This window comes from Oreochromis niloticus, linkage group LG10 (genome assembly GCF_001858045.2).
Source record: "Oreochromis niloticus isolate F11D_XX linkage group LG10, O_niloticus_UMD_NMBU, whole genome shotgun sequence".
In the NCBI taxonomy this organism is placed as follows: Eukaryota; Metazoa; Chordata; class Actinopteri; order Cichliformes; family Cichlidae; genus Oreochromis; species Oreochromis niloticus.
The window spans coordinates 33,318,687-33,390,775 of record NC_031975.2 but is presented as its reverse complement, the minus strand read 5'-3'; the positions used below and the strand labels follow the sequence as shown (position 1 = coordinate 33,390,775).

The following is a 72,089-nucleotide window of genomic DNA, read 5'->3' as shown; positions in this document are numbered from 1 at the left end:
TTTAGCAAAACTGTGATTAATAGTTAAATATTATTGTTGAGGGGCACAGACAGGACTCTGCACGCACACACACATTTAAAAAAAAAAATAATTAAAAATTAAAAAAAAATTGCCTCAACAAAAGGGCACTTTGGGCACCCATCAGGAAAGGGGCGGGTGCTCAAGCCCCTTCCGCCCCCCCCCTCTGCACGTGCCTGCCGAGCTGTCATCGAGCAGAAACGGGAGCTGGAAGCATGTAAATATAATAATAACCACTGCAGCCAAGAAGAGTGCCTGACGAGCCCATTTGTAAGTAAGCTATTAAGACTCAACTGTACACTGTGTTCGTGTTTTCCTCCTGAAAAAATAAGTTCCGTTGGAGCAGCCTTTCAACGCCTCTCTCTGTCTCTGGCAAGCAAAGTTGACCCAGACAACAAAGTAAAGCTAGTTTTCGGCTACCAGCCCGACACGGAACCCACCGTATTAGCCAGAGGTCCCTTTACTACGGTTCGGAGCCGCGGACCTTCAGTAACAGTAATAAATCACAGCAATAGTACATTCACGTAGTTGTAAACAGCACGATAATATATTAAGTAATCCAAAGTATTCAGAATACGTTACTCTCATTGAGTAACGTAATGGAATACGTTACAGAATACATTTTGGGGCATGTATTCAGTATTCTGTAATGGAATACATTTTAAAAGTAACCTTCCCAACACTGATCACGCAGAGACGGAGGTGGCTCTTTTAAAGTGTAGCGTTCCAGTAACATATCCTACACGGGGCGCAATACTGTGTCTTTAAATATTTTACAAAGGTAAAATATTTCCTTTTTTTAATTTGTGCATTACATTTGAAAGTTCACTCATTGATAACAGAGAGTCTAATTCAGTCCCAGCTTCTCGACAAAGTGAAGCGACGTTGATAGAGTCTAACGATTCTTACGTTGTGTATGGTTGTGAGTCTTTACGTTGTGCGGCGCATCGGGCAGCTAATGCTGTCCATCATTGGCGATTAGAGGCTGTTGCTTCGGCTTCCTCCCAGTTAACTCCAGCACGCTCCAGCTCATTATTATGATCTGGCAGCAGGTGGTCTTCGGTCGTCCTCTTAGTTGTGAGTAACAAAGAGATCATTTGTTCTTTGAGGATCTGTGATGTTTCATCTGCGGTTCCAGTTTCATTCATTGTTTATCTCTCGTTCACTTTGATGCACCAAAGTTTTCCTGCCCTCGCTCCCTGATCACCGCAGGTCTGTCGACGCTCTGCTGACGCTGTCTGAACTTAATTTATCATGTTTTTAGTTTTAATAGGTTTTGTTGTTTTTCTTTAGTGTCATTCAAATTCATCTTTAGTTCCACTTCTTTTATTTGATCATCAAACTCCAGCATCTCAGTATTATATTTATTTGATCTGTTTTCTGTGTAAACCATCATCTGTCCACGTATAAATACCTTAAAGGCTTCCCGTCTGACTGAGGCTGTAGTTTCAGATTTATTGAAGTACAAACAGTCATCAGTGTTTTTCCTACATACTCCAAGAATTTGGGGTTATGCACCCAGTGTGGGATTATGTCTAAAAGCAGTGATGGCTGAATAGTAAAGCTTGATTGATGAGTGCTGGAGACAAGAGAGTTTGAAGTAAGGAAATAATCTATGTGACTGTGGCTGAGCGACAGGACTGTTCTCTCTGTGGTGGGTTTTCTCGTCTCACATCTTTTAGGTTCAGTTCAGACATGAAATGTTGTATCACCGTTATTGATCATGCTGAATGTCAAATTCTCCACTGATCAATGATGTGCTGAAAGGTTTTTATGAACGGAATTAATTGATTGATCCACTGTCAATCACTTTGAGTCTCTTAGTTACTAATCTTCATCTACGTAAACAAAAACAGCACGGTAATTAATCTATATTAATCAATCAATCAATCAAACACACACACACACACACACACACACACACACACTTGTGTGTACTTGTATAACTCGCATTTCAGATGAGAAGAGTCTGAACCTGTTGATCTGTCAAGCCTAGGATCTGAGGTACAACAGATTATTATTATTGTTATAAAAGCTGAGGTCATCTACGTTGGGCCGTATAAATGAACCATAATGAAGTCTTTGTTCATCAGTGAGCGCTGTGTGATGATGAAGCTCCCTGTGGGTCTAAGCTGGGTCATGATTTATGAACGAGTGTCCCCACCTCCATCAGCATGTGATGAGAGGTGGGTAGAAAAAACCTGAACCTCGTCCTTCTCCGAGTGATTTCACTCCCACACGGGTGTGTCTTGAATGAAGACTACCTTTGTGACATTGTTTGAGTTGTGGAATTACAGGGATTATTTTACATAACCATCATCTTTATCATTGCATTAATTATCATTTCATCCAAGCATTTATTGAAGTTGCTGGCATTATGTTATAATTTGTATTACAGGGGTTATCATAATCAAATATTAACATGTTTATTACAGGTGCAGTTATAACCACTTTAAAATGATTGAGTTAAATATATATATCAAAACTCATATGCTGAGTATATTGTTACAGTAAAATAGTAGCTGAGCAAAGGCCTGAATGTATTCAGCAACCTGCTGCACTAGAGCTTGCTTGCCAACAGGTGACAGAAGAAGTTGTCCAGTCCATGGGGACCTCAAAGGCCTGAGATCATCACCATATTTGAAAGAGGATGCCAGAAAGGGGAACTTCTGTGTCTGCATTTATTTCTTAGAATAGATCATTGTCTGTACAAGGGGCAAACAATGTTCTTAAGATGCAAATTATGTGCTTGTAAACGCATGAGGGGGCGTTACAATACCCTGATGTTATAAAAGCAATCTGAAGTGTATTTTTGGGTGGGGATTTACAACTGATGTTTTGCAGTTTACATCTCCCCACGCTGCGTGCATTCATTAAAATCAATTGTTTGATCGGCCTCTTCTGGACCATCATTGTTTTACTCTCGTCCTCAATTTCGGACCCTTAACAGAGTCTATTCATTACTCTATAGTTTAATACATTTCCTAAGGCCTCTTACACTCCAGGAGATTAGTTCAAGATTTGAGTCAGTGCTCATTCAGTTTGCGTCTTTATATCTTACACCTGACTGCACTTTGTCTCAGCTGTAGGAACGAAAATGACTAAAAAACACTGAAATTTATAAAACACAACCCCAGGACCCGACCTGTGGAAATGTCAAAGTTTCCCTCCTGTTCTCACTGAAACTTGGTTTGGCTACTGATCCTATAGGAGCAGAAAAAACGTCTCTGATTGGATCTCTGTTTCCAACGTCGTCTTCAGCTTTACTAATACAGGCTTCTGCTGAGGCGAGCCTCTCTGAAATGCTCCAGTTGCGTCCTTTATTTCTTGGTTTGATGTGGTAACGTGTCACAGTTGAGTTGAAGTGTTCAGCCAGAACATTTGTCTCGGTCTGTGGGGCGCTAGCATCGTCCATCTTTTCTGTTGTTTGCGGTTCAGATCTGTGTTCTGTAATCTGCATCCTGATTGGCTGGGTCGGAGCAGTAGCTTGTTTCGGGGCGAGTACGAACAGAAAGTGTCTTTAGCTGTTGTGTGTCGAGCTCAAGGTTTTACTGCCGTTCAGATAGACGCCATAGCCTGAAGCCTTTTTTTTTATTTGTTCATTTTCCTGTGAAACAGTTTTTAAAATAAATTTGTACATTTATTATTTTGTTTTTTGGATAAGTTTATTTATTTTACTGCACTTTTATTTCTTTGTTTTTTCCCTCTTTGTTCTCCATTTTCTATCATTTGTGTGATTTTTTTCTGATTATTGTTAATAAATCCAAACCTAAGCTCTGGTTGTTTATTCATACCTGAGGTCAGATTTATTGATCGGTGTGTTTCTGATAATCATTTCCTGTTTCTAATGAGTCACTGATAATAAACTGCTGTTGTTTTAATCACCAGCCTGACAGAGCGCCATCTGTCTCCCGAGTTTCACATTAAAAGCCCCGCGCCAAATTAAAAGCCTCAGATTAACCTTTCAGAGCAGATTAAATGTCAGCAGGGAACACCTGATGCATCGCACGTGTCTGATCTTTGCATCGGCTGCACACTGATCCCAGTCAGTGTTTTTACCTCTGTGAGAGCTGGCGTGATGTTAGCAGGCTGCTTCCTGCAGCTCTGTCTGAAGCTGTCAGCTCGTCGGTGATCGTCTGAAGACAATTTTAAACCTTCTACCATCTACCTGACAGCTGCCTTTACTTTTCAAAATAAGAGTTTGACCTACAAGCAGCATGAAGAGCTTTGTTTTCAGATTAAATTAAAATCTTCCAGCTTTAAAACTCCTTTCAGTGGTGACCAACACTCAGTCATTGATGTGCGGGTCAGGAGGAGGCTGTTCATGGTATTTGTTGCAGAGGTTTGTGGATCTGTGCAGAGTTAAAGTGAAGAGCTAACATTTAATAGAAATGTTTCCTGTTTTTGTTCTACTCTACCGCAGGGTCACATGACCTCCCCCTAAAACATGGCTGCACTTTGAGAAGCTTGGATTCAGAGGTGTTGGCATGGCAACCGTCAGTCAGTAGCTGTCAGATCCATCATTCGGTTCAGATGTCGTGATAAAATCAGTCGTGTGACAGACTAACAGAGTAAAACCACAGTTATAAAAGTCCTCCACACTTGAACAACCCGTCAGCTGACTGATCACAGTGTTACCTGACACCACCTGTTCCCACCTCTGTCAGCTGCCTCCTCCCTGAACCATCCTCGTGTCCTTGTGTCCTTCTGTTTTCTGTTTCCTGTTTCCTCTCAGAACAGTCTGGACCAAACTCCGCTCACCATTTCTAATGTTTCCCTGTCAAGGTCTCTTTCAGCGTTTTAAACACTTTGGCAGCTGATCACAGCCGTCCAATCAGCACACAGCCCTCGTTAACACTTCTCACTAACGAGCTACAAAACAGCATTTAATGTGAGGAACAGAAGAGACACCAGGAAAGATCCAACAGGAACACTTTGTTCTTCTTTCAAGACGCTTCAAAACAAACACTGCAGACACACACACACACACACACACACAGACTCTGTCACACTCTGTCACTGACAGAGGTAATCAGATTACTGGGGATTTGTATTCAGGCCTGAATGAATCAACACAAACTGATAAACATGAGGAGGGATATTATACCCCTTATGTCAAACTGAGTGATTTGTGGCCCCAATAAATTATTCATGAGCTCAGTAAATAAAGGAAGTAATAAAAATATGATATTCATAAAAAATATGATATTAATAAAATTATGATTTTCATAAAATTATGATTTTCATCCAAAATATGCTAGTTCATAGCTCATTGCTTTTAACCCCCCCAAAATAGAACTAATTGATTATTTAAAATGTTTTTATATCAAATAGCATTCTTTTATTTTTAAGCCATTAAAAAGTTTTTGCTTTTTATGCTTAAAAAAACCATCTGGTGGTGGGTTAGCGCGTGTGTCTGTGCGCGCAGGGCGCGCGCCCGAGCCTTTTATTGGCTTAAAAATAAAAGAATGCTATTTGATATAAAAACATTTTAAATAATCAATTAGTTCTATTTTGGGGGGGTTAAAAGCAATCAGCTATGAACTAGCATATTTTGGATGAATATCATAATTTTATGAAAATCATAATTTTATGAATATCATATTTTTATTACTTCCTTTATTTCCTGAGCTCATGAATAATGTGTTGGGGCCACAAATCACTCAGTTTGACATAAGGGGTATAATATCCCTCCTAACATGTGAATTACAGACAGTAAACTACATAAACTACACCTCAGTGTCAGCTCAAGTCTATAGCCAGGGGTGCACATAAGTGGTCCGCAGGTGCGCATGCGCTGTCAAAATAAAAGACGCGCACCAGGTAAGAAGTTGCAGCCTGCGTTTGCGTACATTAGGTGACTCAGTGATATTCAGCCACACACCTGAAAGTCAACATCAGGATTTTCCAGGATTTTCCACAGATGCATGACGTTGGTATGAATTTGGTTGTGAAAAAAAAACCCCACACAAATAAGTGATGAAATCAACATCATGTCACACCATCCCAGCTACACACAACATGTTGACCTTCCAGGCAGGCTGGGAGGTAACTAGATTACATTTTTTAATTTATTTGTTTTTTAGTGTGAACTAAGGTTTCATAGTAATATTTTTAATGTAATGTTGCTTTTTCTGAGGTTTGAATTCTTACACAATCCAGAAAGTCCATCCATCCATTCGCTTCGACTTATCCTTTCCAGGGCCGCGGGGGGCGCTGGAGCCTATCCCAGCTGTCATAGGGCGAGAGGCGGGGTACGCCCTGGACAGGTCGCCAGTCTGTCGCAGGGCCAACACACAGGGACAGACAACCATTCACACTCACACATTCACACCTAGTGGCAATTTGGATTATCCAATTAACCTATCCCCACAAATTCCAGAAAGTCAAATATTATAAAAAGCAACCCAAACAGATGAAAAGTTAAAGATTAAAATAAACATCTTGGAAACAGTAAACAATCACATCAGTCCATGTTTGGCTTCAGCGAATCAAAATCAATAACAAATAATATGTTTTATCTCTCAGGCGGGCTTTGATAACATGTTGACCAGTGTAGTTAATGAAACTCTTTTTTTCCCAATTTAATGTTTTTGACAGTAAGAAATGAACAAAGTATGAGACACCGTGTGTTCATGAAGGTTTGTGTCCTTCACCAAAACCAGACCATAAAAATGTAAACATGATGGTCTGTGAAGGTTTTCGGTGATCCAGGTCGAGGTCGTCCAAGGAGCTTGGAAAGAATAGGGTCTGGACTTGTTAAAGTTCAAGGTTCTTATAAAGGGTGAGTATGCCATCATCTCCAAACCCACAGTGGATAACCTCGTAGTAAAGTCCATCCAGCACAAAGGATGAAAAAAAGGATCAAATTCAAGTAGTTTTGCGTTTCACTGAGTAACACACTCTTTCTCTTTCACGGCTACAGCTGTAGCTCCCACTGCTGCTCCCACAGCTGCTCCCAGTGGACCAAGCAAACTTCCCACTCCCGCCCCGATCCCCACCCCCTTCAGGAACTTGTTCTTTTTCTCTGCACGCCTTCTTGCTTCCTGCTCTTCCATCGCTATATTTTCTCTCAGAAGTCGCTCCTGCTCTTCTCTGACAGCTCTCTCAGCCTCCTGCAGCATCTCATTGGTGTAACATTTTCCTCCATTTCTCTGAACAATTGTCTTGATCTTCTCCAGCAGCTCTCTGACCTGAGAGGGATCTTTGATTTTGTTGTTAAAAACATGATATCTTCCTCCACACTGTTGGATGAAGCCACTCAGAGACGGACTTCTATTTATCAATTTGTCTATGTTAGCTTCATTGTCCACATCATCTCCATGTGTGAACAGCACCATAGTATAATCTGCTGCTTCTTCTCCAAAGATCTTCTGCAGGATTTTCACTGTTTGTTGTTCTTCTTTGGTGAATCTGCCGATCTGGACGACGATCAGGAACACGTGAGGACCAGGAGCAGCAAAGGAGATGCATCTGGCAACCTCTTTCTTCACCTCCTCTTCAGGTATATCAGTGTCAAACAGTCCTGGAGTATCAACAACATCCAGGATCTGACAGTCTACCTGATCTGTTATTTTCTGACACCCTACTGTCACTGAAGAAAAAGCAGCTATAGATTCAAAAGCTTTTCTTCCTAAGATGGTGTTTCCTGATGCGCTCTTCCCGACTCCTGTTCTCCCAACAAGCACAATCCTCAGGTGTGGAACATCTTCAACTGCTGAAGAAGATAAACAGATTACTGATTAAGAAGTCCTGCCATTAATTAATGCTTCGATCTTAAATATGATCAACCTATCTCTAATAATCAGCTATGTAACACAGGCCTTCAAGCTGGCTGTAGTTAAACCTTTACTTAAAAAGCATCTCTAGACCCAGCTGTCTTAGCTAATTATAGGCCAATCTCCAACCTTCCTTTCATATCAAACATCCTTGAAAGAGTAGTTGTCAAACAGCTAACAGATCATCTGCAGAGGAATGGCTTATTTGAATAGTTTCAGTCAGGTTTCAGAGCTCATCACAGCACAGAAACAGCTTTAGTGAAGGTTACAAATGATCTTCTTATGGCCTCTGACAGTGGACTCATCTCTGTGCTTGTCCTGCTAGACCTCAGTGCAGCGTTCGATACTGTCGACCATAATATCCTATTAGAGCGATTAGAACATGCTGTAGGTATTACAGGTACTGCACTGCAGTGGTTTGTATCATATCTATCTAATAGACTCCAATTTGTACATGTAAATGGAGAGTCCTCTTCACACACTAAGGTCAATTATGGAGTTCCACAGGGTTCAGTGCTAGGACCAATTCTGTTTACATTATACATGCTTCCCTTAGGCAGCATCATTAGAAGACATAGCATAAATTTTCACTGCTATGCAGATGACACGCAGCTCTATCTATCCATGAAGCCAGGTAACACACACCAATTAGTTAAACTGCAGGAATGTCTTAAAGACATAAAGACCTGGATGGCCGCTAACTTTCTGCTTCTTAATTCAGATCAAACTGAGGTTATTGTACTCGGCCCTGAAAATCTTAGAAATATGGTATCTAAGCAGATTCTTACTCTGGATGGCATTACCTTGGCCTCCAGTATACTGTAAAATCTAATTAGTTCCCAGAACTCAAAAAAATTATGGAAACTCGTTGCCTCAAAAAAATTGAGTAAAGCTTAGCTAAAAATGACTAAGTTAGGACAACTTATTTACTTTGAGTACTCTGTACAAGCTCATTTGTTCCCAGAACTCAAAAAAATTGGATCAAGTTTACGTAAGATGACCAAGTTAGGGCAACTTACTCATTTTGAGTACACTGTACAGCCGTGTTAGTTCCCAGAACTCAAAAAAATTATGGAAACTCGTTGCCTCAAAAAAACTAAGTAAAGCTTACTTAAGATGACTGTTAGGACAACTTATACATTGCAAGTCTGCAGTATTAACAATAACTTGATATTTCTGACTGTACAATACTAATTGTTTACCTACTGACAAACATGTTAAGTTCAACTAAATCCATCCATCCAAAGCAATTTGTGGTACCATGAATGTGATTAAAAATAATTAACAACAATTTTTGTAATGATGTTAAAATGAGCCCAACTTTTATTTTCAAACACAACAAAGTATAACAGCCAACATACTGGACATGTTCTACTGAACAAGAAACAATTATATTGCCATCACTGTTATAATCTTACAATGAAACAAAGTCTCAGATGTAATTATTCTGAAAATAAGTTTAGGCCTACCACAAGTTTGTTTTGTACTTACATTACTTATATAATCAAAATAAAATATTTATTGTTCTGTCACAAGTGCAGTCTCTAATTTAAACAACACATTTGTTTTTCATTCCAACACAGGAGCTGGAATGTTGTATTATTTTAAGGATGCTTGTTTCCAGTCCAGGCATTACTGCCTGAATGACTGTCATGGATCGAGGTGATCCAAATGTAGGTGCAGAAGAAAGTCTTTAACTTCCCTTAAGTACAGTGGCAATGGATGTGGGTTGGAGATGCAATGAGCTTGAACCTGCAGGCGACCATCTTCACTGACCACACCATCTGTGACGGAGGACTCATCTCTCCTGGTGTCCTGCAAGCAAACAATCATATTTTTTGGAACATGAACTTAATTGCTTTCTTAAAACATTTTTTTCTGCTTTTGGTATAAAACAGACTCCAATTTAGACAATCTCAGGCTCCCTCCCCACCGGAGAGATGACATTCAATGACCCACTTGTCAGTCTGGATAGCCCTGACCACCACCCAACACACAATAATGTCATGAAAGCATCATTTTAAAAAAGGGCTATGCAAACATGGCCAATAACTTTCATTCTAATGATGTGCAAAATGATTTTGGGCACAAAACAGATTTTGCTGTTAGAAAACTTGCAGACTTCACTATATACAGTGTAGACCCTCTAAACTAAGTTTGGGGGATGTGATCTTTCAAGAAATGCAGACCAAACTGTTGTTGTTTGTTTACTTACACAGCATGTCTTGTAGAATTAACTGTGGTCACCAGCAACAGCATAGTGCAGTCATATCTCAAGTCTAATAACAGAAGACAGGAAAAGATCAGTAAAGAAACAACTTCCCCAAACCAAAGCACAAACAAAACAATAAGTAAAACAGGCTGATCTAAAGTATGATTAAAGTTCAGCCTGATTAATATAAATGTCACTGACAGTTGCTAATATATTGGAAAACCAAAACACTTACCACTGAGTTGATGTCTTTCTGTCCAACAACAGGAGTGCTGGTCCCGAGCCTCAAAGACAGTAAGAAGCAAGCAGAGGGAGAAAAAACAGAACATGTTTCAGAAACTGATTTGATCCTTAATGGCTGTGCAATCACTGTAACATAGAGTTTGCTTACGTTGTTAAATAAAGGCTAGATTTGACATTAATAGATGCCACAGATGTTCTAAAGCTGCCACAAAGCATGAAAAAAAAAATAGACGTCTCCGAAAATGTCGGAGCATTTTTGCAAATATGTGATGTCTTGATAAATCGAGCAGATATTTGAAATTTACACAGCTACATTCTCGCCTGAAAATATCTTAAAAGTTTATTTTGTGACCCAGAAAAAGTAATAAGTTTTTCAGCGGCGCTCCTCCGCCATTGCCGAAGCTCCGACAACCGTGGCCGACAAATGCGATCCTCCTTTTCCCCAGACTACCCTTTCTGGGTCACAAAATAACCTTTTAAGATATTGTAACGATGGTTAAATGTTATTTTACAGTGACATGTTGGTTATCTCTGCACACTGTTGTTATTTCTTTAAGATACATGTTTGGTTGTGCTGCAGGAAGGGGAGGGGGGTCTGTGTGGTTGCGTGTGACTGTGCGGGGCTGAAGTGAGGTGTTGTATGAGAGCACTCTCCCGGAGTTAACGGCCTGTTTGCCTGTCACCGAATAAACGGACAAACTGAGACCAAAACGTCTGGTTCTTGAGAACGTTACACTGGTGTCAGAAGTGACGAACGACCACCTAAAACACCCGACACCCTGTTGCTGGCAACGCTGACCGTCACGAGACACGAGGATGTTGCCGGACAAGATTAAGAGGGAGACAGAGGAGAGGGAGGTTCGTCCGCGCTCGCCTGCCCATAGAGTGAGGGAGACGGCGCTGCGGCTGTCTGCTGAGGCTGGATTTTCCCCAGGTTTGACTAGGCTCGGGACATTTTCGCACCGTGGCCGCGATTCCGGTGGGGGGAGTCGACCTTGCTTGGCGCGCCGTCACGTGATGTAAACAAACATGGCGGCGCCCAGCAAGCTGCCGCGAACATAAAAACGCCTAAGTTCAGCGGCAAGACGCCATGGGAAGTGTTTATTGCACAGTTTGAGCTGTTAGCTGTTGCAGCTGGCTGGTCTGAGGAACATAAAGCTCTCCAATTGGCTTTGTGCCTGTGTGAGGATGCAGCTGCATGCCTGCTGCTGCTGACCGAGGAGCAAAGGGGGGATTATAATGCTCTGGTTGGGGCACTTCAGAGACGTTTCGGGCAGTATAACCAACCGGTGCTGCTGAGGTCGGAGTTCCACAACAGACGCAGATTGCCAGGAGAGCCCCTTCGCATTTTGGCCCATGAAGTCGAGTGTCTTTGCCGGAGGGCGTATGACAGCATGCCACCATCAGTGCAGGCGGAGTTAGCTCGGGACCAGTTCCTGCAGGCCCTGAGCCCTAAAGAGCTCCGTATGCAGACTCAGCTTGCTCGACCGGCCACGCTCAGTGTGGCCCTGGAGCTAGCGTTGGAGAGGGAGATGCTTGCAGGATCCTCTGGGGGCGCTGATGACACGCATGTGGTGAGGGCTATGTCAGCACCTGCGGAGCAGCTGGAGATGCCGGCGGGCCCGTGCAGTTTGGTTCAGACAGCTTCTCTGCAGTCGCCTTCCCCTCGGGCTGGCCCACGCCACCGACCACGGAGGTGCTGGGGATGTGGACAAGTCGGGCACCTCATCGGGCAGTGCCCCAAGCTTGCAGCGGTTCAGGGAAACGCCTACGGGCCCGTGTAGGTGGGAGTACACGGGCCAGGGAGAACGACATCCCCACACCACCGCCATTTCCACCCAGTGCGGTCATCGCTGTGGGCTGGACCCAGGTTGGCGACTTTTGCCATGTTCCAGTGATGATTGCGGGGGTTTCCTGTACGGCCCTTCTGGACACGGGGTCCAATGCAACGCTGGTCCGACCCGATGTCGTCCCAACCGGAGCTGCTGTGCAACCGACTAATGTGCGACTTAAGACTGTGACCGGGGATCTGGCCCCAATTAGAGGGAGGGGAGTGTTCCAGTTTAAGGTGGGGGACCTCGATGTGCCTTATGCTGCCTGGGTGGCTGACGTGCAGGACGCCTGCATCCTTGGGCTGGATTTTTTGCGAGCCATTGGTGGTGTACTGGACTTGGGCAAAGGCTTCCTCATACTCCCTGATGGGAAGAAGGTGCAGCTTATTCCTCCCCCGGTCTGCCCAGCATCTGCCGCAGCATCCACCTCCACCTCAGAGACCCCTGCAGACCCGCCAGCAGAACAGCAAGCGGGGGAGGAGGAGAGGCTCTCAGCAGTGAGGAGCATCTGGTCAAAGAACTGTGAGGGGCTGACTCCACAGCAGCAAGAGAGTCTATGGCAGGTACTAAGAGAGTTTAGTGACATTTTTGCCCTGAAAGAAAGTGATGTTGGCTTGACACACTTGGTGGAGCACGTCATTGAGACCGGGGATGCCCAGCCTATTAAAGTGCGCCCCGCCGCCTGCCCCTGGCTCATCAGGAGGCTGCTGACAGAGAGTTGTGTGAAATGATGAAGGCGGGCATCATAGAGCCATCTGATAGCCCGTGGGCCTCCGCTGTGGTGATGGTGCCTAAGAAAAACAGCCCAAGGATGCGTTTCTGTGTGGACTACGGACCACTCAACAAAGTGACAAAAAAGGACTCTTACCCCCTTCCCAGGATTGACGAGTCTCTCGATTTAGTAGCCGGATCCTCCTGGTTCTCCACCCTTGACCTGCGGAGTGGCTACTGGCAGGTGCCACTGTCCCCTGAGTCCAGACCGAAGACAGCCTTCTGCACCAACAGGGGACTATGGCAGTTCAAAGTCCTGAGCTTTGGTCTTTGTAACGCTCCTGCTACCTTTGAGAGGCTGATGGACAGTGTGCTGGCTGGTGTCCCACGCCAACGGTGTCTGGTCTACCTGGATGACCTTCTAGTACACGGGAGCTCCTTTGATGCTGCCCTGGATGCCCTGAGACAAGTGTTGGGGAGGGTGGCAGCTGCAGGCCTGAAGCTGCACCCCGACAAGTGCCACTTCATGAGGAGGGAGGTGGAGTTTCTGGGCCACAAGCTGGGTCAGGAGGGCATCGGCACTTTGGAGGAGAAAATTCACACCATTACTGAGTGGCCCACACCAGCGGACCAGAAACAGCTCAAAAGCTTCTTAGGACTGGCGTCTTATTACAGGAGGTTTGTGAAGGGCTTTTCCTCTATAGCTGCACCACTCTTCCGCCTGCTGCAGAAGGACCGTGACTTCATCTGGACCCAGGACTGTCAGCAGGCATTCAACACCCTCCGCAGATCGCTGACAGAGTCCCCAGTCCTCGCCCCCCCTGACCCCACCCTGCCTTTTGTCCTGGACACTGACGCAAGCAATGTGGGGCTGGGAGCTGTGTTGTCGCAGGTTGGGCCGGAAGGTGAGAAGGTGGTGGCGTACTTCAGCCGGGTCCTGAACAGGAGTGAGCGGCGCTACTGTGTCACACGACGAGAGCTGCTGGCCGTGGTGGCAGGGGTGAGACACTTTAAGTACTACCTGTGTGGCACATCATTTGTTATCAGAACTGATCATGCCGCCCTCCAGTGGCTAATGTCTTTCAGGGAGCCAGAGGGACAGGTAGCTCGCTGGCTGGAAGAGCTCCAAGCCTTCAATTTCACTGTGGAGCACAGAGCAGGGACGCACCATTCTAACGCAGACGCCCTCTCTCGCCGCCCATGTGCTGCAGCTGGCTGCCGTTACTGTGAGAAGCGAGAGGAGACAGAGCGGGAACTCACAACAATGGATGGAGCAACACAGCTCACCTGCAGGGCTCTTCTGGTGGTGGATGCAGCGGAGTGGAGGGCACGGCAGGAACAAGACACTGACCTGCTGCCAGTCCTGCAGTGGCTGGAGAGGGAGGAGCGACCCCTTTGGGATGAGGTCACTGGGTTTTCCATCTGTACCAGGGGGCTGTGGGCCAAGTTTACAGCTCTCAGGCTGAAGGAGGGGGTGTTGGAGCGTGCCTGGAAGGATCCTGCCACAGGGGAGGAGAGGTGGCAGGTTGTGGTGCCAAGGTCGCTGAGGTCAGCTGTGCTGGAAGCCTGCCATGGGAGCACTGGCTCCGGCCACTTTGGGGTGTCCAAGACCCTCCGCCGCCTCCGCCAGGGCTACTACCGGGGTCAGCAGCGGAGGGATGTGGAAGACTTTTGCCGCAGCTGTGATGCATGTTCCTCGCACAAAGGGCCACAGGACCAGTCCCGGGCTCAGCTTCAGCAGCAACCAGCTGGAGCTCCAATGGAGCGAGTAGCTGTGGACGTCATGGGCCCATTTCCTCGTACAGACAGAGGAAACCGCTATGTCCTTGTGGCCATGGACTATTTTACCAAGTGGCCGGAAGCATATGCCATCCCAGATCAGGAGGCTGAGACTGTCGCTGATGTATTAGTGGAGGGGATGTTCAGCCGCTTTGGAACAGCAGAGACCCTCCACAGTGACCAGGGGCGTAACTTTGAGTCCAAGGTATTTGCTGCCATGTGCGAACGCCTGGGGATTAAGAAGACCCGCACCACCCCACTTCACCCCCAAAGCGATGGACTGGTGGAAAGGTTTAACAGGACGCTGGCCCAGCAGCTAGCCATCCTTACCTCAGAACACCAACAGGACTGGGACTACCATCTTCCCCTTATCCTCATGGCCTACAGGTCGGCAGTGCAAGACTCCACCCAATGCACACCTGACCTGCTCATGTTAGGGAGAGAGCTGAGAACGCCCGCAGAGTTGGCTTTTGGGAAGCCCCCGGACGCGCCAGAGGCACCACCAGGCCGGGACTACGCAAGGAGGCTGCAGGACCGGCTGGATTCTGCACATTCCTACGCCCGGGAGCAGCTGGCGAAGGCAGGCCTGCGCCAAAAGAGGAATTATGACATCACCACTAAGGGGAGGCACTTCCGTGCTGGGGAGCTGGTGTGGGTCTACAGCCCAAAGAGAAAGAAAGGACGGTGTCCTAAACTGGATAGCAGCTGGGTGGGGCCCTGCAGCGTCCTGGAGCGAGTGGGGGAAGTTGTTTACAGGGTGCAGTTGCCTCCTAGAGGGAGGAAAGTGGCGCTGCACAGAGACCGGATGGCCCCCTATAGAGGGCAGTCCCTCCCCTCCTTCCCTGAGGGACGTGTACAGAGTTCCCATGACCCTGCACAGAGGGACCCCGGCCGGACCTGCGTTCCCCTCCCTCGGACTCTCCACCTCAAAGCCCCGAAGCTCCGTGTACACCCCAGGGGCTCAGGAGGTCAAGGAGGGAACGTAGGCTACCACCCCGCCTCAGAGACTGTGTTGTTCCCTCGGGGACGAGGAACTTATTGCTGGGGGGCAGTGTAACGATGGTTAAATGTTATTTTACAGTGACATGTTGGTTATCTCTGCACACTGTTGTTATTTCTTTAAGATACATGTTTGGTTGTGCTGCAGGAAGGGGAGGGGGGTCTGTGTGGTTGTGTGTGACTGTGCGGGGCTGAAGTGAGGTGTTGTATGAGAGCACTCTCCCGGAGTTAACGGCCTGTTTGCCTGTCACCGAATAAACGGACAAACTGAGACCAAAACGTCTGGTTCTTGAGAACGTTACAATATTTTCAGGCGACAATGTAGCTATGTAATGCTCAAATATCTACTTAATTTATCAAAATATCACATATTTGCAAAAGTGCATCCACGTTTTCGGAGAGCTCTGTTATCCACCCCCCACATCCCACACCTACCCCACCCCTAACGGCTGCACCTCAGGAGAATTTTGTCTGGGCTCTTATCTCACTTATTTATTTCAAACAATCAACAGAAAATTTCACCACATAGTTTTATGTAAGGTTTTTAAGGCTGTGGTGTTAATTTTTAAGTAAGATGAGCCCAGCGGCAGCAGCAACGCTAGGCTAACACTAACTAGCTAGCAAGATTTTAAACCTGGTGCTAAACTAAGAGAAGCCACAAAATCAGTTTGAATAAGAGTAAACATTTACTCACCAAGTCAGTGTATCAGGTAAAGATCCACAGCAATGACAACAATAATATCTTGAGCTGAAGCTTCTCCAGGTTTGCTCAACATATTCCATAAAAAATGCACCGTGAACATGCGGACTGATCCGAGAGGGAGGAGGACGGTAGTCACGTGGCATTTTCAAAACACATCTTTCATCCTTCCGCCCTGAGAAGCAAAACTTCCAGCTTACTTAGTTTTTCTAAGTTAAGACAACTCAAATAAATGGAGTTTATCAGCGGTTTTGCATAAAAAGTACTGGTAACTTATTTAAATTGAGTTCTAATAACAAATTGATAAAAATTGAGTTCAGCCTATTTAATATTTTTAATTAAACACAATATTACATTTTACAGTGTAACACTGTGAGGAACCTTGGAGTCATTTTTGACCAGGACATGTCCTTCAACGCACATATTAAACAAATATGTAAGACTGCTTTCTTCCATTTGTGCAACATCTCTAAAATTAGAAATATCCTGTCTCAGAGAGATGCTGAAAAACTAGTTCATGCATTTATTACTTCCAGGCTGGACTACTGTAATTCTTTATTATCAGGATGTCCTAAAAACTCCCTGAAAAGCCTTCAGTTAATCCAAAATGCTGCAGCAAGAGTCCTGACAGGGACTAGAAAGAGAGAGCAGATTTCTCCTGTTTTGGCTTCCCTTCATTGGCTTCCTGTTAAATCCAGAATTCAAAATCCTGCTCCTCACATACAAGGTCTTAAATAATCAGGCCCCATCTTATCTTAATGACCTTGTAGTACCATATCACCCTATTAGAGCACTTCGCTCTCACACTGCAGGCCTACTTGTTGTTCCTAGAGTATTTAAAAGTAGAATGGGAGGCAGAGCCTTCAGTTTTCAGGCCCCTCTTCTGTGGAACCAGCTTCCAGTTTGGATTCAGGAGACAGACACTATCTCTACTTTCAAGATTAGGCTTCAAACTTTCCTTTTAGCTAAAGCATATAGTTAGGGCTGGACCAGGTGACCCTGAATCCTCCCTTAGTTATGCTGCAATAGGTGTAGGCTGCCGGGGATTCCCATGATGCATTGAGTTTTTCCTTTCCAGTCACCTTTCTCACTCACTATGTGTTAATAGACCTCTCTGCATTGAATCATATCTGTTATTAATCTCTGTCTCTCTTCCACAGCATGTCTTTATCCTGTTTTCCTTCTCTCACCCCAACCAATCACAGCAGATGGCCCCGCCTCTCCCTGAGCCTGGTTCTGCACATTTTTCCTGATGACTATACTCCAAGACCATTTTGGACAGAACAGAAAATATGAAATATGATCTTTTTATCATCACATAAAAAAAGAAGAACTGTGTTTACAAGACGGTAAGTTCAAATAGTTGTTTTAGCTTTAAACTTACTTGAAATCTTGTGTGGCATTGTTTACATTTAATAAAATGTAATTACAGTTGTAAAGACAATGTTTGACGTAATAATAAGATCAAACATTGTTGTCGATATAAAATAATTACGCTTAAAATTACAAAAAGTCCTATTATTAGGGGTTTAATTATGTAGATTTATATAGAAAAATCTTTCACTTTAATTCAAATAACGTAATAAAATGACCCCCGCCCCCGAGGTTAAATTTGTTTTTTCCCAGATTTACCTTTTTACCTTTATGTTTAATCAAATATTTGCTTTACTTTGTGTAATAATTTCACCATACTTCTGTGATTCAGTATTACTACATTTAAATTTGCTTTATTTGTTGTAAAAAACATTTTTTCTATAAGATCAGAGCTCAGGTTCACCAAGACGATGCAAGACGTCATTCAGGTCGCAGAGGTAGTTGTTATTTATCTTTAATGCGTGTATATTTTACCCTCTGCGGGGAGCTACCAATCCCTCTGGATGAGCTCTATTTTATTTTATGGCTTCCAGCCCCTCTTGGGCGAGCCTATTCTCTAAGTTTCGTTTTCGCTTTTACGCAAACTTTCACTGTCTCAAAGTTTTCCGTCTTACCTTAGTGGTGGTTTCTTCAGATGCACCCGATCAGCCCCCGACGGTGCGGACCGCTTGTAAAACGTTGGCCAAGACCCGAATTCACGTCCTTGGACTTTATCACACACCTAGTGCGTGAGCTGCTGGCAGACTTCAACGTGGGCTTCTCGCACCGACGGGACCTGGTGAGGTGCCTCTTATGGGAGCTGCTTTAAATAGCCCGTCCCATCCGGATCGAAGGACCAAGAAATGTTAAGGGAAAATCCCAAATGGCAAACTGCAAATATAAACAGAAACACAATGAGACAGCGTAATGAATCACATGTACATGGGTGAGCGTCTCAGAAGAGAGTCACACAGTGTACCTTTTTAGTCGTGCATTTATAGTCACTGGTGCCCACACAACAGGGCGGCGTATTTTCGCTCTTCTCAGAAAAATGACTATACAACAGTATGTGGCTATCTTACTGGAACATTCCGTTCCTCTTTTTATCAAGACATGTTACACAGGCGTGCTCTCCCGCCCAGCAGGCCGTCCAAGGACAAGCTTCCGGCAAGCAGTATGAATCACAAACAGCAATGCATTTAATAAAAATCTTTTTACAATCTCATTACTTTATATTTCATAATTACCTCACAAGTTGTATCACACATTTTATCCTTTATTGCAGCGGTCCTCAACCCCTGGGCCATGGACCGGTACTGGTCCATGAGTCGTTTGGTACTGGGCTGCGAGAGTTGAGGCTCAGGTTTGAAATTTATGGTTTTCAGGGTTTTTATCGTTAACTCGGTTTCCCTGAGTCTTTTCCCGTCTGTTATGAATAAATCTGTGTGTGTGGTACATATTATATTATATTATATTTCAAATAAGCACATCTGTGAAATAGAGTTGGATGTCTCGAGACCAAGACCACGTAAAAGTGGTCTTGGTCTCGCTGTCTCGGTCTTGCTGTCTCAGATCAACATAGTGGTCGGGAGATTTGGAGTCAACAGTATCCATGACACACAACGTAACGTTCGATAATGTGTCATGCACAAAAGCATCAGCTCTAAGAGCCATGCTTACAGAGTGCTTTGTAGTGAATCAGGAGAGTCGACTCCCATTGAGCGAGAGCCGGCTCCTCACTTAATTTCCTTTGGCTGCTCAGCTCTCACACAGTGGCTCCAATCCCTCCATATTGTGGCCAATCACATGTGAGGATATAGGATAATATCATTATGTGAAAAACAGAGAGGGTGAGAGACGCGACAGTCAAGTGGAGCGTGCGTCTGTCCTCTCAGTAAGTGAGTGAGACAGTAGACAGCGGTGAGGAGGGCTGTGCGAAAGCAAAAACACATAAATATGCCTGAAACCCGTAAACGAAGCAGCATCTGGCTGCAGTTTAAAGACTTTGTTGTCTCGGTCTTGGTCTTGGTCTCGTCTTGGTTTAGGCGGTCTTGACTACAAGTCTACTGTGAAATCATGAAACGTTATTTTTATAGTACACGAGGGGAAAATTTTCTGTTTACTCAGCTGTTAATAGGAGGCAGAGTCTTCAGCTTGGATTCAGGAGACAGACACGATCTTTGACCATGAGTCAGTATTAGTATAGTTATGGCTGGATCAGGTGACCCTGAATCCCCCCCTTAGGAGTTTTTCCTCCCCCCTGTCGCCAAAGTGCGTGTTCGTCGGGGGTCCGATGATTGTTGGGGTCTGTCTGTGTCACTGCAGGGTTACTTACAGGATTAGAATTGTATGAATAAAACTGAGTTAAAATTTTGTTTTTGTGTGAGAAACTTTATGTTTTTATTTTAGATCAAACATTTTCACTTACACTCATGTTTCATCATCTTATTGACATTTGACATATTTAAAAAATAAAAGGAGATTCTGTTAAATTACAGATGTGTTTCTCTCAGCAGCTGGTGCTGATGTTCTCCACCCACTCCGCCCTCAGAGACAAACCTGATGTCCTCCACCACACTGATGGATGAAGCGATGCAGGGCTTCATTTTCACTGATGTTTACTCCACCTGCTCCACCCTCTCAGTTCTGTGGCTCACTCTGATATTGAACGCTGTATGAAAAGACTCTCACTGAACTGTCCCTAACATGTAACACGCTGTGAGGCTCGTGTTGGACACAGAGGGAAGGGTGCAGGTGTTAAAGGACACACAGGTGAGGCTGAGGTTATGGCAGACAGATACCAACGTGGAAAAATCCAAGAAAGCTCAGGCAGCAAACTACAACGGGAAAGAAGTCAAAGCTCAACAATCCAGGAAGAAACCGCTAACTTCAGAGAAGTGCCAATCAAACAGGCTGAGCAGGATTCCTGTTCATTAGAAAGAAATCCCCTGAAATCAGTTTCAAGGTCAGTCCTGCAGATGCTGCCCTGTCAGTAAGTCTGACTTTAATGAAGCTTACAGGAGGAATTCAGCTGCTGTTAAACCCCAAAAACATCTGTTTTCACAGCTGCATGAGCCACCTGTCAGGACTGGTTTCACAATAAAAACAAAAGAAGGACAAGAATAAAATGACGTTAATGAATGATGAAATAACCAATCAGAGTTCAGTTAATTCAGGTTTTTATTCAAACTCAGTGTGATGTAGAATTTTACTGCAGAAAGTCTGAAGACTGAATCAGTGATGTACTGAGCTCGTGAGTGTGTCGGTGCTGTTCAGGGATTCGGAGCTTCCTTGCTCCCAGCAGGGTGAGCACACCTGTTTGAACCCGGCCCATGTTCAAGCTTCAGCTGCAGGAAGCAGCCACATGTTTAAAGCCCTGGAGCCCAACCAGTGCCACGCCCACTCTGAGCCGTGGATGCTGCCACATCCTGTGGTTAAAGGGAGGATCCTCACGTCAGCAAACACAGTAGGTATAAAAAGTTCAGCAGCAGGAATTTAGCAGGCTCAGAAAACCTGAAGAGCAGAAACATGGCCGGCATACCAGCTCGTAAGTACATATGTTTGATTTTTATTCATTTGATATAAAATTTAAACTCACAAAAATATAAAAACAGCCTGTTTAACTCAACTGTGATTGGTTAAGCTCTGTCCACATGTCTTGTTCTTCTTCTGCTTTTATTGTGAAACATTTGGATGACCACATCCTGAAAGATGACCCACGTAGCTCATTTTACAGGCAGAAGAACCAAAGCACTCCTTTGCTCCTGCGTGTGGCTGACCTTGATATGTAACAAGTCCTAACGTGTCAGACAGTTCAGTGATGTTTGCGCCTGCTGACCTCACGACTGCATTAACATGATCTTTGGAAAGAGGAACCGCGCACAGCGTGTTTCTCTGTAGGTTCAGACAGGACGAGCCATCTCTTTCTCTTTGACACTGTGCGAGGTGTTGATTCGAGTTATTTTATTTTGTTGCATTAATTGTTATTGTATTGATTCTTCTGTGCATCACTTTGGTCCATTGTGGTTGTTTAAAGCTGGCTTGGAAACGTTCCAGTTCCCTTGATTATATAACAGCGCTGTGGTTTGGATTGTTGTGATGTTTAGTTTTGGTTATTTCCTGGTTAGTTTCAGTCCTTGTGCATTCTTGGAAGAACCCATGACTGCATTCCTGGCACAGTTTCACATGTTCTCATGATGTGAAACTTTATCTGCAGCCTGAGGTTTTGTTTTAGATGATTTATTATCCTCAGAACAGCTTAAGTCATTCCTCTGCTGCTCAGTGTTGACCTCATGTCCTGTGTGTCTGCCTTTCATGCATCTTCATCATGGTTCCTGTTACCGTGTGAGGTAGCTGTTAGTCCGGTCACCTTCCCTCCTTGCAGCCACACCTGTCCAGTGTGAATGACACCTGTATGTAACTGTGCTACTGTGATGAGCTGGCTGAAGGAGTCCCGTTAAACGTATCAATAACTTGTTTATGGTCTCTGGCAGATGCTGCAGTCCAACACCTGAGGATGGTGCTGGTCGGGAGAACCGGAGTTGGGAAGAGCGCATCAGGAAACACCATCTTAGGGAGAAAAGCCTTCGAGTCCACATCCTGTTTCTCTTCAGTGACGTCACAGTGTCAGAAGGAAACGGGAGAGTTTGGGGGTCAGACTCTGGCTGTGGTCGATACTCCAGGTCTGTTTGACACCAAAATGCCTGAAGAGCAGGTGAAGAGAGAGATTGCTAGATGCATCTCCTTCGTTTCTCCTGGTCCTCATGTGTTCCTGGTTGTGATCCAGGTGGGCAGGTTCACCAAAGAAGAACAAGAAACAGTGAAGATCCTCCAGGAGATGTTTGGAGACAAAGCAGCAGCTTTCACCATGGCCTTGTTAACCCACGGAGACAACCTGGATGCAGATGGAGTTGACTTGGAGACGCTAATTACCGGAAACGAAGCCCTGCACTGCTTCATCCATCAGTGTCGTGGAGCATATCATGTTTTTAACAACAGAAAAGAGGATCCCTCTCAGGTCAAAGAGCTGCTGAAGAAGGTCAACACCATGGTCCAGAGAAACCGAGGACGCTGCTACATCAGTGAGATGTTCATAGAGGTCGAGAGAGCCATCAGAGAAGAGAAGATGACTCTTCTGAGAGATTATCCAGGCATGGCAGAAGAAGAAGCGAGAAGACGAGCGGAGAGGAAGAACAAGTTCCTGAAGGTCGTTGGGATAGGAGCGGGAGTAGGGAGCGTGCTGGGCCCGCTGGGAGCGGCACTGGGAGCAGCAGTGGGAGCTACAGCCGTCGCCATAAAACGTGGGGACTGTGTCATACTGTGAAAACGTGTTTGATCACAGTCTCATCATCGTTCTGCTTTTATGTGACTGTCGTCGTTTCATGGTGTCATCATGCATTGTCATGAATATATATGTGTAATGTAATGTAATAGAATAGAATAGAATAATAGCCATTTACTGTCATTGTACATGTACAATGAAATTGTGGGTACTCAGGTGAAAGATATATACAATGAAGAGGGAAGCACACAAAACAAGAGAGCAAGTCTCTGTCTTCATATATATGTATCTGTATACATACAGTATATATATCTCGGGTATCTCCGAGTGTTCGTGTAAAGCCAGATTGGGAGCTTAGAGTTGATTTCCTGTTGTTATTGGAGAACATTTTGTAAACAGTAAATATGTACGCAGTGTCCATATTACACACTTTACATCAGTTTAGCAGAGAATCAAACTGTCATTGTGTGTGTGTGTGTGCTTAACGTATTAATTATTCAGCCTGTCATAAAAACAAGAAAATAGAACTATTTTAGCCAAAACGTGTTAAAAACTAACAATTTTCTGATTAATAATTTGACTAATAACAAACTGATTTCATGTTTCACACTGAGGTTTGAGTCGGCTCACTCATTTAATCGATAACAACAATAATGACATAATTATCTATTTAGTATTGAAATGACTGTAGAGCTGTCCCAGCTGTGAGTTTAAAGAAACATGAAACATGATGTGTTCACTTCCAGCACTGTGACTGTGGGACAGCTGTGCTCACACACTGGCTGCTGGTAAAATAAAATGTGTCTTAAAGGTGATGAGAGTCTTTATGTCATTAATCATTATCAGTTATTGATCATGTGACATATGGGATGCTTTTCTTTACAATCAGTACTTTACTGTCATGGTCTGCGGCCCTGTGTCTGAGGAGTGTGTCCATGAGTGTCCATGGACTCATGGACCAGATGCCCTGGTGGCCACACCCCCGGGCTGGGCCATCACCTGCACACCTTCCATTCCAGGCAATTACCTGGAGGACTATTTAACCCTGCGCTGGCGGATGCTCCACGCCACTCCGTTAGTCACCCATCAGTGGTAACTGGGCTCCCCGCAAAAGCTTTGTATATATGTGTCACGTGAACTACGTTAATTCTGCCTTCGTGTGCCTAGGTTGAGTCTGCTTTTGGATCCCGCTTGTGTGCGCGCACTGCGGTTCCTGACAGTTACAGTGCATCATGACTCGGTGCACGCTGCACCTGCTTCAGAAAATGATATGATTATGTGTTTTTAACCTGACTGTGTCAGAGGTACAAATGTGACGTTTGTAATCAAGTAAAGGTTAACGACTGGTTACAATAAAAATCTGCTTCAAATAGTGTGTTCATCACTTACATTTAGCCTACAGTTATGTACACATCAACATTTATCCATGCAGCGCAGCAGCAAGAGAGCACCATATTTAACTTCAGTGTGTTTTATAGTTTTATTTAAGTCATATTTATTTTATAGCACTTCTTAAGACAGCGAACAGTTAGAAAAACCTTCACAGAGGTAAATAAATGAAAGTAACCCACAGCAAAGGCAAAGTGAACACATGAACTGAAAAAACCATAAATGAGCTTTCAGCTGCTCTTTAGAGTTGAGGCTGTGCGAGCGGCTGCTCCGGGTCTGGAGCTCAGAGTCATCTTCAGTTCAGACACACAGGCACAAGCAGTGTTGCCAACTTAGCAACTTTGTCGCAACTTTTTTCTAAAAGGCGACTAGTGACAAATCTGGCGACTTTTTCTGGTGTTATTGGAGATTTATGATGACTTTTTGGCTGCCCGTCGGTCTTTGCTGGATCGTTGCAGTATCTGGTTGGTGAAGCTCTGGCTCTCTGAAACGTGAGGTCGTGATGTTTCGCCTTCGTCTTCTCCCTGCTGTGTGCAGACCTTCCCTGTGTGTGCTGAAGAGAGAGTTGGGTGTTGGATGCTTCCCTCCTGGACCCTGGCGCCCTGCACGCTGGCACTTTGTTTACAGCTAACGCACCAGAAGGGAAACTTCTGGTGCGTTAGCTGTAAACAAAGTGCTCTAACTGTTTCTCCAGGGTCCAGGTTTGAGTCACATGACTATACACATGACACATTCAACTTACACCATTACCTAAAAGAAAGTGCACAGGTCTGTCTAAGGGCCTGTCTCAATATGCGTACTTGTGTTCTCGTGTACTCATGATACGTCATCAGTTGAAGACCAAGTACTGTTCCGAAAGTACGCATCAAGCCAAGAACACGAAAAATTCCCGGATGTGTTCTCGCTCCGCCTGCTTTATCGAGCATGCATCAGTCCGTGCTCGCGTTCTTGGCAAGTCCGGACTCGCCGATAACGCGAGCAAAGACTCGCGTACTGAGAATTGAGAAAGGGCCCGTATATTCACTTTGTCTGGTGTCATGAGGGCCACGTTTAGTCCTGATAATCATGATGTCATAAAAACCTACAGATACCTGTATACCTTTGGGGGCGGGGTTTGTTTTCTTTACATTTTTAAATCACACATCTCTGTGTTTTTTGTTTCATCAAGCGAGGCAGGACCACACCTCACAGCCAAACCGAGCTGAGAGTCAGAAGGTTGTCAGGTGAAGACACCACAGCCACAGTCCAGATCAGCAATGCTACAAGCTAACAGAGGTCAGGTGTAGCAGATTGAAATGGTGCAGACCGAAGGCATCCGTCAAGCCTGAGCGAAGCTGGATGGTTCTGGTGTTTTCATGGACCACAGAACAGACTGCAGATCATCATCGAAACAGGTCACCAGTCCAACCTTACCCAACAGTTTAAAACAGTGAGAGAATCTCAGACAAATACCGAAGGCTCCGAATTAACCCAGAAGCTCTCACAGCTAGAAGATGACCCTGGTATTAAAGGTAGAGCCACCTGTGCCTCATCCTGATATCAGCCTTAAATAATGTACCCAGAATGCACTTGGTCAGGTTTCCTGCTGCGAATGATCAGAAACAGGTCATCCAGGGTACCAGCGCTGCTCTCATTAAACTGCTGCGGTTCATTCAGCTGTAAGAGAAAAGCACCGGACCAGCGTCACACTTCACCTACAGGAGCTTTTATGACATCACATTTTAAACTCCTCCCCCTTTAACACCTCCCACTCTTCTGAATATGGGAGGATATTTGTGCTCGTGTAGAAGAGCCGCTGAGAAGTCGGACATTGATGTTTGAGGCTGTTCATCCCAGAGGTTTGATAGGGGTGAGGTCATGTGACTGTGCTCGCCACACACATATGTCTACTGTCTGTGCTCATGTTGGTTATGAGTTATGAAGAGGTTTTATATGACTGTTATTTTACTACCTCTGTGTTCTCCTGTATAATCAGTTGAAATATCTTACAGAAGGCCCATGTTCTTCACATTTCTGCAGCCCTGTTGGCCAGATCGCTCCTGAAAAAGGCATTTTTACTGTCAGTGGGAGTTTTTACCTCCATAAATAAAGGGTATATAAAACTGACTGTAGTATCTGCCTCGTGACAGGAATGTTTTTCTGGATCAAAACGATTTGGCTCCCAGGAGATCAGTGACATGTAGCTAGTCCTGGGTTGTGTCTGTAAAGAGTGGGTACTGTGTTAGTGACTTTACATCAGTTTCTATGGCATCAAAATGGCGTCCCAAATGCTCATGGTTGTTTTCTTTTTACACAAATAAAACTGTGACATACGTCTGTTAACATGGTTGCATATGATATGAATTAACACTCCAAAAAATGAAAACAACACAAAAATAGACACATCAAAAGATTTGTAATATTTGTAATACAACAGCTGAAACACTGTTCAGTGCAGCATCAGGCAGAGAAACAAAGCTGGACGTGTGTGAACAGGAGCTCTCACCGTCATTAGAGATAATAAAGAGAAACTTGTGGAAACATCAGAGGGCAGGGCTCTAGAGTGAGACCAATCTGGTTGCAAATGCGACCAAATTTTTCAATGGTGCGACTAAAAAACATAGTTGGTCGCAGCTGTTCCAGTAAAAAAAAAAGTCTCGGCAACTCTGAAAGTCTCCGTGTGGTCAACAGCTGACACACATCATGCCCCTATGGTGTGTCCCAATTAGAGATAGTCAGGGGCGGGACCTCTGTGATTGGCCGTGGTCCTGTAGTTGTCCCGTAGTCCTTTGTGTGTACATTTGAAAGTGCAGGTGGATAGAGGGAGGTGAGTAGCTTGAATGAAGCGATATCGATTCATTAAATCCTGAGTTGACTTTTAAATATAACTGTGTTTTGCCAGAAACGCCAGATTCTCAGATTAAAGCTCACAAAACTATTTCAACAACCACCAAACAGTAAATGAGAGCAGGCACACGGACTCCACACAAAGACGTAAACACAGACCCGATGCATCAGAATCAGCTTTGTCTTTCTCGGCTTTCTCACCCCACGGCCTGAACACGGACACGCTGTCGGAGCTCAGTGATTCTGATGCGTCGGGTCCGCGCTGTGTTTCCGTCTTTTTTGCGCTGATTCTGAGCTGCAGGTTTTGTCTCTCCAACCAAAATTCGCCGAGCCAGCAGCAAAAGAAGCAGCAAACTACGCTTCACATTTGATCAATGTCGTCATGAATTCCCTCTGACTTTTGCTGTTTTGCTTCCACCACGATAAAAATCACACTTCATGCACAGCTCCCTCTCCCTCTCTCTCTCTCTCTCTCTCTCTCTCTCACTCTCTCTCTCTCTGTACTTCAAGAACAGTTTCCCGTCTCAAATCTGTTTTCTGCATTATCCATTCTCTTATTACCCACCAGTCTACCGTTGTTTACAGCGCTGTCGGCCGCTGTCTTTTTCTTTTCTTTTTCTTTTTTCACTTAAATGACCTCGGACAAGAAAGCCTAATTTCTGCTGTTCAATACTGAAGAAATTTAAACTTTTTAAAATTATGCAAAATTGCAGAATATTTTTAAGGTTATCTGCTATAAAAAGCCAGACCAGGAAAATCTTCTTCATGTTTTTCTGTGTTTTATTCTCAGTTACTTTGACACAAAGGCATCTGCTGTGATGCTCTGATGAAGTCTCACATGTATCAGTGCTGATAAATGATCAGAATTATAATATTTCTGACTGTCTGAGGCTAAATTGAATCGAATCGAATGGATTATAGAAATCAGTGATGATACCCAGCCCTAGTGAGCAGCCTAGGCCTGACAGAAGTGGATGTAGCTGTGGGTAATAAGAAAAGATGAAAAGAACTATTGATAACTTTTTGGTTAAGGCCTGATCCGTCCATAGCCAGCTCTGACACGGAGCCATCAATCTCTGAATGCTGAAAAAGCAGCAGTGTATCCAGAAACACATTATATGCTGTGATAAATGCCCAAGTGTCCCCTCTCCCCACTGCCTTTCAGCAGCAGGCAGCAGCAAACAGGTCGTCAGAGGAGCCGAGATGATGATTAAGTTTAATATTGCCTACAGTATTGCCAAAGAGTGCCAACGCACTTTAAGCACAAGCACTTTTTCAGTAACTTATCTTTCTTGTAGAAATGTGCTCCAAATAAAGAACTTTGGGTTGTGTCTGTGGGGTAGGGTGAGCATCTGTTGGGTCTCGTGAGGGTCTGTGGTGTCGAGTAAGTGTCTGTGGGGTCTGGTGAGCGTCTGTGGGGTTGGGGTTGTGTCTGTGGGGTTGTGTCTGTAGGGTTGTGTCTGTGGGGTCGGAGTTGTGTCTGTGGTGTCAGGTGAGCGTCTGTGGGGTCGGGGTTTCTTCTGTGGGGTAGGGTGAGCATCTGTTGGGTCTCGTGAGGGTCTGTGGGGTCGAGTAAGTGTCTGTGGTGTCAAGTGAGCGTCTGTGGGGTCTGATGAGCATCTGTTGGGTCTCGTGAGGGTCTGTGGTGTCGAGTAAGTGTCTGTCGGGTCTGGTGAGCGTCTGTGGGGTTGGGGTTGTGTCTGTGGGGTTGTGTCTGTGGGGTTGTGTCTGTAGGGTTGTGTCTGTGGGGTCGGAGTTGTGTCTGTGGGTTCGTAGTTGTGTCTGTGGGGTCAGTTCAGTGTCTGTGGTGTCAAGTGAGTGTCTGTGGGGTCAGATGAGCATCTGTAGGGTCTCGTGAACATCTGTGGTGTCGAGTGAGTGTCTGTAGGGTCTGGTGAGCGTCTGTGGGGTTGGGGTTGTGTCTGTGGGGTTGTGTCTGTGGGGTTGTGTCTGTGGGGTTGGAGTTGTGTCTGTGGGGTCAGTTCAGTGTCTGTGGTGTCAAGTGAGCATCTGTGGGGTCTGGTGAGCGTCTGTGGGGTCAAGTGAGCGTCTTGTGTCACTGTGTAAAGCAGACCTTCGCTCTCGCTGCCCTCTCTCCTCGTCTTCTGCTGCCTTTAAATGTCACACTTTTATTTCTCTCGAGGCTCTCGCTGCCTCCTGGAACATTTTGCTGGTGTAGCAGCCTCCTCCGTTTCTCTTCTCCAGCAGCTCTCTGACCTCAGCAGGATCTCTGCTTCTGTTGTCTAAAACATGATATCCTCCACCTCACTGATCGATGAAGCAACGTAGATTTTCAGTCATTAATGAATCCATGTTGACTCCACCTGCTTCCAGGTCGTCTCCTCGGGTGAACAGGATCATCGTGTGACCTGCGGCTTCTTCTCCAAACATCCTCTGAATGATTTTCACAGTTTCTTCTTCATCTTTGGTGAATCCGTCTACCTTGGTCACAACCAGGAACACATGAGGATCAGGAGCAGCAAAGAAGAGGCATCTACTGATCTCTGCCTTTACCTGCTCCTCAATCCATCTGTTATCAAACAGACCTGGAGTATCAACCACAGCCAGGACCAGTTTGGAACAAGTGATTTCACTTGTTGAAATCACTTGTTCCAAACTGTGGTTTCAATAAGACTGACACCCACAGTCACGTCAGCTTCAGTTTTACTGCTCAGCGGTAAAACTCTATGTACTTAGTGGTTTAGAACTCAAGTGAGGTTGCAAGTTAGCAACCTAATTGGAGGAAAAAGTAGCACAAGTTAGCTAACTTTTAGCTAACATGAGCTAACTTTTGATGCACCTGAAACAACCTAAGACTTAATCTTCCACATGCAAACTTTTCAGTAAGCTTTGTTTGGGTAACTTTGTATGCATTTGTATGTGTATGTGCTGCTAATGTGTGTGTAACTTATGATTGTACTGCTGTCTTCAAAGTTTCGACTATTATTTGAAACAGCTAAATAAATAAAATGTGATAAAGTTGTAATGTTGAGGTTAAGTTTAATTAGCATCCATAAATCATTTTTGACCGAACATGTTTACTGTCGCTCTCGAGGAAGGCTGTACCTGGTTGGTGTCGAGAGCCAATCAGATCTCTCCTCTCTGAAATCTACCCTGCAGTCACTTAGTAACAGCAGCAGTGTTGTATCTGTGCACTGTGACATCATCAGAGGGAGCTGTGTCCCAATTAAGAGACTGCACGCTTGAAGTACACATTTTGAGTGCGAGTACGTCACCGCCACGCGACGACGGCTGTCCCAATTCAAAGTGCACTTCAAATGCATACTCCAAATGTGCCGTCGATTTCCCCAAATATCAAGCGTGGTCCAGTGCACGCTTCGTGGTCCCTTATATCCCACAATTCATAGCGCGGCGGTGGGTGTGGATAATTTTGCTGCAAAATACGGCAGAAGGGAGCGGCCAAAGGGTGAACTGTCAAAAGTAAGTACTGAATATTATGTCACTTATTTATGTGCGAATGTTTAAGAACATTAAAACATTACTGTTGGCCACATGTCGACAAAGTTATGTGACATTAGTGATGTTTGTACTTTCAGCGGTAACTTGGTTTTAAAGCCTCTACTTCTAAATATATATATAGTCGACCTTAATCTTACAGAGAATGTGACGATTTTATGGATAATTAAAGTCAGTCATATATCCACAAACACAACAAGCTGAAAGTCAGTGATGCTGCTCGGTTTGCAGTCCTGAATATGACGGCACAAGCAGGATTCACTGCACTGTTAATGTTAGCTATGTTATATTGCTGCCTCTGTTCGGTGGTGTGGAGCCAAACGGACTTTAACGTGTGTTTGAACGAGCTGACGGTTCACTCGTTAAGCTGAAAGAAAGATGCTTTAATCACAGGAGTCACACATGTGTCCACTGGACCATCTGGGAACTCTTCTTGTTTAGCACTCGTAATAACACAAACACTAAATCCTCCTTCTCTTGTGCTGTTTTGTAGCAGTGTGTACACCTGAGACTGTCACCTGTCTGTCTGTCCTGCACTCTCTCTCTGTTTCTTTCTCTCTGATTGTGGAATAAAAGTATGAACATGTATTTATAAGTTACACTTGTGTTTGAATCCTGCAGCTTATCACACATTTGATTTCCATGTGTGACGACTGCAAGTGTCCAGAGTGAGGACAGACTGAGGGAGCCACTGCTGCACATCATCTGTGAGGCTTTGCACCCCTGATGATCCACCAGGACAAACTCAGCAGTGTGTGAGGAAGAGGAGGAGGAAGAGCCAGCAGCAGCTGACAGATGGAGAGAATAGACAGACTGTTCCCTGTTTGTGAAGGACTGCTAGGAAAGTTTAACATAACTAATTGTCTGTCCTGAATCAGTCTTATTAGGTAATGTTCAAATAATGTTATCATCCCAGTGTTTTCAGTGTGGGAGAAAGTACTCAGGGCCTTCAAGTTACACACTATGAAAGGCAGCAACAAGTTTAATATTCAGAAACCTAAAGTATGTATCAGCAGCAGAATGGAGCTAAAAATAAATGTTTGTTTCAGTTCTATGAAGCTTTGAGTATTTTGGATTAGTAGCACTGCTGTGTTTGTTGCATCATATTGCTGTAATTGTTTATATGCTTTATATATTCTGAGCTAAGTTGATCTATAGTGTTACATCATATTCTATAAGGATGTTATGTGTTTGTAGACTTTCTGCCCAGTTTGACCCATTTAGCAGAAGTCAGCCTGTTTAAGGCTCTGATATCTATTCTGTATGACTTAAAGCAGTTATGACATGCTCTGATTTTATGACCCAATAAAGGAATATTTCATATATCAGTCTGATCTTCATTCTATCAGAAACAGTTATCACAGCTCGTACATTTGCTTTTTACACATATATGTAAGCATTGAGCCAAATTTAGTAATGGCAACATATTAAACAAACAATGTTTGTCTCTTATATATAATACATCTGTATATACACTGTCAGAGATACTTGAGTGTCTTTGAGTGAAGATTTAAGGTGATAGGAAATATAAATAACTGCAACTTGAATCTTTACTGAAGCTCAGTATTTGACACGGAGTTCACTCACATGTGCTGTACCTGCACTTGTGATGTGACAATAAAAGTGATTTGATTTGAGAGTTCAAACTCACTGCTGTAATACTTAATCATGATTAATATAATAACTATAATATTGGCCATATTATATTTACACTGACTTTAGTCTCATGATCAATCGCGATCGTGGCTCAAGAGTTGGGAGTTCGCCTTGTAATCGGAAGGTTACCGGTTCGAGCCCTGGCTCGGACAGTCTCGGTCGTTGTGTCCTTGGGCAAGACACTTCACCCGTTGCCTACTGGTGGTGGTCAGAGGGCCCGGTGGCGCCAGTGTCCGGCAGCCTCGCCTCTGTCAGTGCGCCCCAGGGTGGCTGTGGCTACAATGTAGCTTGCCATCACCAGTGTGTGAATGTGTGCGTGAATGGGTGAATGACTGGGTATGTAAAGCGCTTTGGGGTCCTTAGGGACCATAAAGGCGCTATATAAATACAGGCCATTTACCATTAACTAATTGTTATTTACTAGCTAATCTTAAATGACTGTTCAGTACAGATATGAAGCCCAACAATCATGTTTTACAGTCCTGTGGTCTCAGCATCAGATACTTATTAAATCACACAGAGCTCGTGTAGAAACAAACAAACAAATGAACAAAATATGTTCTCCTTCATTTCTGTCAAACAAAGCTTTATGACAGGTTTCCAGTGTGTCATACAGCGCTGCCCAGGTTGACGGAGGCTGGACCGTCAAATTTCACAAGCCTCCAAGCCTCGCACTTCCGGGGTTAGCGGTCTTTGAGTACCCGGCCCTTGTGGACCGTTAAGGTTGCGTACTTTAAGGCTGCAGACCCTGAATTGGGATACAGCCTGTAACACAGCTTTAACCCTGAGCAGCACCAACATGGCCGGCTCACTACCTCATAAGTACATCTACAAGTTTTATTCTGATTTACTGTTCTGACAAACTTTCTACAATAAATGTCAGAAACTGAGAAACTGCAGAGCTTCCTGTTTACCTGAGCTGTGATGAGTTATTCCTGTGACCTGAGTCTATGTCTCTTTAATCTCTATGGCTTTGTAATGCTTTTTATTCATTTGAAGCACCAACACGTGAATTGTTTGTGGTTCATGCAGTGGTGAGAACAGAGTGATCTGACACAGGGTTACATGCACACCAACCACAGCCTGTCAGTGTTTCTGCTTAACAGACTAACACATGGATGAATAAATAAACACAGTCACTGTGACAGACAGTAGTCCTGTTCTGCTGGTTGGACTGTCAGTTCTCGTAAACTTGGAGTAAATTGTGGTTAGTGTTCTCTTCCTGGTATCACAGTTTGAGCTATTTCCTGTTTTATTTTGGTAACCTTTGTTCCTTGTGTTTTCCTGTAGGCTTTACCTCCTTCCTTTCTTGTTTTTTTCTCCTTGATAACTGGCTGCCCGCCTTAAATAGTCTCACCTGTTTTCATCCACACCTGTGTCTAATCAGTACATCACTCACCTGAGTATATCCACTGCAGTATATCCAGGAGCAGCAATATACTGCTCCTGGTCCTTTTTGGATATTCAGGGTCAGTTCTTTTACTAACAGGACAGGTGAAGCTGGCAAAGTGTAATCAGTAGTCATTGTGGTAGGCTGAGTCGCTATGATGGAAACGGGCTTCAGTAACTGACAGCCTCAGTACTGTGAACCATGCAACATTGCTCTCACATTGCCTGTCTACTCATTTTGTAGCAAACTTTTTCTGCAAATTCCATCCGTCTGGACAGTCTCTCATTGTCTCTCAACTGGACTGGACAGAAATACCAGAGGTGTAGGTGCCACCATCTGGAGATTTATCTGGTGCCACGCTCTGAGTTTGGGATTCTCCCCCATTTAAAATAATCAAAACAAGGTGTGTGGTGTGTCACACACATGTCACACATCTGTCACACACATGTCCACACCTGTTCACACCTGTCACACATCTGTCGCACCCTGTCACACACGTCACACATCTGTCACACACGTCACACACGTCCACACCTGTTCACACCTGTCCACACATGTCACACACATGTCACACACCTGTCACACACATGTCACACACATGTCACACACATGTCGCACACCTGTTGCACATCTGTCGCACACCTGTCACACATCTGTCGCACCCCTGTCACACACCTGTCACACACATGTCACACACGTCCACACCTGTTCACACCTGTCCACACATGTCACACACCTGTCACACACACGTCACACACATGTCGCACACCTGTCGCACATCTGTCGCACACCTGTCGCACACCTGTCACACACATGTCCACACCTGTCACACACCTGTCACACACATGTCCACACCTGTTCACACCTGTCCACACCTGTCACACATCTGTCGCACCCCTGTCACACACATGTCACACACCTGTCACACACATGTCCACACCTGTTCACACCTGTCACACATCTGTCACACACCTGTCACACACATGTCTCACACCTGTCACACACCTGTCACACATCTGTTGCACCCCTGTCACACACATGTCACACATCTGTCACACACCTGTCACACTCATGTCACACCCCTGTCATACATCTGTCGCACACCTGTCGCACACCTGTCACACACATGTCACACACATGTCACACACGTCCACACCTGTTCACACCTGTCCACACATGTCACACACCTGTCACACACGTCACACACATGTCACACACATGTCACACACCTGTCACACACATGTCACACACATGTCCACACCTGTTCACACCTGTCACACATCTGTCATGGACCTGTCGACATGGAGGTGGCCTGCCAACAGTTTTCAGAGATGACTTTAAATGCAGTGCTGTCTGGAAGGAACAGCACTCTGCCTTTACTGTACTCTGTGCTTTAGTGTGGAGACTTCCTCATTGTAACAAAGATGTCATTCTGGAATTTTCTCACTCTGACTTTGCCGACCACTGACAAGCTGCTAATCCTTGATGACTTCAATGTCCGCATGTGTTGTCCTTCAGAACCTTTGGTTGGGGAATTTCCACAACGTTTGGAGTCATTTAATTGAACCCAGTCTGTCGATGGCCCTACACACAAACAGGGAGACACTCTAGACCAGTGGTCTGCAACCTTTAACACCCAAAGAGCCACTTGGACCCGGTTTCCACGCAAAAGAAAACACTGGGAGCCGCAAATACTTTTTGAAATCTAAAATGAAGATAACACTGTGTATATTGTTTTTTGTGCTTTGTGTGAACAACTAAAGTAAGTAAGTAAAGTTTATTTATTAAGCGCTTTTCACAGACAGGCAGTCACAAAGCGCTGTACACAAATATTAAAATAAACAATACAATCAATAGACTTTATACACAATGTAAAAGACCAAATGTAAATAATGTAAAGAATATAAAATACGTAGATCAACAAAAGGCTTGTTTGAACAGAAATGTTTTTCACTGCTTTTTAAAAGAATCCACGGAGCAACTAAGGTGTGTTGCTTATGAAATCCATGAAGTGCTACAGAGAAAATTACATTTTATTTATGTAATTAACACATTTTGAACTCTTAAAGAAATATAACAAAAGCAAAGACACCCAGCTGAACTAAAATGATCCATGTAGCAAACAAAAACTGCTGTGAGCCGCCACCCTTATATCACCTTTGGGCTGTTGGAGCCTTGACCTGACTTTTAAAAAGTAACTGGAAAAAAAGCACTATTCTGCTAAAAAAAAATAGATATTTGCAAAATTCTGCCTAAATATGTATTTTACCTGGTTAATGTGTGTGGCGGGGCGTGGTCTGCAGCGCCACTGCATGGGAGTCGGACGCACCTGAGCAGCACCTGCAATCACGCCTCGCCACCTTAACGTCAGTGCTATCTATGCTGTTGTGTTGTTGGTGGTGTATGTCGGGCTGTGAGCTGAAAAGCTACAGCCGGCTGTATGCGTACAGCAACCGTGTGTGACAAGTGGTCAATAAAGAGATGCTGAAAAGCGCGTTCATGCAAACATCGTCGGGTCTGCCGTGATATGTTTACAATGAGACTTCTGGTCCCGAACCTCTGCTCACAGCGTCTGCAAATCGGGGCTTTCATCTTTACGCAGGACTGTAAGCTGTCATCTGTGAGGCGTGAGCGGTGTTTGTTTTTAACATAGTCCACGGTGGAGAACAGCTGCCGACATAATGTGGATCCGAAGATCCATAATTGGCCTACCTGGGGTTGAAAGTCTCGATAAATGCACGGCGTTTCGGCGGGTACACCGGCTTCCGCGAGTGTGACGCTTATTTTGAGCAATGAAAAAAATAATAAGATATCATTTTATTTTTATATTTCAAAATCACAATAATCTTCCAATTTAGAACTACAAGTTAAAAAAAAGAACTAAACACAAATAAAATGCACTTCAGAGAAATACTTCTAATTTATTTTCCCAAACCACCCGGAGCCGCAAAATAAAGACTAAAGAGCCGCATGCGGCTCCGGAGCCGCGGGTTGCCGACCCCTGCTCTAGACTTTCAGTGATCGTTGTAGAGGTGACTGATGCTTGTCCATCTGATCATAAACTCATTTTACTCAGTATCCCCGTTCCTCACTCACCTTCTAAACAAACCCTGACCCCGCTTTTTTTACCCTATAACATCTCAAACTGCTCCCCAATTTTCAGCTCCTTTAGCCACCTTTAAATAAGCTTCTCTTCGTCCCAATCACCCAATGAGCTACCTGCATGCTTTAGTTTAGCTTGCACCAACATTATGGACTGAATTGCTCCTCTCAAACGCAGATGGCATAAATTAAAAATTCAGCCTTGGTTAAATAATGTCACTCATGCCGCCAGACAGGAACGCAGGGAAGCAGAACAAAAATGGAAGAAAGCTCCATGTCTGTGGAGGGTCTCAGTCATCCAGGTTATGGTAATCTAAGGAGCTTGAAAAGAAAAACAACTGCCAAGTTTCTCACACGTTTTTCAAGCCTTGGCTCATGTGATGAGGCTCATAATCAATAGCGGGTCAATGGCCCTCTTAAGAGGCACTCCCACTAAGGCTTAAATACCTGGGACTCTGCACCATTTGCTCTTAGAAGTTTCTCAGATAAAACGTCTTCAACAAACGTAAAGAAATCCAGTCGCCATTCTTTCCAAGCTCCTTGTTTCTTACCAAGCGTTAGAGACTGTTTGAATAACTATCAGCACACCATCGAGGCACAAAAGGCAAATTGTAAGATTATTACAAAGATTTTTGGTAATCCTAAAGTCTGTCCTGCGTCCGACCACTACAGCCATCTCTGAGACTGCCTCACACACTCGTGAGTGATAATATCACAGCACATATTCTGGTCCCATCTCCAAACCCTCTGAACCACTAATATGCTCACCTTTTCTTTACTGCTATAATCATGCACATGAAACTGACTACTTGCGCTCTGCATGTGTTCTCTACACCATTTTCTCAGAGATTTGCTGAAGTCAGTTCTTAACATTTCACTTGTTGAAGACTAAACTTCAAACAGAAAAGCCCATGAACAAACAGGAACTGAAAGCTTCTGCAGTAAAGGCCTGGCAGAGCATTAAAAAGGAGGGAACCCAGCATCTGGTGATGTCCATCAGTCCAAGACTTCAGGCTGTCATTGCCAGCAAAGGGTTTTCAACCAAGTGTTAGAAATGACTATTTTATTTTCAGTTATTTAATTTGTCCAATTACTTTAGAGCCCCAACATGCTTTAGTTCCTCACACATAAATAAAGGTGATTGATTGATTTTAATGAAAATCTTTGAGTGAATCAAAACTGAAAGTCTGAACTTCAACTGCATCTGAGTCGTGTCAGTTCAGATTCATTATAGTGATTTACAGAACCAAAGTGAGAAAAGTCACTCATGCTAGTGACCCTAGCCAAATGCAAGCCTAACAAAAAAACAGTCAACAGAAAAATGAAAAAACACTGGTGACATCAAAGACCTGAAAGAAATTTAATATCACCATCTGTGTCTCTGTGACCTGTTTGTGTGAGACTGAATTAATTTGCAATTACATTTACAGAAATCAAAAATGTAAAATAGAATATTTTCTGTACCTTTGACACATAAGAAATACAACTACATTAAAAACATACATATTGAGATCAGGAGCACTGCAGACAGTCATCTGAAAACTAGCAATCACTAATAATGATGCCCATCATCTCCCAAATGCACCGAGTAACCTTGTTGTAAAGAACTCACAGAAAATTCTGAAATTGTGATTAAATATCAACATTTTTCACAGTATAACACATTCTCTTTGTTTCACTGCTACAACCGCAACTCCCACTGCTGCTCCCAGAGCCGATCCCACTGGTCCTAATAAAAATCCAACACCTGCTCCTATCCCAGCAGCCTTCAGGACCTTATTTTTATTCTCCGCCCGTCTTCTTGCTTCTTCTTCTGCTATCTCTGGATTTTCTGTCCGAAGCCGTTCCATCTCTTCTCTGATGGCTTTCTCAGCCTCCTGCAGCATATCATTGGTGTAGTGTGTTCCTCCATTTCTCTTAACCATGGTGTTGATCTTCTCCAGCAGCTCTTTGACCTGAGAGCGATCCTCACTCTTGTTGTTAAAAACATGATATCTTCCTCCACACTGGCGGATGAAGCGATGCAGAGCCCGATTTCCACTGATTGATTTGTCGATGTCGACTCCGTTTTGCAGATTGTCTCCATACGTGAACAAGACCATAATGTAACGTGCTGCATCTTCTCCAAACATCTTCTGAAGAATTTTAATCGTTTCTTCTTCTTCACTTGTGAATCTGGTCGACTGGATCACAACCAGGAACACGTGAGGACCAGGAGCAGCAAAGGTGATGCATCTAACAATCTGTGTAACCACCTCATCTTCAGACAGGGTGGTGTCAAACAGACCTGGAGTATCAACTACAGTCAGTGTATGACCATCCACCCGGGTTGTTTCTTTCTGACACTCCAATGTTACAGAAGAAAAAGAAGAAAAAGACTGAAAAGCTTCTCTTCCTAAGATGGTGTTTCCAGCTGCACTCTTCCCTACTCCAGCTTTCCCAAGCAGCACCAACCTCAGGTGGAGGTCATCTGCATCTGCTGAGGAAGATAAATAGATCTTGTTAGTGGGTAGCGTGGATTTTGTGTACATAGACATGATTCAGCTTCAATCTTGGCAGATTAGTGTCTGTGTGTGGCTGCAGGAATATAAAGATAAGAGCTGTGTCTCTGGCCCATCATTATACATGATTCTGAATAAGAGAAATGATTAAGTATGTTTTAATTGTTTAACACAGAACAGTATTAAAACCTGTTTAATCCCAAATTTTCCCTGCAAAATAAGTGCATGCATTTTACTCCTTAGACTTCCACCACAATATGTTTAATTTTTTTAATGTCATCGGGGGTTAGAACAGCAACAATTGTTGCTGATGGGATTAAATTGCTTAATAGTGATTTATATGTGATTTTGCTGATATTAACTGATCAGAATATTATCAGGTATAAGTTTAACCAATATAACAAATAAAAAAATATCCATCTATTTTCTTCTGCCCAGGAAGCATCCTAGTCAGATGTCCGAACCACCTTAACTGGCTTGTTTCTGCGATCTCGTTCTTTCGGTCACATCCAAAAGTCATGACCACAGGTGACGGTAGGGACACAGATCGACTGGTATATCAAGAGCTTTTTTTTGTGCTCAGCTCTCTCTTCACCACAACAGACCGGTACAGAGGTAGCAATTTATCGATCTCGCCCCTGACCCGGACTGGGCACTCCACCCTTTTCTAGCTGAGGACCACAGCCTCAGATTTGGAGGAGCTGTGACCTCGCCCCCAGTGATGGACGAGCTGTCCCCATCATCCCCAGACTCTGCTTTCTCTGCTGGACGTACCAGCGGGATTAAAGAGGTCCTCGAGGTATTCCTTCCACCGCCCGGCAATTTCTTCCATCAAAGTTAACAGCATCAACAACAACCCACACTGCATGGTGCCATGTACACTTATGGACACCCTTGTGTTCGAACATGGTCTTTATTATGGACAATTCAATTCAATTCAGTTTTATTTATACAGTGTCAAATCACAACAACAGTCACCTCAAGGCGCTTTAAGGTAAAGCCAACAATAATACATACAGAGAAAAACCCAACAATCATATGACCCCCTATGAACAAGGAGGGAGGGGCGGGGCCATCTGCAGTTGGCCAGTTCAGGTAACCAAACTGTGGTTTGCACAGAAATCCAGTATCAGAGCACAGCTCGGGTTCAGATCTGGCAGGCCGTTCCTCTCACGCCCCTCCAGGTTTCAATGTCATTGCCCACATGAGTGTTGAAGGCTCCCAGTAAGAGGACAGAGTCCCCAGCTGGAGCAGCCTCAAACATCCCACGCAGGGACTCCAAAGATGTCGGGTACTTTAAACTGTTGTTAGGCGCATAAGGAAAGATGACACTCAGCTGCCCATCACACATTGCACCTGACCACTACATGGCCTCCTGCAGGTGGTGGGCCCATGTTCCTTCTTCGGGCTGCGCCCAGCCACGCTACATGGACTAAGGTCCAGCACCCAGGCACTCACCCTCGGGCACCCGCCCTGGGCATGGCTCCAGGTTGGGGACCTGGTGGGTTACCAGGTCCCCGGGCAGAGTGAACTGTTCCCTAGGTCTTTTACTCCTAGGAGCTTTTGAATTGCTCTTTGCCTGGTTAATCACCCAGGACCAATTTGACATGTGAGGGGATATAAATGAAGGGGATATAAATATATTGTGGCAGGGCGTGGTCGGCGGTCCAGCAGGGAAGGCTGAGCTGGGAAACTGCAGCCGTGTGTGTCTGTGAACAGCAACCAAGTGTGTAAATAAAGTTAATGCTGTGGATATCTTACGGTGGTGCTGAAACCCAGGACGGGGGCACAGCAGATCTGCAGCTGGGTCAGCCGGGGAAGGAGCTGGCCCACATGGTGGCCAAGATGGTGGCCACACAGCGGGAGCAGGAGGCAGTGTTGCAACGCCGACGAGAAGAACTGCAGGACCTGGTTGAACGCTGCACGCAGCAGATTGCGAGTCTGGTGGCTCAGCCCCGGTCCTGGTCGACTTTGCCGCCACCCCCACTGGCATCCCTCAACTGCATGGGAGCGGCTGATGTCCACACTGTTTCGGCACCTGTGCCGGCCTCCAGGTTGTGACCAGCCAGGACGCAGCATGCCCCCGCACTCATCCCCACTCCTCGAGTGGGAGTGGCTTGTGCCCAGCCGAGGCCTGCGCCTGTTCCTGCTCTCAGGACAAGGGCTGCGGAGCAACTGCTGGGCTCACCACCAGCTCACCCACCTGCTCAGCCCGAGCTGGAGGTCAGCACATGGAGGGCGCGGGAGGAACCTTTCCCGCCGTTGCTGGAGGTGGAGAAGGCACACGAGGGGCTTCTCCAGCCGAGAGCTGTGGAGGACAGAGGTTCCCTTCATTTCTGCATACTGATTAGTCTGTTCCTTCTTTCCACATTATGCAGTTTTTTTGTCTTTTTTTCCTATGTACTTTACAGATGCTCAATAAAAATCCAGATCTCAAATTTTATAGTCATGGTAAAAAGAAGGTACACATTTTCAGTTATTGGGTTTTACATATCTAGAGATAATTTAGTATTTAGTTTCTCCCAGTTTAGTTCTAGTTAGTTTTGCCTCAGTGTCCATCTGCCTTTTGTTTTTTTGCCTTTTTACCAGCCTCTAATAAACAGCTCGCGTTTCATTAAGTCATAGCTTCGTCTCTAAGTGTCTGCTTTTGGGTCCGCACCTCTAACTCCACACAGTTTGCAGTCAGACTCTGACAGCAGTGATGTTTTAGTGTGATATCATTGTGTGATCTCTGCGGAGCCATTTTAGTTCACTCTCCTTCACAGAGATGCTTCAGCTCATTGAGGTTTGCAGCATTCATTCATGCAAAGCGTTCTAAGCTCTGCAGCAGCTCATTTCTTTTGTTTTTCAGCTGTTCTGTTGGAGATTTGCTGCTGTGCTTGGATCTTTGTCCTGTTGATGACACAGTTTGGTCCAAGCTTTAGCTGTGGGACAGACATCCACTCAGTTACTGCAAATACCCCAAATCATTTTTCCTCCACCGCCGTGGAGGTGCTTGGTTTCCTCCAAATGTGCTGCTGCTCATGATGGAGAAAACACAATATCCATGTTGGTCTTGCAACCTTTCCAAACCAGCTCCACTTGTTCACTCTGTTTCTAATTGTGCTGTCATCCAGCTCTTGGGTGTTCCTGTAAGCTTTGAACACGCTGACCTCTGGTTGAGTTTGCTGGATGTCCACGTTCAACATCAGAAAAATCCTAAACCATTCCATCATTGTACCAACAAGGAAGAGAACGCTAACCACAAACTGGCTGAACAGGTTTACTGTATGAACATCAAAATAAATCTCCTAAATCAGTTTGTCATAAAGTCACCGCTGCAGACACCAACCGCGGTCTTTTATGGTTTGGTTCCTGCAAGCCATGTAAAATAAATCTGTTTCCAGCACTGCATGGAGCACATATTTCAGGTTTTGGAGTTTCAACCAAATGTTTCACAATAAAAACAACAGCGGGACAAGAGACATAGGACACAGGACACAGAAATAACCAATCACAGTTCAGGTTAGCACGTAGGTCTTTTTAAATTGTTATCATTTATTATATAACGTTAGTCTAATCAGTAAATCAGAATAAAAGTTGTAAATGTACTTACGAGCTTGTGTGCCGGCCATGTTTGTTAAAAAGCTTTGCACCGACACCTTCCTGCTGCTCTGTGCTGTACTGACAGGATTGTTCCTTCCTTTAATACAACTGTATCACATGCAACAACAACACTCCTGCTGTCACATCAACACTTAGTTAAAGTTGCTGCAGGGCAGATTCCAGAGAGAAACCAGCTGTCATTGGCCAGCCACACAGTGATGTCACAACCTAAACAACCTGCAGTCCCAGAATGAGGCTGACATTTCTCTTTTAGAGGAAATCTTACCCTGGTTTAGTCTGGGTATCAGACAGACGGCAGGTCACTCTGTGGGAAATCCATCAGCCCCACCTGACCCCTCAAATCACAGATTCTGTTGTTTAATGGAGCCATGCAAAATTCATGTTCATACTATGAAAACTGTCTTCTGAGGACTTTGAAGTCCAGCATCGTGGGAAAGTCTTGAGTCACTCCTAATTTCTTATATTTTGTTAGAAAATATGTCGTTTTCATAGATTTATTGAACAAATGGGAACAAACTGGTGATGAAACAGGCCCAGAAGAGGACCCAGATGCAGGACTCCAGACAAACTATAAAAAGAAGCTTTTATTAGGTGGATTACCACCATAGATGACTTTGCCTAGGAATAAAATTATTAAATGAAGTGAATGAAATGTTTTTTATTATTTTTATATACACATTGTGATGTGCTCATGAAAGAGTTGGCACTCCGTGTTTTAAAGGGTTGAAAGCTTCATTCAGTGCTTTACTGAACTGAATTATCATGATTGACATGTTGAAGTGCAGAGGGGTTTGCAACATGCATACACATCATACTGGTTACCAGTGTTGGGGAGTAATGGAATACATGTACCGCCGTTACGTATTTAACCCTTGTATGGTGTTCGTATTTTTGTTACTCAGCCAGTGTTCATGGGTCTGGTGGACCCGCTAGAGCAGGGGTCAGCAACCTTTAACACCCGAAGAGCCACTTGGACCCGGTTTCCACGCAAAAGAAAACACTGGGAGCTGCAAATACTTTTTGAAATCTAAAATGAAGATAACACTGTGTATATAGTTTTTTACCTTTATGCTTTGTGTGAACAACTAAAGTAAGTAAGTAAAGTTTATTTATTAAGCGCTTTTCACAGACAGGCAGTCACAAAGCGCTGTACACAAATATTAAAATAAACAATACAATCAATAGACTTTATACACAATGTAAAAGATCTAATGTAAATAATGTAAAGAATATAAAATACGTAGATCAACAAAAGGCTTGTTTGAACAGAAAGTTTTTAACTGCTTTTTAAAAGAATCCACAGAGCAACTAAGGTGTGTTGCTTATGAAATCCATGAAGTGCTACAGAGAAAATTACATTTTAGTTATGTAATGAACACATTTTGAACTCTTAAAGAAATATAACAAAAGCAAAGACACCCAGCTGAACTAAAATGATCCATGTAGCAAACAAAAACTGTTGTGAGCCGCCACCTTTTTAAAAAGTAATTGGAAAAAAAAAGCACTATGCCGCTAAAAAAAAATAGATATTTGCAAAATTCTGCCTAAATATGTATTTTACCTGGTTAATGTGTGTGGCGGGGCGTGGTCTGCAGTGCCGCTGCATGGGAGTCGGACGCACCTGAGCGGCACCCGCAATCGCGCCTCGCCGCCTTAGCTCTCTGCTGTTGTGTTGTCGGGCTGTGAGCTGCAAAGCTACAGCCGGCTGTATGCGTACAGCAACCGTGTGTGAAAAGTGGTCAATAAAGAGATGCTGAAAAGCGCGTTCATGCAAACATCGTCGGGTCTGCCGTGATGTGTTTACAATGAGACTTCTGGTCCTGAACCTCTGCGCACAGCGTCTGCAAATCGGGGCTTTCATCTTTACGCAGGACTGTAAGCTGTCATCTGTGAGGCGTGAGCGGTGTTTGTCTTTAACATAGTTCATGGTGGAGAACAGCTGCCGACATAATGTGGATCCGAAGATCCATAATTGGCCTACCTGGGGTTGAAAGTCTCGATAAATGCACGGCGTTTCGGCGGGTACACCGGCTTCCACGAGTGTGACGCTTATTTTGAGCGATGAAAAAAAAATATATATATATATATATATATAATTTTATTTTTATATTTCAAAATCACAACAATCTTCCAATATAGAACTACAAGTTTTTTTTAAAAAAAGAACTAAACATAAATAAAATGCACTTCAGCTAAATACTTCTAATTTATTTTCCCAAACCACGCGGAGCCGCAGTATAAGAACTAAAGAGCCGCATGCGGCTCCGGAGCCGCGGGTTGCCGACCCCTGCGCTAGAGTTTTGGCTTTCCAATTAACACTATCAAACAATTTTATGTTAAATTACTCAACAGATGTTTACTTTATCCCAATTACGAGCCATGTGAACAGCAAACATGGTTAATTTTTTCCTTTTACCTTTGTTCAGTCACATTTATGGATTAATGTGCTTCTCGTTTTTTGTCAATAAAATGTTATAAAAAAAAATAAAATCAGTTCTAATCAAGTGTACATATCCTTATACCATATTTTGCAGGTTTTGATGGTATATACTGCCTAAAGGGGCAACGGCCTCTAAATGGCATGGGTCTCACAGACCTGAACACCATACAAGGGCTAAAATACAAAATATGAGTAACTGTATTCCGTTACAGTTACCGTTTAAAAGGTGGTATTCAGAATACAGTTACTTTGTTGAAATAAATGGATTACACGGCGGTACTTCCCTGTTTCATATTGTCGCGGGTCAGGACTGTTTGGGTTTGTTTGACAGCTACGTAATGTTGTTCCAGGCGGCAGCGTTACGGTTGCCATGGTTACAGGGTGACGCGCTCTCTCTCTGCGTGTTTCCTGGGTGAGAGAGCGCTTTTTTGTTGTTGTTGTTGTGCTAAGCTAAAAGGCAGAATGCTACAGGCATGGCCCTAAAGAATGTAGCATCATGGGCAGTGTAGTCCGTGCTGCAGGGAGAATGGACTGCCATACACGTTATGTGTCTGTGAGCGAGGGAGGGAGAGAAAGGAAAAGTCCGAGCTGTCACGGAGCAAAAACGGGAGCTGGAAGCATGTAAATATAATAATAACCACTGCAGCCAAGAAGAGTGCCTGACGAGCCCAGCTGTAAGTAAGCTATTAAGACTCAACTGTACACTGTGTTCGTGTTTTCCTCCTGAAAACATAAGTTATGTTGGAGCAGCCTTTCAGCGCCTCTGTCTGTCTCCCGCAAGCAAAGTTGACCCAGACAACAAAGTAAAGCTAGTTTTCGGCTACCAGCCCGACACGGAACCCACCGTATTAGCCAGAGGTCCCTTTACTACGTTTCGGAGCCGCGGACCTTCAGTAACAGTAATAAATCACAGCAATAGTACATTCACATAGTTGTAAACAGCATGATAATATATTAAGTAATCCAAAGTATTCAGAATACGTTACTCTCATTGAGTAACGTAACGGAATACGTTACAGAATACATTTTGGGGCATGTATTCTGTATTCTGTAATGGAATACATTTTAAAAGTAACCTTCCCAACACTGCTGGTTACACATATCTAACCCTCAAAAGTAACAAAGTCATTGAACAAGTTTATACAGTTAACTTTATGTTTATCAATCATATATCACAGATTTAGAATTTTTTGTAGTACTAAGCAACTACAGAGCGAAAGTCTGGTTCAAGCGCCGAGGCCACGGCAAGAACAAAGGAAACCTCGAAGCGTTAAAGCTAGCTTTGTAAGGGAATATAACGAAGAAATTATGAAACAAATGTTTTCTTTGTTGATATACTTTGTTCGCAGTGCAATTTATTTGTTGCCGGATTGCAAGAAGTAGACACAATTTCGGGCTCCCACATTTTGTGGGAGCAACATAAATAACAGTAAAAAAAACTCGTTAATGTACAACATTAACGAGTTTTTTACTGTTATTCAAATGCAAACATGGAAATAACGAGTAGGAAAAAAAAATCATTCATTCTTACCTTATACTAATCGTGGTGCAGGCCAGTGCAGTGCATGAACTGATGCCTTCTCCGGTCAATTCCGCTGAGAGTAAATCAAATGTCCCGCTCTACTGTAGAAGACAATGAATACCTGGGGGGATGTACCAATGTGAGAGGGGTGCTGCGGAATAGTCCAAGTGATCGCTGCTTTAATTTCCCGGTCAACTATACATAAATTGCACGTAGACACGATTTTTTTTAAAGCTGGTGAACTAGACCAAGTCATTGATAATAAAAGATCAATAAATCTACTTTCTCTGGTACTTTATACCCGATCAGTTGCAATGCAATTTAATGCAAATCGATGGTTTTTGATGGTGACCGGAGCCGAATGATCGTCAACTATAAATAGACGTTTTCTCGACGTTGTTGTTGTCACCTGGTCGAGTATAAATAGATCAAATATCAATGACAAAAAAACAACGGTGAATCAACATCGTTACAACGTCTCTATAGTAAGACCGTCGGTTTACCACAGTATTTCAATGTTGTTACAACATTGGCATTTCAACCCCGACCATATATGACGGTTCGGATGAAAAATCAACATAGATTCAATGTCGTCTTGCTATCTGGGATCATACTGGTTAAAGTCAGGATGATATTTTCTGGGCCAAGGGAGTCCGAGCAGAATGTCCATGAGTAGACTCAGTAGAATACTCTTAATAATCAAGGCTAGGCAGGAATCAGAATCAGAATACTTTATTGATCCCTAGGTGAAATTATTTTTGGTTACAGTGCTCCAGTATAAACAAACAGTAACAAAGACAGACAATACACTAGGTAAGAAAGGAAGGTGTCTTCTCTGTGTTATTCCAGGAAGAGGAGCAGATACGAGGCGAGGTCAGACGTGAACAGAGAGAGGAGAAGATCCGGCAGGACTGCCACATCACTTCTGGAAGAAGATAGTCATAATAATACTTGTTTTTCTTTTGGTCATCCTTTGTGTGAAGCACACAGCTGATTTCACACTGAGGTCCAGCGCTGTAAACTTGTAACTTCAACTGCAGAAGCAAATTAAATCTTTTAAACGACAGATATTCCTCATGTAGAGAAAACACTGAACACGTCGCTTTGTCTGGGAATTAAGCAAAGGACAATAAAACTGATGCCAGAACGCAAATATGAATAGATAGTAGTGCTCACCTCCATGTATTCTGGGAAACTGTAGGGTATATTTTGCATGCTACATTAGTATAGTACAGGTTACATAGATGTTGAGGGGTCAGCTGACACTGAAAGAACAGCTGTCTGTTTGATAACTCAGTCTCATTTACTATCATGTTAGTAAATATTTAGGCTGTGACATCACTGTGTGGCTGGCCAATGACAGTGGTTTCTCTCTGGAATCTGCCCTGCAGCATCTAAGTGTTGATGTGACAGCAGGAGTGTTGTTGTTGCATGTTGTGGAATTAGAAGCAGGAACTCATTTTTGGTTCACAGCCAGGGTTAAATATTCCCTAAAAGTGACATATTAGGCCTGCAGGTTATTTACATTGTGACTGTGTGCTTGGTAAACCAATGACAGCCCTCTTCACTCTCCAGGCTGCCCTGCAGCAACTTTAACAACTTAATGTGACGGCGTCCTCGCGGTACAGCACAGAGCAGCAGCAGGAAGGTGTCGGTGCAAAGCTTTTTAGATGCTGAACAGCACAAACATGGCCGGCACCAAAGCTCGTAAGTACATTTAAAACTTTTATTCTGATTTACTGTTCAGACAAACTTTCTATCATAACATAAAATCTGGATAAAAAGGGAAAAAGAAACGGAAGAGCTATGTGTTAAACTGAACTGTGATTGGTTATTTCTATGTCCTGTGTCTATATATATATGTGGGGTGGGTTTCCAAAAATCAATTTTCCGATTTTAGTTTGAATAACATGACATCAGTTCAATAAATCCGGAATCAATTTTTGAATATAAATGTATTTTTATCAGAAAAGCCAGAATCTCAGGTTAAACCTCACAAAACAACATCAAACAGCTAAAACAGCAAAAAAAAAAGCAGGTAAATGGATTCCACACAAATCCATAAACACAAAGCGTGGATCATTCATCCCAAAGCACGACCACAGACACGCCATCAGGGCTGAAAGCCGACAGCTCACTGATTCTGATGCTGCAGGTTTCATCACTCTGACCAAAACTGACCGAACCAACAAAAAGAAGATCAAACTACACTTCACATTTGATAAACATCGTCATTAATTCTCTCTGACTTTGGCTGTTTTGCTTCCACCACGATAAAATCACCCTTCCTGCTCAGCTCTCTCTCTCAGTGCACTCAGAGACCAGTTTACCATCAAATCTCTGTTTTCTGCATTATTCTCTGTTTATCACGCACCAGTCTGCTGCTGTGCTCAGTGCTGTCAGCCTCTGACAGGAAAGCTGTTCAACACTGAGGAAATGTAAACTTTATAAGATGACTGCTCAGCTGTGTCTGTAATCAAACCTCTGTAACTCTGCTTCACTCAGCAGCATCAGGTCATGTTCACATGTTGATTGATGCTTTTCTTCAGTTTTTGTTCTACTGCTGAATATTTTAAGGTTATCTGCTATAAAAAGCCAGAACAGGAAAATCTGCTTCATGTGTTTCTGTTTGATCCTCAGTGACTTTGACACAAAGGCCTCTGCTGTGACGCTCACAGCTCTGATCAAGTCTCAGTGTCAGTACTGATAAATGATCAGAATTATGATATTTCTGAGTGTCTGGGTCAAAATGAATCGGATCAGATCAAATACAGAAGTCTGGATTGATACCCAGCCCTACCACGCAGAGCTGGAAACAGATTTATTTTACATGGTTTGCAGGAACCAAAGGCTTTTATTGTTTCTACTTAGCAAACTGTAAAGACCGTGGTTGGTGTCAGCAGCCGTGACCTGACAATATAAAGTTTCAGGTTGTTTATATTGTAAGGTCACGACCCAACATTGAGCAGCTGTTGGTGTTCTGACATGAAGAAACCTGAACCACACACAGACAGTAAAGACCAAACTCTACTCTTTTTACTGTGGAATACAAACTGATTGATGCTCACTGCTGTCCACAGCTTTTACCTGATTGAGACTGAGCTCAGGTGAAATCTTTTGATGTTCAGATGCAGAGAGCGATCCTGTTCAGCCAGTTTGACTGTAGGTTCCTGTAAGCTTGGAGCAAGCTTCTTCATTCCAGTTAGTTTTACAGGAAAGCAGAATCTATTCCAGATACCTCAGAAGCCTGCATTGATGTCATTCTTCAGCTGAATGAGTTTCAGGTTCTGTTTTGGAGCATTTAGAGGAGGTATTTCAGATGATTTTCCCACACCATGGGTTTTCCCACCATTGGTAGTTGTATGCCCCGCCCACAGTAGTCTTACCTGTGCCTTCTTCCACATGTTTTCCCCACATGTGTCCAGTCAGTTCATCACTCCCACCCTTCTCTTTGTTTCCCCAGAGATCGAGTCGATCATTTAGTCCAGCTGTGCAGTGCTCCTCACCTATCGCCCATTTATGCTGTTTCACTGAGCCAACGCATCTCTTTGACGATTCGGGGTTAGACGCTCTGTAATGCCCACAGGAGAGGACCTAAATACAGGACATCGTTAACAATGACAGCAGGTCACAGCTGTGGAAGGGGAGAACGGGCCAATCACTACAGAGAAGTTAGACATGTGTTCTGACGACATTTCAACTGTTTAATTTTCATTTCAGCAGCAGAGTGAAAAATGTTTTAAAATATCTCTTCTGCTCACATTTACAAAAAAAGGTCATGTTTCTGTTTAATTGTATGTCCTGTATCCTGCCACTGGTAGATCACCCCTGCAGTCCAGATCACCCTCGCTCTCTTTGCAACTATTCACCCACACTTACCCAGTGTGTATGACATCATGATATCCTCGCTGTAGATCCTGCTGAGGTGGATCACTGAGTCAGTGTCTTATATCTCCTCCTGATGTGCACAGAAGGTGGCTAATGGTCACTACATCCCTAAATCTGCATACTGCAAACTGTCAGTTCAATTCAGTGTATTTATATAGAGCCAGTTCACAACAATGGTCAGCTTTGTATTGTAAGAGCACATCAACAGCTGGATCAGCTGGAAGAATGGTGTCATGTGACCCAGCCTTTGGAGTTCATGGTGCTTTTTGGTGTGTTGTAATATTTGGGTTTTCTATTTTTTTGAGTATCGAGTTCTCTTAATTCTTCAGTTATATTTCCATTTCCCTGTTGTCTTGTCGAGATGTCTTGTCTCCTCTTCCTGTGTGTCGTTCCATGTCTCCTCAACCCATCATGTCTCTCTCATCGGCCTCTCGTCGTGTGTCAAGCTCATGTGTCAGTCTATGTCTCTGTGTTTCCTGTTTTATTTTGATATTCTCGTGCCTCCATGTTCAGTGTGTTTAGTTTTCCCCTGTGGTGTCACGTTCGTTTGTATCAGCTGTGTTCCTCCAGTGTTTCCACTTTCCTCATTGCCCTTCTGTGTATTTAGGTCCTGAGTCTTCCTTCGTCCTTTATCCTACCCGTGTCTGGTAATCTCGTCATGGTCTGTAGTTTTTCCCACATTCTTTGCTACTTGGATCTTTGCTTAGTTTTTCTCTGTTTAGGTTTAAGTTTATTTTATTTTCCCTGTTATTTTGCCTTTGTTTCTCACATTTTTCCAGCCTCCAATAAATGGCTTGTTTTTCAAAATAAACACAAGGTCTCCCTCTGTAGACATGTGACAAACAGCGAGGGGAGACCGAGCTTACGCTGAGCAGTGATTGTGGAAAGTGTCTATACTTAAAATGAGGAAATAATGAGATGTGTGATTAAGTATTTAACGTTCCAAACAGGGTAAAATCTTTTCAGCCAAGGAACCTACAATAATACAGAGAAACCCAACAATCATATGACCCCCTATGAGCAAGCACTTTGGCGACAGTGGGAAGGAAAAACTCCCTTTTAACAGGAAGAAACCTCCGGCAGAACCAGGCTCAGGGAGGGGCGGGGCCATCCTGAGTGAGGGGAGGGAGCGGGACATTGACATGCTGCCGGAGAGAGCCTGTGTGATGACGTGTGTAATGACCTGGGAGTCCCACTAACTGTCATAATCTGTTTATGTTCTCCAGCAGACACAGTGAAGAATGAGTTCCCACACCTGAGGATTGTGCTTGTTGGGAAAACTGGAGTTGGGAAGAGTGCAACAGGAAACACCATCTTAGGAAGAAAAGCCTTTGAGTCTATAACTTCTTTTTCTTCATCACTAGTTGGGTGTCGCAAAGTAACAGGGCAGGTGGATGGTCACATCCTGGATGTAGTTGACACTCCGGGTCTGTTTGACACCATACTGACTCAGGAGCAGGTGCAGACGGAGATCGTTAAATGCGTCTCCTTTGTTGCTCCCGGTCCTCACGTGTTCCTGGTTGTGATCCAGATCGGCAGGTTTACAAAAGCAGAAGAAGAAACGATGAAAATCCTTCAGAAGATATTTGGAGTGGATGCAGCGTGTTACACCATAGTCTTGTTCACGTATGGAGACAATCTGCAAAACGGAGGCGACATCGACAAATCAATCAGTGGAAATCGGTTTCTGCATCGCTTCATCAATCAGTGTGGAGGAAGATATCATGTTTTTAACAACAAGAGTGAGGATCGCTCTCAGGTCAAAGAGCTGCTGGAGAAGATCAACACCATGGTTAAGAGAAATGGAGGAACACACTACACCAATGATATGCTGCAGGAGGCTGAGAAAGCCATCAGAGAAGAGATGGAACGACTTCTGAAAGAAAATCCAGCCATGGGAGAAGATGAAGCAAGAAGACGGGCGGAGACGAAGAACAAGATCCTGAAGGGTGCCGGGATAGGAGCGGGCTTTGGGAGCATCTTAGGTCCACTGGGAGCAGCACTGGGAGCAGCAGTGGGAGCAGGAATCGTAGCAGCAAAGGAGAAAAAATGTGTCACACAATAAAGTAAAGAACATTTGATCACATTTAGATAATTACTGGTCATGTGATTAATGGCCCTCATGAGAACTGTTAGTCCACAGTAATCATCATATTGTGTAATACATCATCTAAGAGCTGTATAACATGATCTCCTGAACATCTTTGGTTCCTGGGTAACGAGCTTTTTCCTCTTTTTCTTAAGTAAAACATTTTCTTGAATTTTCCACATTTAACACAAACGGTTCACTCATCACCCGCTCATGCTGGTCCAGGTCTCAGGGACAGTGGTCTGCACAGAGACTGCCACACCTGCCTATCCCAGCTACCGCCTCTTCCTCCACCTACCTCCTCCCCAAGCTAGCTGAGATGGACTACCATGACTTTAGAGAGTGGGTCGGAGGAGCAGCAGCTTTGCTCAGGAGGAGCTGACATGGTATCAAACTGATTAAAAATAAAACACTGTTCACAAATGCAAAGTTTGAAAACAATAAAATATTTTCTTTAACTTTAAAGCTTAATAAATTATTTACACTTCAACGATGCAAATATCAATAAATGTTGGTATATAATGTGTTCACGTGTTTATAAATACTGTTATCTTTATTACTGTGATTACTTCATAAACATACTGCAGCAAACCTCTGTGAAAAAGGGTTTTCCTCCTTCCTGATTTTAATTTGATATTTAGCACACAAACATTCTTCAGACCGTCAAACAAACTGGAATATCAGCACTGGTTCCTCCACGTGTGGATAACTGTGGTTCTCACTGTGGTTCTCTGGAGGCCCACAGTAACCCTGACCAGACCCATGATGTCACTGACTTTGCTGTTTCTTTAAGTCTGGGTGGTTTCTGACGTCTTTAGCCTGTTCACTTTGTCACACAGGTGATACAGTGATGTGTGCTTCAGCAGGTGTGGCAGTAATCAGGCGTGGGCGTGGCAGTCAAACTGAACCCTTCAGAAAATGTCACCGTTTTCTGTTGAGATTCTTCTCCGAGAACTTGTAAACAGAATCACAGTTAATCCCGATTTAACACGAGGAGCACGTTCTCACACAGGGCCAGGTAGATTTGGATCACCTTTGCCTTAATCAACGAGGTGATTGTTTAAAAACTGCTTTGATGGTTGTTTGTTTTTGTTGAACATTCTAAAATAATACAACAACAGAAACAAACACAATCAAATGAAAACACAATGATAAATAACTGAACATGTTCAGAAGTGACACAGAAGGAGGCAAACACACCTGCTCACCTGACCACTTCACCACGTTCACAGCACTGATCCTCTCACTGCTTTAAAAACTGTCACGGTCCGGCAGGCAGACCGTGGGGATATGGGGGAATGAGGACCCAAAATGCATGGTTCTGCAATGCGAACAGTGCACTTTATTTACAGTGAAGGCTGTAAACACAATAACTCACCATCCCTCCCTTGACTCCCGTGTGTGTGCTACCCTCCGACGTCTGTGCTCGTGCTCCCCGCTGTCGTGTTTCCGCACACCCCGTGCGTGCTGCCTTTCTGGTCCACTTTTCCTCCTGCAGGAAAACCACAGAAACAGCCGTCAACACTGACCCCCACGGCATACACGAACTGACTTTCTCTCTCTCTCCTCACTCACTCACTCACTCACACTCACACACTCACTCACACACTCACTCACTCACTCACTCACTCACTCACTCACTCACTCTCTCACACACACACACACACACACACACACACACACACACACACACACACACACACACACACACACACACACACACACACACACACACACACACACACACACACACACACACACACACACACACACACACACACACACACACACACACACTTGGGATGACAACACAATGATCCCACGCCGGTGGGAGCTCCAACACTCTCCTAAGTAGCTCCCCCAACGAGCCCTGATCACAAACAGGTGTGTGGCAGGAACTTCAGGTGTGGCCAGTCCACCTGCAGGGCCACACCCATCAGGCCTGCATGTGGCTGTTCTCCATCCTCCAGCCACACCCGCAGACACACATGTACACACCCACACCCAGCCTATACATATAATAAGTGGAACACAGAATAACACAGCATAGCGCAGAAAGACACACATCCCCTAATAATGATAATGATAATAATAATAATAATAATACTACCAACAACAGTCAAAACTGCTCACGGACCCCTGAGTCCTCCAGAGCCGGGTCCGTGACAAAAACAGCCCTAAACACCTGTGTATTCAGCGTATTCAGTGTGATTCTGTGTGACTTGACTTTTCTTATTAAAACTTCTATTTGGCAGTGAGACATGTTTCAGCATGGCTGATCGAGCTGCTGTGATGATTTATACTGACACGTGTTGTCTTTATTTCAGTCTTTGGACCTTTGCTACATCATTCTGGGATAACGCAGGCTGCTGTCACTGAACAAATGGCTTCATGTTTTTCTTCATCTTTAACAAAGCAGAACTTCTCATTATTCCAACAACAGTTTTCTAAACGTTTTAATCTTCTGGTGTTTGGGAAACATATGTGGATTATTTTTGCACTGAAACTGGTTTAAAAATGGAAAAACAATAAATAAATCATAAAGACCAGCTTAATGAACCTGCTAAACTCTGTTAAAACATATTTATGTCTAAATGTTGAGTCACATATCACCTGGAGGAGGCTGATCTATGCCTGGGTGTTTTCTGCTGACCTGCAGGAGCAGCAGCACTGCCGGACACAACACAGAGCAGCTGATCCCGAAACCTGAAGTCAGGAGAGCAGCACGCAGAAGGAACCATAGGAATCATAACTTCTTGACTAAGATCAGCACTGGTGGAAGAAATGCTCAGATCCCTCACCAGATCGTAGCGTCATTCTGCAGAAATTCTCCATTAGGAAAGTCCATCCGTTCTTTTTCTGCTTATTCAATTCAGTTTATTTAATTGAAGTGCTTTATATTGTAAGGTAGATCGTACAATAATACATACAGAGAAAAACCCAACAATCATATGACTCCCTATGAGCAAGCACTTTGGTGACAGTGGGAAGGAAAAACTCCCTTTTAACAGGAAGAAACCTCCAGCAGAACCAGGCTCAGGGAGGGGCGGGGCCATCTGCTGTGATTGGTTGGGGTGAGAGAAGGAAGACAGGATAAAGACATGCTGTGGAAGAGGCCCTGGCCAAATGGAGTGTTTGAACCCAGGACGTTCCTGCTGTGAGGCAACAGTGCAAACCGCTGTGCTTCCACCATAAATGTCCTGCAGACAACATGTGAAATAAAGATTTGTGTCTGGTGCCAGGCAGTGAGCACAGGGCCCACTGCAGGACGTCAGGGCCTAAAGCCATCATCATGAAGTATTTTTCTGATTGTTTGGTCAGAGACATTCACACCAGCGGCCTGCTGGAGGTTTTTTTGCAGCTGTAGCACTGCTCATACTCTGATACCAGTCCTGCTGATGGGCATTCTCTGTTCAGCTCTCCTGGAGTAACCCCTGTCCCTTTTTCTGCTTTTAGGTCCAGCTCTGCTGGCCCCACAGCTGATCCTGATGTAGAAATGATGAGCCAAAAGTTTGGTTATAGTTAATTGGCTGACTCAACTTTATGTTATAATCAATTTCCTACACACACACACACACACACATAAATATATATATGTATATATTAGGGGTGCAACAATACTCGTATCGATATTGAACCGTTCGATACAGTGCTTTCGGTTCGGTACGCATATGTAGGGATGGGTATCGAAAACCGGTTCTAGTTGAGAACCGGTTCCCACTGTTTCAATTCCTTGGAATCGTTTGCCATTTTTGCAAACGATTCCCTTATCGATTCCAGTCGCCCCGAATGACGTCACCACGTTGCGGAGCGTCGGAGCGTACCTGGCAGGAAACACGGCGCCTAAGCGGCTCAAACGCTTAAAAGTTTGGTTATACTTTACGAGAACGGATGACAACAGGGCAACTTGCAATACTTGCAAAGTAGATATTTCATTAAGGGAGGAAACACTACGAATATGCAAAAGCATTTGCTCACAAAACACGCGATAACCTTAAATGAATGTCGTGTTTTTAATTCCGCTCTGGACTCGTGAATCTCAACCCAGCAGCAGCGGTAACGTTTGCACGTCCTCTCCCTTTAATGCGGCAGGTAAATAATCAACTAACAGTGCATATTATGTTAGCGCGATCTGCCTTATTACAAAACCTGCCATTATTGTGCGCTGCATTTAGGTGACCGTGATGAGAGAGACAGACAGTCTGGCTGGCGCTCGCTGGCAGTTGTCGCTGCAGTCCACCGGTAGCGTCTCTTTTCAGGCCCGAATGTCACCGAGCAGTGACTAAGTTTGTGGTCAAAACCTTGCAGCCATTTGCCACAGCAGATGGTAAGTGAATGTGTTTAATTGTAGGCAGGGACATTACTGGATATTCTTGTGTAATTGCTACAGAATAATTTATGTTATACTTTGTTATTGCTACAGAAGAATATTTATTTTATTATTTTACATTTACAATTTTCCCCGGGGACCCTGTGACACCCCATTGAAGAGCCGTAGGCTGTGGATCTCTTAAGATCTCACTGTTGGGTTTATAAGGCCATGTTACTCCTAAATTTCTATCTTGTTCAAAGAGAAGATATAAAACAAAATTTTAAGCTAATCGACCTTAGTGTTCTCCTTTTAAAAAAATAAGAATCGATAAGAGAATCGATAAAGAATCGAATCGTTAAACAGAATCGAAAATGGAATCGGAATCGTTAAAATCTTATCAATACCCATCCCTACGCATATGTATCGAACAATACAACATTTTTAATTTATTTTATCAACTTTTCTTCTGACGATGCTGTCTGTGTTGAGCGCTCAGTGGATCTGCGTTCGACTACTCCGCCTACACTGAAAAAAAGGGATTGGCCAACTCTTCGATTTACGTAAGCATCTTGCGTGTATTTAACATAAGTGCCTCATGCTTTAAAGTTAAGTGTAACTATATAGTGTAGAAACTACATGATATGCAGAGAGGCTAGATTAAATTGTTCATATCATGTTCGAGTGAAGTAAGTCAATAACTTTCAGTCTCGTACGCTTTGGATCGTGGTTTCAGGAAGGCATCCATCTCAGTCAAATCGAGCAAATTGGGTGGTTGTTACATTAAAAAAGTCTAACTTGTAATTTAAACACAATAATATCATGTTTCTATAAACGTAATTAAATCATGAAGGATCTGTATGAAATTCAACAACTTAATTTGTCCTTGTTGAGATGACATGATACAATCTAGTAAGAGTGGTTAGTTGCTGATCTCATGAAATTCACAAGATCGCACGAGATGTCAAACTGCAGGAAAATCACTGGAGTTATAAGAGGCAGACAACTACACACACACCACGTGTATTCTATTGCTATTTATTGTGGTTTAACCTGTCAAGGACAAAAACGTACAACAAAATTCTGCATCAAGCCTTGAAATCATAGCTTTCCTACTTTTGTTATGTCTGGATTGTTGGCATGGTGGTTAGTGCTGATGCTTCACAGTAAGAAGATCCTGGGTTCAAATCCACAGTCTGGCTAGTTTGCACTGGTTTCTCTCTGGGTATTCTGGTTTCTTCCCACAGTTAAAAGCCATGCAGTCGTTAGAGCTAGGTTAATTGGTGATTCTAAATTACCTGTCAATGTAAGTGCAAATGGTTGTTTGTGATAGACTTATGAGTTGTCCAGGGTGTACCCTGCCTTGTAACCTATCACTTCAGGGTTATTTCCCAGCCCCCCTGCAACCAGGATAAAGATAGGAGGATGGTAGTTGTTGTACATCCATTCAATTTTTATGGTAACCAGGATCTAGACTTTGTTGAACATTATATAATATGAAGACAACATGTAGTATTTAAGTGACCAAGTAGTATTGGGGTATAAGTTATTGAATAGTGTTGAAATAAAATGACAAAATTGTGAAGGATTAAAATATTCCAAGAGCTCAACTTACTTCATCTAAACATGTTTCAATCGCGTTTTATGAACACAAAATGCACAGGTTTATTGAATATGAAAAAGTTGTGTTGATTGAACTCAATTGTTTAAGTTTCTGCCAAAGCAAAACTTTTGTGTGCAACCGATGTCCACTATTGAATCAAGTAAATCCAACATGGCCTTTTTTTCAGTGTAGGCTGCACTGTTGAGTGCAGATCAGTGTTGCCAACTTAGTGACTTTGTCGCTATATTTAGCGAGTTTTCAGACCCCCTTAGCGACTTTTTTTCTAAAAAGCGACTAGCGACAAATCTGGCGACTTTTTCTGGTGTTATTGGAGACTTATTTATGACGACTTTTTGACGTGAAAGCGCGTATCACTTTTACTCTCAACAAGCAGCGGGTGCTACCGTGGGCACCTCGCCCGTTCCAAAGCGCTCACGGGTGGAGGATAGTCCTCCCCCAGCTGCTATCAGGGCAGGAGATGTTCACACCTATGCGTCCAAACTGCAAATGAATCGCGCATGAGCGAAGCCGCTGCTCCCGCACTGACTGTAACGCAGTCAGTTCTTCTTTTACTCTTATGCTGTTTTGTGGATCACAAGGTTTAAAACTACTTATAAACACACACACACACACACAAAGTAACTCCACCAGAGTGCCTATTTCGGGTCACTTTTGCCGGTGTTCTGAGAAACCATCCTACTCTGACAAAACGTCCTACCCGTGTTATAATTTGACCGTGACTTACGACTAAGCCTAACCCTACCCCTAACCATAACCCTAACCATAACCATAACCTTAAGAAGTATTCTGGATGGGTGAGAGAAAAAGAAGTTAATTCGGCGTTGGTGTTGTGCGCATGCGGCGCGTCTGCGCAGAAACGTTGGGTAGGATGTTTGTTCAGGTAGGATGGATTCCCAGAACACCGGTCCAAGCCCGGGTGAAGGAGCAGGGTTGGAATTGTGACATTAAAAAAAAACAATAATTGCTAAAAGAAATTTAATTTGTAGTTCTAAATAAACTCTAAATGCATTTAGGACGTTTTTTACTCAATTTATGTCTCTTCCACGATGTTATTTCTCTCTCCAGCAACATAGGTTACAATTACATTAGCGTGACCAATTATGCAAATTAGGCGATGACGTCATTTAGCGACTTCTATCGACTTTTAGGACAACCAATAGCGATTTTCCTTACTGAGGAGTTGGCAACACTGGTGCAGATCCACTGAGCGCAGCACAAGCTAGCAAGACAGAAGCTAAGCTCATTGCAACATGGCAATTGAACCTCCCCCACCCTCATTCAGATCCGGCGTTTGGAACTATTTTGGTTTTCATGTGAAGCATGACCCTGATGGTCAGCGCGTCATGGACAAAAGTAAAACAGTATGTCGGATGTGCCACGCAATGCTCAATTGGTGGGAACTAGTGCGTTAGCGCAGTTAGCTCGTTAACGTGTTGACGCCGTCCAGCCCCACGCACGGGGCGATCCGCGGTAACTCGTTAACGGAGATTTGCCGCATTATGGCGTTAATGTCATTTTAACGAGATTAACGCTGACAGCACTAGTGGGAACACAACGAATATGACTGCACATCATCCTAGTGCAAAGACAAGTGGAAGCAGACAAAAACAACAAGCACGCATGCTACAAACTTTACCCGAGTCATTTAGACAGCCGTTAGCACATGATTCTCCTCATGGGGACCTGATATGTTTAATATGCTGCTGAGAATATAGCCCAGAAGAAGCGTATAGTATAGCTTTTATTTTGGAAAGAGCCATTTCTCTGTAATAAACTCTCTTTTCCAAAGATGAGGGATTTCTCGATCAGATAGATTTATTTTTTTATTATTTTGTTGTTTCAGCAACATTAAATTTAAAAACTGTACTTTTGAGTTAAAATATATATTTATAATTTTAATAAATGACAAATTAAAAAGGCATGAACATTTTTTTGTATCGAAAAAATATCGAACCGTGACACCAAAGTATCGAACCGAACAGTGAAGTTTTTTGTATCGTTGCACCCCTAATATCTCTCTCTCTCTCTATATATATATATATAGATATACACCCTATTAACTGACCTTGGAACCTTGAACTTGTCGGGATGACTGTAATGAAGACGGATGATAAGGTCTGAGGAAAATGCCCTGAAAAGTTAAGTAAGGCAAGTGCTGAATATTATAGAGAGTGCAAAATAGTGTAAACTGACACAAAGAGAAAGATTTGGACACAAATTGGGAAACAATTGTAGCTTAAAGCTAACCAGCACACCAGCCATTGGCTGTTATGTTATTTATGTTATTGCCAGATGGCTCAGCAGCAGCAACACTTCTATTTGGTTCCCCAAATCCATGTGGGGAGTTTGAGCTAAGTTAATAAGTCACATCTACACAAGCATTGTTTTAACCTTTTTAACCGAACATTAACGTTACTCTGTCAACAGCCTATTGTCTAAATGACCGAGCTAACAGAGGTACTGTGAGGAATTGAGGTGTTATTTTTCTGCCATTTTTATTATTTCATTTTATTAATTCTATTTTTATTATTTTGTTATCGCTATTACATCATAATCAAATAACAAGCATTTGCATTGACGCATTTATTAATAGTGATATTGCATTTAGATGTTTAAACATATTGGCACCCAATTAAGTTTTTATTACAGGTGCAGTTATAACCACTTTAAACTGTTGAGTTGGATTTATAATCTTAAATGTTTATATGCAGACTGCAGTGTGAAAGAGTAACTCTGTGCCAAAATAAGACAGGAAGTTACATGCTTTGCAGGAAGTGAAACCAAAACCAGAGTTTGAGTGAAAGCTAGTCTGAGGAGCAGTTTCGATGATGCTGTTATCTTTTATACTTTTATATCTTTTGATTAAGCTTTTAGTAGAGGTTCTTGATGAAAACATTTATTCAGTAGAGTACACATACATAGTTTCGGTTCGGTTATTACATACACGAGAGCGGCTTCTGTCTCTCTGTCTGGGGAGAGGCCAGGAACTAGTCGGCGAGGTGAAATGGGGTGCGATTGTAACCACACATGTAACCACACACACACACACACACACACACTTAGAGAGGTTCACTTGTAGGTGAAAGTTTAAGCAGGTGTTGCTAGGGTTGCAGTTTTATGTTGGTGTACGTGACTGTTTGATGAAGAAGCAGGTGCACGAGGCGAGAGCTGAGCGGGCTTGCGGGAAACCACCGGGGAGAAGATGGAAGCCAGTGTTCTTTTAATTGTGTCTCAAGTTGTCAAATAGAACATTTGTGGTTTTGAAGCTGATGTACTGACGCAATGAGGGGGCGTCACAAAATATACTCTGATGCATATAAAACTGTAGTTTGATGTTTGGAGGATGAGATTGTGGGGCTGTCTGCTTACAGAGTCAGCTCATTCTCCCACGCGTGTCTTTTCATTAAAAATCATCGTCTTTACCTTTTGGACCAGTGTGGTTATTTGCATTCCGCCTGTGTTTACTTCCCTATATTTTTGAACCTTAACATTTTGGGGGCTCGTCCGAGGGGGGAAGTGAGACAGGACGGAGAAAGGTCCGAGGCATCAGGCGCTCAGGCATTGGTCAGTGGTCAAAGTGAGTGACAAGCCGGCATACAACAAAAGGTAGGCACCACCTGTTGAATTTCAAAGTGTGCCAGATTGGACATTACAAAATTAAAAGTCTACTCACTGAAATTACTGGTATATGTCTGTTTTGATTTTGGTGAAAATCTCATGAGAACTAAAGTTGAAGTTGAAGTAATGATAATGAAACGTTGAAAATAAGTAAAGAGTAAAGAGAATAAGTGTATTTAAAGCAGTTGGACTGCAGAGTGAATTTAGTAGGATAGGTAATTGGTGAGAGTTTGTGACAGTTAAGTCTCAAGTGAATACTAGAAAAATTTGCATTTCCTGCGAAAATGCTGTGTGGATGCCTTAACGCTGAAGTTGCCTGCTGAAAAGCTGAAAAAGATGAAAAGTTGCAAAAAGTTGTATGGTGGTGAAAAAAAAAATGTCACCCTGAGCAGGATTCGAACCTGGCCCTCCTAGTCTCAAGGCAGCTACTCATCTCACTGAGCCAAAGTCACTCTCAATGAGGCAAAGTCATTCTCATAAAGAAGAGGTGGAGAGATGGACAAATCTGCTGAAATGAGCAGAAGCTGCTGAGAAGTGTGCTGATAAGAGGTGAAAAGGCTGAAAATTTTGCAGAAGAGGTGAATCAGCAGAATTTAGGCTGAAAAGAGGTTAAAATTCTGAAAATTCTGCTGAAGAGTTCAATCAGCAGAATTTCTGCTGAAAAGAGTTCTGCAGAACTCTTTTCAAAATTCTGCTGAAAATAGCTGAAAAAGCTGGGATTTGTGCTCAAAAGTGGTGAAAAAACTGAAAGTTTTGCTGAAAAGAGGTGAAAAAGCTGAAATTTGTGTTGAACAGAGTTGAAAAAGTTTAACTGTTAACTGAAAGAAATGTTGCCATAAGCGGGATTTGAACCCGGGCCTCCCAGTCTGAGAACGGATGCTCATCTCACTGACCTAAAACACAGGTCAACACGGCAAGGAAAATCAGTGACGCCACTGATGATATGGCAGAAATGGGCAAAAAATATTGCAAAAAAAATTCAATATCTCAAAAAGTATAGAAGTTATGAGCACCAAAAGTCATAGCAGGCATTAGCAGAAATAGCAGAATTTTTTAAAGTTTGAATGGCGAAAATCGGATAAAAACTGTGGGAGTAGTTAAGTGCTGAAAAATGTACGGAAGCAACTAGTAAATAGTGGAATAAAGAATAAAGAGAAACAGGAACTCAATAGTGTGGATGCCTTTGAGGGCATCCACACAATAAAGCCGGGCTTGGACATCAATAGAATTGCTTGTGTGATTTTAGGTGGTGTTTTCAAATTAATTAAATTATCTTAGGACGGGAGCTGGGCTCCTAGGACTGCACCAAGTTCAGGGATGGGAACCCCCTCCCTTTTCCAGACGTGGGAAAGGGTCCTCTGGCGTGAGGTTATCCCCGGTGGCACCGGCCAATGACTTGGGACCTTGGTTCAAAATAGCCACTGGTATCTACCAGTTTGTCGTCCGGGACGGCATTGTGCAGTTTTTGGTCAGTAGAAACCAGGTTTCGGGCGTGTAACCTTAAGACTTAAAACTTCGGGAAGGCCTTGGCTGAGGAAGGCCAAAATAGGGCTTTTCGGCAGGGGTTGAGTTGGTTGACGCTTTTAAATTGTGTTAGGGCACTAGAGATGCGGCCGCGGTCCGGGACCGATAAACGGTAAATTGATCGCAAAAAACTCAGGGAGTTTTCCGCTGGGCGGTTATTATTAAATTTGTCAAAATTCGGTAGGTTTTAAGAGGCCTAAAATCTGTGCAGTTGTAATTAAAAGGCGTCTGTGTAATATAAAATAAGAAATCTTTGTGTGAAGGAGTCTCTGAGTCAACAGTGGCTGCTGACTTCTATTTTTCGACGGTGTGTGTGTGTGTGAATGCAAATGAGGAGCGGTGACGTGCATGGAGATGGTTGCTTTCGGTTTAGAGTGTTATTGAGCTTTATAACTATTGTTTGCAAATATTGCTAAATGCCTGTGACTGAGATGCTGGTTTTGCTCACTAGAATTGTATAAATAGAGTTTGAATTCATTACTGTGGATGTGTAGTAATTCACTGGGTTTTAATATATATATTGAGTGCATTGTACAGTACCTAAGACCGCTATGTATTTTTCTGTAGTAACCTCTTTTGAGCAATAAATGTTGGCGTGTTCTAGTTTTTTTGTTTTTTTTTTCAGTTATATGTGTGTTGTGAGAAGCTGTGAGGATGATGAGAGGTTTCAGTTGTTTTTTTTTTTTTTGACTTGCTCTTTCTGATTATGAAAAGCATGTCTAAAATACTCGTATGAAAGCGTATTTTGAGTGATTTTAATCGTGTGAATGCTGTCAGTATTTGATTTGAGTGATTCTGCGTGATTTGTCTGAGTGAGTGAAAAAGTGGAAGTTTGAGAGAAAAGGCAGTGTGTGTGAGACGATTCATGTCTGAAAGAGGTTAGAATATTTAAAAGTGTGCATGAAATAAGGGTGTATTGTTTTTAGACGAAGATTTAGTAGAACTAAAGAGGGTTTATAGACTGTAAATATAGAAAACAAGAGTTTGATTAATCTGTAGAAACAGGAAAAAGAAATGAAAAGGATATTAATTGTATGCTTTAGTGTGTTGATACAGGTGGACTTCTCTCAACCTGGAACCCTGAGTACAGCGGCAAAAGCATAGATTAACACAATTGGGAAAACAAGCCAGTTTTTGGCTAAAAGTTTATATCTTCACCTGTCACTCTGTTCGGACCCTGAGAAGAAGCTTAAAGGACAGTTAATTTCATGATGAAGACCGACAGAACATCGGGACTTGAAGAATCAACAGGAGGCAAAAGCCAGGGGAACTGAACCATTAACACTGATGAGGATTGACGAGCCAAGCAGCAGCATGTAAGAAAACCACCTGATGACAACGTGTGTTGAGAATAACCGGCTGGGTAGTTGAACACTGGGATAAAGAACTGTGGAAAGCACTAGACACCGAGTTTCATATTTGCCATGCTTGGAGTAATCTTGGAAGAGAAGACTGCAAAGATGAATGGAGAAGAAAACAGAGCAAATGAAAATAAGACTGAAGGCACTGAACGTGATATGTTGCCAGGCTGGAACCTAATTTAAAAGAAGAATATTGAAAGATCAAAACAGAGAAGAAACAGACTGTGTTTGCTGGAGCTTTGAAGGCCACACAGGACACTGTGAAAAAGGGATAAGGACAAGTGTCAGGTGAAGCCGGGACGAGTTCGACCGTGAGAATACAGGATATGATTGGATTGAAATTGAAGCCTGAACTCATGATGGTTTAGGGATGTCCACCACAGCATAACAAAGAGGTAAACAATAGAAAAGGTAAAAATAATGAAAGAAAATAACTGACAACTATATTAATGAATAGAAAACACACATGCACAAATTGTTACACGTGAAATTATTTTTGGAGAGAAGCAGAAGTGAGATAGTTTGAATCCAGAAATCAGTGAAAAGATGCATAAATTAAACATGAATACATAAAAATGCAATGAAGAACACAATGAAGGCATGCAACAAAGAAAACAGCTTACACTGCATTTACATGACCACATAACGCAAGGAAGAGCATGCTTACATACATGACATAATTGGTATTTCTGATCAGAGAGAGAGAAATGGGTTGTTTAAGCACTGATGATAATAATGAAAATGTCTCAGTTTGTTATTTTTAGGAGCAAAGCAGACCTGGATCAACTTTCCACAGCAGCAGTCAGAAGAAAGCTGTAGGGTAACATCATTAGAAATGCTCAGGCAAGTTTCTGGTTGAATTGTTTACAGCCATGTGTTCCTGAACGTCACAAGCAAGCTCTGACTCGTGGCTGAAGACAAGGAATGCTGTTATTTAAGGTGGGAAATTAAAATTTGGGCTAGTAATTCAGGGGAAGGAGAAAACTGACTGTTTAAGTGGAAAATTGTGAAGGAGTCTGAAACACTGCAAAAGCAACACATGAAAAATCACATACACACAAACAGAAAATGTAATTAAACTTGCATTAACCTTACAAAGACAAGACAACCTCAGGAAGATTAATGCATAGGTAGTGATTAAACTTGGCTAAGAACACAAACATATGTAATTAAATCAGCTTGCTAATTTTATGAGTGTTAAAATGGTGTGAATGTTGAAGAAAATACACTTGGATAAAATAGAGCTGAGGAATAACTAGGGCTGCACGATTTTGCATAAAATGAGAATCACGATTTTTTTGGCTTAGAATTGAGATCACGATTCTCTCACGATTTTCTTTTCCAATATAAATATTTATTGCACTTATTAACTGCACATCAACTTCGTAACAGTTGAAACTGAACATAAAAACAATAAATAAACATAAAAACAACAAATGCCTCACATTTTGTGGTTGCCGCAAAATGTTGTACTGCTTGTAATTCCGTCTCCACCGTTGCTCGACACTGTGTGTATAGAGCAGGTAGTGCAACAATAGAAAAATAGTTGCGGGATGGCACTGTGTAGCGTTTGTCTAGGGTGTTGATCATTTTCCTAAATCCCTCGTTTTGCACAGTGTTGATATATCTTTAGCCAGGTGATAAGTAATAGCCTCCGTAATTTCTTTGTGGCTGCGGGAGTTCGACGTGTATAGGGAAGCGCTGTATAAGGTTCCCGTTATTGATGTTTGGGTGGTTGATCAGGACGGATTTTCTCCTGTCACTTTCTCGTCATCCCTGACGTGTTCTCCGTTGTTTTTTCCTGCCAATTTGAGCATCACGGCACAGCTTCTGTATCACGTGGTATAAGGCCCCGCCCTTGTCATTTGTTGAGCAGGAAGAGGGAGCGCTTGTTTTCATGCAGATTACGTCCCGGATCAAAATGCAGTACAATCGTCGTCGTCTTTTTTTGTTTTGTTTTGTTTTTTTAAATCGTTGTCATTTGGAAATGAGATCACACATAAGTATGAATCGAGATCGCGATTTTCTAACGATTAATCGTGCAGCCCTACTACACTATCAGCAAAATATCTTGTGTGAATGTGTGTGAATGTATGCATGTAACTGGACTGTGATGGACTGACAATTAAAGGTTTTAACTGACTTGATACTGAGGAAGACGATACTGACGTGAGGATTAATCAATGTCGACAGACAATTCACCCAGGCGGTAAGAGAAGAGTGGATGTTTTGTCTTGCCTTGTTTTTGTAGGAAAATAACAGAGACTGGAGGGTGAGAATGTAGCTTAAGACGAGAGTGTGGAGCTGCAGACTTAATCCTTTAGTTGCTAATTTTGAGTTACTGATGGTCGCATTAAGAAAATTGTGTTGTATTAGCTGTGTTTCGATTAATGTATCACATTATGTTGTTGGGAATGTTAAATGCTACAGTGGAGGAAAGGTTTGATTTTACTAATGACTGAACATGTTATTATTAACCATGGCAGGTCACTGTAAAAAGTCAATTAACGTTTATAGTGAAAAGCAAAAAAACTTTAACAATATCTATGAATAACAGGGAAATTGAAGACTTAACATTCAAATGGAGAAATGTAATAACACACACTGGTCCATGTGAATTAGGTTCTTTCTTGAAACGGTCAGGAATTTAAAAGTAGAATATAGCCGACAGGGGCATATGATAGGATGTGGTACTGGAAAAGGACAAGAGCAAAGTGAAGAAAGAAAACCTATTGTGTTTCGTGTATTTTAGAAATTCAAATTAAATGGTACCAGTAGACTCAGAGGATCAATATGAAAACATTATATATGCAAATTCTGTATGAAGTACATGACTGATGACTGTTCTGTCCTGAGCTTTTGTTTCCTATAGTGCTCAATTTCATTTCATTTCATTTCATTTTTTCATTTCATTTTATTTATTTATTTCACACTTGGTACAATAGTTCAAACAAACCAACCACACTTTCTATCAATAAAACACTACAACCATGTGTGAAAAGGAGCAGGAAGAAGAAAAATATTCTTATTAAACCCTGCCCCCTATCTACAATCCAACTTATATTACAAGTGGGCACCAAAAATCAGAGAACAAACTAACATTAACATTTATCTCCGGTCCTACCACAAACCAAACAACAAATTTACCATCAAAATATACAAATTTACAATCAGAATATACCACTCCACATGGTAACAAGGAGAAAAATAAAATTAAAATAAATAAAACAAAAAATTTTTATGGATCCTTCATCAATGAACTCCAATTTCATTCACATTCTTCATATTGAGTTATCGTTTTAAGCATATAACACTTTTTAAAACAATATAAATTTATACAATTCTTTAAATTATAATGAAGAGAGTTCCACAGTCGTATACCCCTAACCGTTGGACTCATTAACCTTTGTGTAGTCCTAGCTAACTGATGCTTAAAATAAAATTTCCTTCGGCTGTCTTCTCCCCCCGAACACAATAAAAATACTCTTTGTAACTTAAAGGGCAAAATATTATTTTTAGCCTTAAACATAATTAATAGTGTCCGTAATTTCACTAAATCTCCTAATTTTAATAATTTCGATTTTATAAATAATTTATTTGTATGTTCTCTATATTTCACATTATGAATCATTCATATCACTTTCTTCTGTAATAAGTTTAGAGGTTTTATAGTATTCTCATATGTATTTCCCCAGACTTCAATACAATAACTAAAATATGAGAAAAACAATGAAAAATATAAAATGCGCATTGTTTTATAGTCTAATAAATCTCTTACATTTCCCAAAATATAAATATTTTTAACCATCTTCTTTCTAATATACTCAATATGTGATTTCCACGTCAAATTTTCATCTACTATTACACCCAAAAAACGAAATTCAGTAACTCTTTCAATCAATTCTCCATCAATGGACATAATGACTTCATCCTCCTTTACACGATTGCCAAATATCATGAATTTCGTTTTTGTCAGATTCAAAGATAATTTATTTACATCAAACCATATTTTCAATCTTAACATCTCAGAAGTCATAATTTCAACCAAATCTTTCAAATTCTCTCCAGAGCAATAAAAATTTGTGTCATCTGCAAATAAAATAGAATTTAACCTTTTTGATACGTCACAAATATCATTAATATATAAATTAAAAAGTTTAGGTCCCAAAATAGAACCTTGAGGAACGCCACATACAATCTTCAATCTTTCAGAGGTGTTACCGAGATAATGCACATATTGCGACCTATTTTCTAAATAACTCCTTAACCAATTCAATGCCACTCCTCTCACACCATAATTATACAATTTAGAAATCAAAATAGAATGTTGTAACGTATCAAAAGCTTTTTTTAAATCAACAAATACCCCAACTGTATATTTATTATTATTGGTTGCAGATGAAATATCGTCAATAAAAGTCAACAATGCTAATGCCGTTGATCTATTTTTACGAAATCCAAATTGATTTTCATTTATTAGTTGATATTTTTCAATAAAACTATCGAGTCTTTGCGCAAAAAGTTTTTCAAGCACTTTTGAAAACTGTGACAAAAGAGACACTGGCCTATAATTATTAAAACTATGCTTATCTCCAGATTTATATAAGGGTATCACTTTTGCCACTTTCATTCGATCAGGAAATACTCCTGATTGTAACGAAAGATTAAAAATATAGCAAAGAGGAATACTTATACAGTCTAAAGTCTTTTTAATTATGACCATGTCTATACCATCACAGTCAGTAGATTTTTTATTTTTACAATTTTCTACAATTGCTACTATTTCTTCTATGGTAGTATCAGCCAAGAATATAGAATTAACCACTCTATTTTCTCCTTTCCAGGCTTCCTCATATTCTGGATCGTCATTTTTTCTAATTAAATTTGCTAAAGTGGGTCCAACATTTACAAAAAAGGAATTGAATTCGTTTACTACTTCAGTCTTATCTTCGACAACTTGATTATTCTTAATAAAATAATTATGCCGATCTAAGGGTGTGTTCTTGTTACCCAGTACCTCCTTAAAAATATTCCAAATGCCCTTAATATTATTCTTGTTTTCCTGAAAAAGTTTATTATAGTAGTCTTTCTTGGCTTTCCTCAATATTACTACCAACTTGTTTTTATAAACTTTATATTTCATTTCTGCATTCTTAGTTCTCTGTGTTATATAATCCCTATATAAATTATTTTTCTTTTTACACGCATTTGCAAGACCCTTAGTTATCCAAGGTTTCATATTCTTATTCTTTTTCTTATACTTAAATGATACCAATGGACAATGTTTATCATACAAGGCCAAGTAAGTATTTAAAAAAGCTCCATATACAACGTTGACCTCATTAACATAAACTTCCTTCCAGTCCACTTCCATGAGATCTTGTCTAAACTTGTTAATTGCCTCGTTATTTCTTAACCTTCTATGACTCACGAACCCAACTTCTTCCTTTCTTTTCATATTTAAATCAAAAGTAAAAAAGACTGGTAGATGATCGCTTATATCATTTATGATGAGGCCACTGATAATATTACTCTCCAAGCTATTAATGAAAATATGATCAATTAGTGTTTCCGATTTATCCGTTATTCTACTCGGCTTTATAATTAAGGGATAAAATCCTTTACCAAGTAATAATTCAAAAAAATCTGACGCAGCCTTATCATTTGCCTCTTTACAAAGATCAATATTGTAATCACCACACAAACATAAAGTCTTATTTCCCTTAGCCTTACTCAATAAGTCTTCTACTGCCTCTGTAAATAACTCAATCTCTGACCCCGGTTTCCTATATATACACGTTACAATTATATTACTTCTTCTTTCTATATCCAATTCCACTGTCACAGACTCCATTAAATCGTCTATAACCACAGACATACATTCAACTTTTTTACATTTCAAATCACAATTAACAAAAAGTGCCACCCCTCCTGCCTTTTTCTTAATTCTATTTACAAAGTATAAATCGTACCCTTCGATACAAAAATGACAACCCCTTTTCTCATCTAACCATGTTTCAGACAGAGCAATTATTTGGAACTTGCCTCTCAAACTATACAGAAAATCTTTAATCGAAGCAAAACTTCTATAAAGACTTCTGCAATTAATATGAATTAATGAAAATGTATTAACTATTTCAACCGTATCCCTAAATTGCTCCTCTGTATAATATTCACATGTGACATTAATTGTATTAAGCACATTCCTTTCAGGGTCAATACCTGCTTCAAAATCATATGATTTATGATCTGAGTCATCGAGCATTATGCATAATTATTCTAAAACTATCTATTAACCTCAAAAAAAGAAAGGGATCCTTAGCAATCACACATTCATTTATCGACATATTTTAAAGTCCGTTGATCTTTTTTTTTTTTTTTTTTTTTCTTCCATGTCCAATTTACAATTTCCTTTTGTCCTTTTCCACCCGAAGTAGCATCTGTTCTTGTAAAGGATGAACTAATTGTTTTTAGGCTCATAGCCATGATTGGTCGCAACCGTTTGCCAATCTTGATAATGTTATCTCGTATAAATGTCCAATTCCTCAAGATCTTTAATCGTTATAACCTTGGCTTCTTCTGGCGTTCCATTCAGTTTAATCATCACTTTACAGTTCCTGGTCCAAGTTGCTTGAAACCAACGGTTTTTCGCCACCAAAAGGAGGGTAATTGCAAATATTGGAGGGAGAAATATTATCAGTAGTGGGAAAGGTAAGCCCCGATGGGGGTGATAACACCATAGCTTTCATGGCTCAAGAGTTGGGAGTTCGCCTTGTAATCGGAAGGTTGCCGGTTCGAGCCCCAGCTTGGACAGTCTCGGTCGTTGTGTCCTTGGGCAAGACACTTCACCCGTTGCCTACT

At 42.6% G+C, this 72,089-nt stretch overlaps 4 protein-coding genes across 8 annotated transcripts; 2 read left to right on the top strand and 2 right to left on the bottom strand.

Annotated features, from left to right (window-relative positions):
* Window positions 1–6,905: 6,905 nt before the first annotated feature.
* LOC109203790 (GTPase IMAP family member 4-like) lies at window positions 6,906–9,164 on the bottom strand. The gene is made up of 2 exons (XM_019363507.1): window positions 9,158–9,164; window positions 6,906–7,732 (listed from the first exon to the last, which is right to left on the bottom strand). Exons 1-2 carry the CDS (start codon window positions 9,162–9,164, stop codon window positions 6,906–6,908), a joined length of 834 nt encoding a protein of 277 aa, XP_019219052.1.
* Window positions 9,165–21,078: 11,914 nt separating this feature from the next.
* Window positions 21,079–24,261, top strand: LOC100712151 (GTPase IMAP family member 4). The gene is made up of 2 exons (XM_005461766.3): window positions 21,079–21,172; window positions 22,119–24,261. The coding sequence occupies exons 1-2, from the start codon at window positions 21,154–21,156 to the stop codon at window positions 22,946–22,948; spliced, it is 849 nt and encodes a 282-aa protein (XP_005461823.1). The 5' UTR covers window positions 21,079–21,153; the 3' UTR covers window positions 22,949–24,261.
* Window positions 24,262–27,060: 2,799 nt separating this feature from the next.
* On the top strand, window positions 27,061–53,218 carry LOC102078965 (GTPase IMAP family member 7). 4 transcript variants are annotated; one of them, XM_019363605.2, is made up of 4 exons: window positions 45,908–45,967; window positions 47,665–48,522; window positions 51,930–52,769; window positions 52,988–53,218. In XM_019363605.2, exons 2-3 carry the CDS (start codon window positions 48,486–48,488, stop codon window positions 52,766–52,768), a joined length of 876 nt encoding a protein of 291 aa, XP_019219150.1. In that variant the 5' UTR covers window positions 45,908–45,967; window positions 47,665–48,485; the 3' UTR covers window position 52,769; window positions 52,988–53,218. The 4 variants fall into 4 exon arrangements, with proteins under 4 accessions (XP_005461825.1, XP_019219150.1, XP_025766864.1 ...); XM_005461768.4 differs by lacking the exon at window positions 45,908–45,967 and adding an exon at window positions 27,061–27,101 and having other exon boundaries at window positions 48,391–48,522; window positions 51,930–53,218; XM_025911079.1 differs by having other exon boundaries at window positions 51,930–53,218.
* Window positions 36,634–42,938, bottom strand: LOC102079134 (GTPase IMAP family member 7-like). 2 transcript variants are annotated; one of them, XM_005461770.4, is made up of 2 exons: window positions 42,843–42,938; window positions 36,634–39,225 (listed from the first exon to the last, which is right to left on the bottom strand). In XM_005461770.4, exons 1-2 carry the CDS (start codon window positions 42,859–42,861, stop codon window positions 38,396–38,398), a joined length of 849 nt encoding a protein of 282 aa, XP_005461827.1. In that variant the 5' UTR covers window positions 42,862–42,938; the 3' UTR covers window positions 36,634–38,395. The 2 variants fall into 2 exon arrangements, with proteins under 2 accessions (XP_005461827.1, XP_005461828.1); XM_005461771.4 differs by having other exon boundaries at window positions 36,634–39,222.
* Window positions 53,219–72,089: the final 18,871 nt, after the last annotated feature.

Coding starts and splice junctions, on each gene's coding strand:
- LOC102078965 (XM_005461768.4), top strand. CDS start 48,486: ATGCTGAACAGCACAAACATGGCCGGCACCAAAGCTC. Junction 48,523..51,929: donor CATGGCCGGCACCAAAGCTC/GTAAGTACATTT, acceptor TATGTTCTCCAG/CAGACACAGTGAAGAATGAG.